Below are 72,089 nucleotides of genomic sequence, written 5' to 3' on the forward strand. Positions count from 1 at the left end.
CTAATTTTCCTATCACACACTGGCCAATTTCAAAGAAAGAAGCAAAACATTAGCAGAGCATGCAAACTCAAAGCAGATGTTGTCATCCACCACATAGCCCGTTCTGTACTGTATTTATATATTTAGATGGCTCAAAGCAAATGAATGACAAATGTCACATATGTGTAAATGCTATGGGAAGTGACTGTGAAATTTTAATGCTGTAGGTGCAATCATCTGAGAAAATATTAGCAACATATGGACTTTATTAAATGTCATTTACATGTGAGAGCTAAAAAAAGACACTATGTGGCGGAATATTAAGATGGACGTATAGATTGTATTTAGTCCTTATAATACTGAATTAATTAATATTCCTTTATACAATGCCATCATATTCTTCAGCATGTTACAGATCATGGGGTACATATACTGTACACAGAAATTGAAACATTACCGGGTAATAACATTGTCAAAGGAATAAATAGGAAAGAGGGACTACTTGCAAGATCTTAGAATCCTCAGCCGGTGTATGATAGCGGCTTAGGCCTCTTAATGTAACTGGTGGGCAACACAGGCGCCAGGTAAAACTATGCCAAATCCAAACTGGTGTAGTTTTGCTTAAAAATCTGTGCAGGTTTTTCAAGATTACGTGACTCTGCCTGCTGCCGCACCCCTCTACGCCGCCTCCACACCCACATGGCATGGAGGTGGCGTAGTCACTGTAACCAAAAAAATGGCATAGCAGCAGTGATTAATCTCCCCCTTTGAGTCATCTTCCAGATGTTTAGGTATAATAACTGATATAGATTGTGACATCATCCTGTATACAGTACATTAATTAGCATTACCTACATTCACTTTACTGAAAACACACAATTCTGTTTTGTTTGGGAAAAAAATACATCATTACAAGTTTTTACAGAAATATGACTAGCTATAAGTAGTGAGCACTCGGTACTATACACTAAAAGCCTTTATACACTAGATAATAATCATACAAATGGCTCATTACTAAGCCAATAATTGGCAGGAAATACCAACAACAATATCTGCACTGTTGATGGTACCGCTATAAAATCATTATTGATGGACCAACTAATACATGTTGACATTTGAAATAGGCAACAAAGTTGAGAGGCCAAAATATTATAGACATGATTATAATAAGCATACTTTGTAAGACTTTGTGTATACTTATAATAGACAGTCCCAAAATGCTTCAGATTTATCACAGGATCTGTTCCCTTTCATGTCCCTCCCTTCACCTTTCCTGATAAGCCATGCCCCCTTGTCTGTCTGAAACACATAAAACATATGGTTAACAGCATTAAAGGGCTCAGTGTAAAACCTCTGGATCTCACAACTTCACTACCTTACATCACTGTTTTGTTCCTGTGACCAATGGGGCCAATAATTGGCTGCAGTGGTCACCGGATCCTGGCATTTCCAATCAAGTCAGGTTTATAAACAGAAGGACATCCTGGTGGAGCGAGAGTCAAAGCACGTTGAGTAAGGACTCTTTCCCATGTGGCAATCCGTGATTTTTAAGCGCAGCATCCACGATCTTTCACTCATATGCAGATCAGGTACTTTATAGAAGTCAATGGGTTTGATAGGATCTTTTTTTTCTCGGGTGATGCTGGAGAGTCAGGTATTTTGCCATCTAATTAACTGTTTTTTTGTGGATGTAAAAAAAAATGGATGTAAATGCAACATGGACAACAAACGGATAACACAGACTGCCAATGGATGAGAGTTTGGGGACACACAACAGTCTTTGGCCGCTTGCACGCTACTGTATTTTGTGCTGTGAAATAGCTGCACAAATTGCAGCTGACTCATGGCCACATTGACTTGGTCATGGTGCAGTGAGGCTGCCATGTCTTGCCGTACCATACTGGGTCGGGAACTTTGCACATTAGCCCAGCTGGGCAGTAAAAAATGGTACATGGCATGTTATTTGCGTCCTGGAAATCGTACACCGTAGTGGGAATGTTGCCTCACAAGGGTGAAAGAGCCCTAAATTTTACTTTTTCAAATTTTTCCCCTGCCATGTCCTTTTAGGGGTTCTTTGGACTTTCCATAAAACACTTTTAAGCTACAAATCTGCCAGGTGAACTCTGAATATGCCCCACTTCTTTCATTCTTTCAAAGTTATTTTTATTAGTTACACACAATATCCTACTGAATCTGGATGTAGGTAGCCAGAATTGTATTATTTGTGATGAATCTGAATCTATCTTTGTATCATCAGAGCTACCTATTTTCATGTCTTTGTATCTTTCCTTTTTGTTTCCTCTACCAGAGTATTAGAATTCTGCAGACATTTAGTGGAGCGAAACATCCCCCGCCAGTGAGTTCACATAACATCCACTGTAACCTAATAAGTATTTATCTTTATAATCTTGACCATGCCGTGTTATTATGCTGACACCTGGAAATGTTTTACTTTGTAGATATATGCGCTGCTGATCTCCCCAGGGGGATAATAAATGAGAAATGAGGAAATGTGTTATTTAGTAATAAGATGGAACCCATGACTGAAAATTCCCCTAAAATAAACACAATGCAAATCTTTAACCCATTTGATAAGCTGCCTGGCCTGGGAATGCAAAGGCTCTTTGTACTCCTTTGTTTGCATGATCTCTTAGTACAGCCCAGAACCTTGGTAATGTCACACGTTATTGTGACGATAGGATGACAGGAGCAAGACTATCAGTAAATACAGGCTACTCGCTTTGCATACTGCTAATGGGGGCAGCACAGGGGCCCTGGGCTGTATTTATAATGCCATCCAGTGATTTCAGGTTCATGTATGCGTTTATTAATGGCCATACTGTAGGCGCTGAAGGACTGAAGACTAACAGAAGGCCCCTAAGCCCGCAGGAGCATTAATCACTATATTATCCCTAGTTCTGGAGGATTATTAAAATTATAAGCTAAATATGCTTTAATTAGTCTTTACGTTTTTAGTGTAATGTTTTTGCTCAAGTTGGATTTCCCAAGCAATTAATGCCCTCGTTTCAAGCAGGCAAAGAACTTGGCATCCATATTGAAGACACTTAGCCCTGTAATTGATGGTAACAGCCTTGCTGCAGTCCTACATGAGCTAACATATAAGCAAAGGTTACTGGTGTCAGTAATAAGCCCGCTCCAGTGACACATCTTCTAGCCATTGTATGGCCCATATGCTATTTGTAACATCGTGCTTTAGTAGAAAGATGTATGTTTCTTATCAACACTTGGCCAAGCTTCCAGACGGATCGCATGCAATTACGTGAAAGCAGCTAAAGGAAGATGGAGTCATTTATCCTTCTATTCTTGCAGATGGTTGATAGATTGGGTATGTAGTTAGTAAGGCTCTAGGGTAATGGCTTTGAATTGACCCAGGGACATGTTCTTCCCTTGCTTAGGTTGGTTTAATCTGATTTTAGCATAAATTATGTTTTTTGCTATTTTGGAAAACCAAAATATGGTAATGGTTTAGCCTCTGTAATATGTAGTCTACAGACATATCACAATATGTTAAAGCCAGATTGCATGTAGCTTCAAAAAACCAGGCTTAGGTCACAACATGGGGTTTAGTTTTTGAAGCTGAAGACATGAAAATGTAGGTAAACCATGAACTGAACATTATGTTCAGGGAGAAATGAGCAGTCCAGCACACTGCGTCGGTAGCTAAGGGATATGACCATTGGCCAGACAGTTGCCCCTTTTTGCAGTCCTACAAGGCGTACAAAAAGAGAGAAATTCTTTACTAAGGACAATATGATGTTACTATAAATTTACTATTTGATTCAGATGTAAGTTTTCTGTTAAGGGAACAAAAATAAAAGGAAATCCTAATACTGATGGTCCCTTATTAGATAGACCACATTGACAATAATGAGGTTCTGGTGGGTTACTGCTATGTTAAGGGTTACATTTATAGATGAAAAATTCTAGCATAAAGTACTTTTCTCATGTAACGTTTGTCAAAATCTGTGATGAAGCCTCCAATACAGGTGTGAACAGAGTCTGAAGAATAAGGGGAAGGTATAATCTTGTGGAAAATAAAATGTTAAGTAAGGTTGCCATAAAGTGTAAGGTAGAGCGGCTACATATCTAGTGAGCTGCTTCACGTTAATCAATTACTTCATATTATTTTAGATTTCTACTCTCCAATGAAACTCCACATTATTGTAAATGTATTATATGCACATAGCAGGGGGTCTGGAAGGCACCACCACTCCCAGTATGGTATGGACAACCAGAATGAAGTCACTAGCATCACTTCCACTTTGTTCTCAGTTGCCCATTGACTTACCACAGACAATAACACCATTTGTGTGCAGGAAGCCTAAGGCTGCATTCACATATGACGTTTGTGTTGCGTCGCCAAACGTATAACATAGACTCCTCCTACTGAAGTAAGATTGCGTTTGCATTGCGTTTATTAAACACAATCTGTGAGTTGCATTCTGAAACACAATGCAAATGCCACATGTGAACGCTGCCTGAGAAGATCTTGTACAACTCTGTGGAATATATTGTCACTATGTATACACACACATGTATAATATATATATATATATATATATATATATATATATATATATATATATATACACACACACACAGTATATGCGTAGATTCAGGTTCACGACTACTGAAGCGGTGTGGGGTGTGAGGTGGACTGCTGACTGTACGCCCCACTCTCATGTGTGGGTGAGGCAGCAGTGCGCTCGCCCCATAAATACACCGGTATATATTCTGGTATTATAAACACACACACGCTGCTTGACGCTCTTGGCCCCACGTTACTTTGATTGACAGGCAGGCAGCTACTTCTCCATCTCACCGCCCTTCCCTCTTTGCCTGCCACTTAGCTCCTCCCACATCCCCTTACTATTGGTTGCTCGCTGCTCCCTACAGCCCGGGTGGAAGGCTTCCCCAGGAACGACAAGGGGGACTCGCTGATTGGTGGCTGTGTGTGGCAGACGTCATGACCCCACGTTGGTGCAGCGGTGTGGCGATTGGCTGCGACGCGCCGACCCTAGCATGGTTTGGGCGGGGCTGGGATCTGGTTAGCTGGAGGAGTGTGAAACCGCGTGTTAATGTAACCAGTTGTGGAGAGGAGAGGGCGGCCCGAGTCGTCTGTGTCCCGTATACGGTGTGCTGGTACGAGTCTCCGCCGAGGCCTGGATCCCGTGTAGCCTGCAGACAGCGCGGACGTTGATGTGCCGGGAGAAGTTGGCGCGGCTGTAGCCGGCACTTTGTTGTGCTCCCCGGGAAGGTGGGGGGTGAGCGGGCGGAGCTGCTAATTAGCCGTCGGACGGAACTCCGGGCTCTTGTTGTGAGTCTTTGTGTTGTTTGTCGGCGCCGGCCGCGCAGGATCCATCTGGATGTTTACGGATTGCTGCTGGGACTGCATCGTCTCCCTCCCGACCCCCCGCCGTGTGCACTGCCCCCTCCCTGAGGCCAGGAGCCCCGGGGGCCGCTAGGGCAGCCCCGCTCACACCCGCTGCCTCCAGCCCTGTGGATCTATCCGCTCCGGACCTCATTGGAAACTTAACCGGGAAAGTTTGGTGGCAATCTCCGAGGTCCGCTCGTTGTGCTCCGCAGACAAAGGACGCCCAGAAGAAAGGAGGAGGCGGGAGGATGCTGGCTGGCGGGGCACGGTGCATGTAGCTGCCCGGCATCACCGCTATCACTGGAGTTAGGAAAAGTCATCGAGAATTGAGCTACAAAGGGGCAAAGCGGCGGCTGGGAGAGCCATGTTTCCCCAGAGCAGACACCCGGTGAGTAGTTTGTGTGGTGCCCACATGGCTGCCATCTGTGCCGCACACCACCCCCATGACTCGCCCAGCACTTCCTGCTTCTTACCCCCACGTGGGGAGCTCTCACCCCTCGTCTCTGTACTGCCCCCCAGCGGCTGTGGGGCACTGACCTCTGAGCAGTGCTCCTGACAGATTGATGTAACTTGCACCTGACACTACCTGAGCCCTGACCTGGCTGCTTCCAGAGAACAATAGATGTGATGGATATTCTGCAGTGGTGTAGGTATAGGTCAGCAGTATCCCCCTCCTCCCCTCCCCTCTTTGTGTTCTGATCTTCAGTCTATTGTATGTATTTGGATTATCTCCTGGGGATAGAGGTCCGGAGTCTCCCATATGGCTAGAGCGTAGATCAAACCCATAACATGACGACACTGATCATCCCCAGTGCTCAGACCTATCACCAGGAACCCTTGTAAGATATGGATGACTTCACCGCTGGCTATGCTGAGTGTGTGACTACACCATGACCCATATATTTGTATGTCCTAGTCACGCCTCATGGCTATGAGTGGCCTGTCATTGTAGGGGCTCGGCTACTTCTACATTGCAGGTGAGGTCCATGCTGTGGGTGGGAACAATGTCTCACACCTCTTCCTGAGAACAATATTGGCTGTGTTTGCTGGGAATGCCTTCATTCCAGTGTCGGATGAGTTAATCGGCATTCCTGCTTTGCTTGGCAAGTCATATGGAAACATTTCTTGGTGGCTTCTATGAGACGTTGTGGGAATAAGACTGCGGGGTATTATGTCTACTTTGCCTCTAGTATCATTCAAGTGGAAGCTGGATTGAAGTTCTTGTTTTAATATTTAATTTGATTCCTGTCTTTTGGTTCCTCAGACGCCGCACCAGGCCGCAGGCCAGCCGTTTAAATTTACCATCCCGGAATCCTTGGACCGGATTAAGGAGGAATTTCAGTTCCTCCAAGCGCAGTATCACAGGTGAGCATCTGTAGAGGATCATACCATCTCTACTGCAGTGTCAGCAGGACGGCTCAATCACGTTTTGAATATCAAGGACTTGAATTGTCAAATTCTTTTTAATGTGAGGTGAATGTCGTCTTAATGTAAGCCCTTGTAATATACCACTTTCCTTTATTCACGCTTCTGTGAGGATCATGTGATCTCATCAATGGCGAGCAGGAAGTGTGTTTAGGGTTAAAAACCTGAATAGCACCAACTTTTCCAGTATGTGATCTAGGACCCAATGTCTTGTTCCATCGCTGCTGTCAGCCTTGTCTCTCCTACTCTAGACAGAAGGTTTGGTACAATGGTGTGTAGAAATATTTTGGGATTTTTTTTTTTTTCTTCTACAACTTCAAAGTAGGGATTTTAAACTTTGCCCAAAGCAAGGTCCTCGAATGTAAAAGGTGCATTCTAGTGCAAAGGTCCTGTAAGTGAACAGCGGTACTGGACCTATGTATTTCACAATATAAGACACATCGGCCTGCAATACAATGGTGACTTCCTTGTTATGTAATATGGAGTTGAAACATGGTTTGGCCCATGATAACTTATCGCTGGGTAGATGCCATGTATCTGAGATCTTGTATCCTGAATCACCTTTTTGGAATGTTACACTGGTTGTACATGTTCCTAAGGATCCTAGTCTATGGCCCAGCTGAGGATGTAACACTAGTCAGGGTTCAGTGCCCTCTTGAGATAAGAATAAGAAACTTATAAGCCTTAGTCTAGGGCGTCTTTATATAAATATCTATATAAAGCAAGCGTCGGGCTACACCTTCAGTCAGTTTTGCGTTTGCTGATATCCGGTTTTCCCATTTCATTCAGGACCTGTTTCCCAGGATGCCGCATTTTTCTGCATCTCCAGTAGGTGGTGTCTTGTAGCAGAAGTTTGTTGTTCGCCCCACGCTATTGTTTTCCGAATGGTTTGCCCTGTTCAAATAAACTTGTCTCTTTTCACCCAGTGTTATGTGTTTTCTACCTGCCTGAGAACTGTCAATATTTGCTCTTCATTTTGTAACAAAATCTTGACTTGAAAACAGCAGATGAGTCTGTGCTGTTTACCTACAGGAGGCTGCTTAGCAGTAATAAGGCTTTGTTTAAATAGTAAATTAGTTACTGTGTAGGGACCTGGCTGATGCACGCGCCGCTGTAGCTGATTGAGATGAACACATGCACGTGGAATCCTGGACAGTTCAACAGGGTTTTTTGGGGGGGAAATAGCAAGTGGCACTTGTCCCTATCATGTGATTGCGGTTTTCGGGAATGCTTGGACATGTAACCCCTCGTTCCTCAATGGAAGAGATTTTTTTTGATGTGGTTAAGTCTGTACAGTATGGAGTATGCTGTGGTAATGGGTGCCGGACTGTGATCTGCCACAATGTACATTTCACCTGTGGTGATCATAACCGCTTAGAAAGCACAACCAAGCGCCTCTTGTTACATTGGTACCTTGCAATGTGCCACACTAGAATGTTCAGTGCGTAGTAGGCTACATGACATCTGGTATACTTGAGCTCTGTATGTAGACCCATTTCCACAACATGCAGTTTCTCTTGTATGTGCGGATTAGTTTTCTACAATGCCTTACAAGGATCAAATTGTAAGATGTCAGTTTGTGCTTTGACCACAATAGTGTTACCTGGGCCTATTTCTGTCTGAATGTATGTTGCATTCAGTCCTGAGTGAATATCATCATGGAGTATTGCTTGCACCGGGTAGCGGGGTTGAATTGAGAGCTACTTCAATAGCCCCCTGAACACACAGCACAAGTAATCAGTTAGATTGTCTACTTACAAAGTGCTTTTTATAAAGTATATGCTGTGGTATTAGATATTAGACCTCCTTTTAAGAGTATCTTTTTCTGTAAATTACTATTTCAGCTTTCAAGATGTTCAGTGGGTAAGAGTAATGGGGGACGTGTGTGTGTGTATACGTATACACACGCACATTGTATAGGACAGCATTGTGATCTTGTTTAAAACTTGTGTTTTCTTAATCTTTCTACAGCCTTAAGTTGGAATGTGAAAAACTGGCAAGTGAAAAGACGGAGATGCAGAGGCATTATGTGATGGTATGTTGGCTTCTGTTTTATGAGTTAGACTACATAGTGACATGAAGAGTCAATTGTTGTCACATTCATTCTTTCCCTTTTTTCGCACAGTATTATGAAATGTCCTATGGCCTGAACATTGAAATGCACAAACAGGTAGGTTGTTTACTTAGTTTGGCATGGTTGTAACCAAATATTTTTCTGCGTGTCTATAGAGCAAGCTTAATGGGGGTTGTCCATGGCTCACCTGAGTAGCCTGCTGCAGTTGTGACCCTACACTTCTTCTCCTGTGCTCCTGGTCATTCTACATGCAGGCAGTGACCTCTCACCTGGTTAGTGGTTGGGGATGGTCATCACTGGGTCTTGTGATGAGCCAGCAGATCAATTTCTGTATGTCAAAAGGCACCAGTTACAAGAGATCACAATCATTGGATTGCAGAGGATCTGTGGGGTTTATCAGGGCATACAGCTTTATACACGCCCCCCATATGTTAGTGTGCGTGGACCCTAACATGAAGGGAATATAGTGAATGTGCTGACCTCCTAAAGTTGGCAAACCCTAGCCTATTCATGTTTCCCACATGAAGGCTACATGGCTAATGTTTCCTTGCTGTTAACTTGGATAGTCACACTACTCCAGAAGTACAAATGGGTCAATTGAATTGAAGTTTGAGGTATGGGCCTTTGGTTTGTGTGTTCCCATAAAATTCTCACTTATGACCACGATAATGGTGAATAAAGAGTATTGAACTGGAACAAGGCACTAAGGGCCTCATAAGAGGAGAGCAGCTAAATGATTGCTCAACCCAGAGGACCCTCAATTGAGCTTGTATTGTCTGCCAAAGAAAGCATTAATGGCAGGGTGTAAGTATTCAGCAGATATGCTGACGCTCCCTTTTTCATCGAAATGATGGTACAATAAGTCTTTAAGAAATCGATTGGCTCTTAAAAAAGATTATCATTAGATGAAGTTGCACAGTTGGACACATTTCAAAGTGCAACAATACACTTCGTGCTTGATGTATATGTGCTACTCCGTCTAAAATTCTTGTTTCATTAAATTAAAGAGCATGGCTGACCGACCAGGACGCAGCCGAGAAATTGATTAGTTCAGGCTTCAGGTCTTGAGTATATTCAAAGACCTTTAGCAAGCAATTGTAAGGAGCTGGGTTTCTGTGGGGGGTGTGTTAGTAGGCTATATGTGGCTGTAGGGTAGACATCAGCATTCCCATGTCTGTCGTAAATGGTTCCAAGAAAGGGGGCTTTGTTTATAGCTACAATTCACGTGGGTTTCAGGGCGGGGGGGGGGGGGGGGGAGGGGTTGCGTGGTTCCTCATATAACACATGTGCCTCTATTTAGACAGATATGAAAACTATAATACATTTCATGGTGTTATAATTTTATTGAACGGTGTAACAAACAATTCCATAGTAGCCATTTTATGCAGGGTTATGTGACTCTGTGCACATCACTAGTGTCAGCTTTTAGCTCTTTATCCACATCTAAGGATGTTTTCTTCGGTTGCCGCCATTAATAACTGTAAGACATTGGGAAGCTAGTAATCATAATTCTTATTAAAACTGGTGACGTGTAGACTCCAGGGTGCAGGCAGGCTCAAATTGATGCTTTTTGCTGACTGATCACCAGCATGGCCTAAGTGCTCATTATGTTGTAGATGGGGCCTTTGGAGCACTCATTACGTTTGACAGGAATTCTCTCTAGGGGATAACTGGGCATTAGCTAGACTCCTGACAGGCTGAAATTATTCCTGCTTTATGGCTTATAACCAAATGGTAGCAAGGAATCATCTAGGGACGCAAAAAAAATGTCATTTCTGACAACATCTTTGTTACTGGTAGATGGGGAGAGGGGCAGTGAAAATCCACAAGAGACGGTGTTAACATTCTTACACCATTGCTGCTGCTGTGTAGATGCTTCACGTACATTTTGTGAAAGCCGTCTGACTACTGTCATCTCTTAGTACTATGATGCGTGAATGGGATATGTACTTGGTAAATATGTGCAGGCTTTTTCCCCTACCAGCTGGTTTTATTGAATGGTTGGCTTTACAGTGTCTATGCACATGGCAGAAAGCTTTTCTCTCCTTATGAATAGTGTTTGTGCCTGTAGTATTTATATAGTATCTTTGTAATGTTCACTATGTATAATGGCTTATCCTGAAAAGAGGCTTTGGTGTAGTGTAAGATGAGATCCCCCTCCCCCCATGGGCAAGAAACCCCCCAGGAGATTGATCACAGAGCCTATTGAGGAACCGTAAAATTGTCCATGGAAACAGTATTCTCTCTGGCTGAAGTGATAGGTCAGGGCTTTGTTTCACTATGTGAATGGGGATAATGTTTAAGTGCTGCCCTGTAATGGGCAGTTTGCATGTCCCTTTAATTTTGACCTCTTAGCCACCTGCTTTTAAGAGTTTTGCACTGCAGAGCTGTAAGATTCTTCCTAGTATGCTTAACTTATTGCTCAAAACTACTGCCTCAAATAAAAATCTTATTTCCCTTAAAACCATAGTGGCAGCACCTCTGTATGTCCCTTGATTATTCCGCCGCAGCTAATTTTTTATTAATGACCATTTTAATCTATAAGATGGTTAGTAGCAGAAGACCTTCCATTTTTAGGTTCCTTTATACCCATGACATAGTTATCAAATTTTAATACCTAATGATATTTGCACAATAAAGATAATTTTTAATCCTGTACTTTGCAATTTTAGTTTGGTTTATTGTTTTCATCTCCTATAACTCAATGATTGTGAGTGTATAATTCCAGAGTTTGGAAGGGGACTCTCTAAGCAGACACTTCATGATTCCTCTGTACTATGAGATGCTTTGTGTGGTTTGCCTACGGGGTATATCGACACTTTCTTTTAGTTTCTGAACATCCTAGCATTTGACACATAGTGTGTCTTGTATCCATCTCATCTGTCATCTTTTTCTAAGTTCTGCTATTTTGCCTAATCAATAAAACGGTCAGCTCAGATCCAGAGCTCATCTTGTCTGCAAAGCTTCTGCTTTCTTCCTGCTGGACAGGAAGTGCCTTTAGTGCTGTTTTATGCTCTCCTCCTGCATTACAAGAGAAGATATTCATGCCAGAGGAATCTTCTGACCATAGTCAGTTTGCATTTTGGTTGTCCCTGGAAATGACCATAAAAACCATGACTGATGTTATCCTTAGTATATTTAATAGTTGTTTCTTTTTTGTATGAATACCCACTGTAAATGGGGAATGTAGAAGAATGCCCAACCCAGGTGTAAACTGGGCCTAACTTGTATCCATTTTTGTCAATCTAGTCTTAACAACTGTGTATATAGGTTAAAGAAACCTACCATGAAGATTCTATCAGAAGTAGATCTGATTGTCGATTCCTAATGCCTGCCTCTGCCCTAATCCGTAATTTAATACTCCTGGGACTTAAACTGTTAAATAACATTTTCGAAATATGTAAATTAACTGCCGAGTACTACTGGTGAGTACTAGCCTGGCTGGGAACGGGGAGCTAAGGCTACTCCATGCCCCAGTAGCCTTTGCAGTTAATTTACATATTACTAAAATAAAGTTTTTAACAAGTTGGGTTCCAGGATTATTAAATTACAGATTGTAGATTCCTCCTGCCTGTCTGTACCCCAATCCGATTTACTTCTGATAGGCTTAAGGGAAACCTATCATGAGGAACCTACTGTCTTTGGTGTTCACTTGGGCACAAAGATGAGTTTGTTTTTGGCAAATTTTACATCTGGGCACTTACTACCACGGGATCAAAAGTCCTTTTACGTTTTGGTGGCATTTTGTGGGTTTAGTTGACCATTGGTTAGCGGTTGAGATTATTTTCCTAGTGTGTGTGTGGGTTCTTTTGACTCACTACCACTGAGGTCTCTGAGTGATTGCCAGCCACTTGCTAATGGTAGTACTCTGGTATTTGCTTGCTCTGGATTTTCACTTTAGTCATGCTATGTCATCTGTTGCTAATTGTAGCCTGTAGTATTTTTATGTCATGACTGATGTCTAGGAGGCAAAGGTTCACTCTGTGACAGCATGACACCTGCTTGCTTGCCTGCTGACATTTTCATATGTTTGGTTAGTGAAAGTATTTTGAGTAATGGCAATTTGGCTTTTTTTTTTCTTTTCTCCTCCCCTTGGTCCTCATCAAGTTTGTTCTGTATTGTGAAAACAGAGTGATGTGTACCAGACTTGTCAGCCACTCAAGGGTTATCATGTTTCATACTATGGTTAAAAGTTCTGACATGCTAAAGATGTACAAGAGCAAAACTCTTAAGGTCTTGACAAGGGTCTTCTGCTGCCAATTGGCTTGATGTCAGCAACAGTTACTGCTGCTAGAGAGCCGGACATTATTTACTCTGGAAGAAGTGGAGAAGATGGGTAGGGGGGGGGGGGACTGGACTGAGCCCTTGGCATTTAGAGAACACATTCTACAAAGTTTTTCTATTCATAAATATTGCTGCCATATTCACTATGGCTCCTTTGAAGACAAATCATAGCAGAGGTCATTGGCTGGTTTGCATATGTTGTGGTGTTGTCTTTTGACATCATTGCCTCACAATTATGCCAGTAGAATGACATGTGACCACCCATCAGGTGGATTATTGTAAACCAAGACAGAAGAGGTGGTTAAGGTGAAACTTGAAAAAATAATTGGCCCAGCAATACTGAGACAGGGTTTACAAAACTCTGTTCTCTCTATTCCCTCTCTAGCCAAGCTAGAATTAAGGCACTGCAACCTTTGATGTTAAAGGAAACCTACCATTTGATTTGATGCCTTATGAACCAAACATACCTTGAGAATGCTGTAGCTACACTGATGTAGGGTCATATCTTGGTTAATCCCTGAGTTGAGTGGTTTTGCTGAAAAAACTTATAAAATTTGGGACCTTGGGAAAGCTGGGTCAGACTGACTTCCTAAATGAACGCATTGCACATGGAGCTTAGTCATGAGTTTGTCAAGACGTGATCTGAGCTGGATCACTCATACACAGCAGCTGGGGGATGGTGCAGCTATTGATTGTGCTGTCAGGCACAACCCAGTGATTACATCATCCTCTTCTGCAGTGAATAACTAATGTGCTAGGAGAAGTGCTGAGCCCAGCCACAGAACAGCTTCATTATCATAATTATATAATTGTTTTATCAGCAAAACCACTGGGCACAGGGATTAACAAAGATACGATCGAGCATCAATGTAGCTACAGCAGTCTCAAGGTATTTTTGCTTCATAATGCGTCAAATCACATGATGGGTTTCCTTTAAAGGGTCCTATGTGTGAGATTTTGAAGTTGGGGTTGTGCAGTTATCACCAAAATCAACACAAAATGAAACATTTACTTTCTTGCATGTAAAGTGTTGTAAGTCTTTATGTGAGGTGTTAAAGATGGCTTGAGCACAGCTCAAAAGACTTGATGAACAATCTGGTGTCTCTTCACCCATTACGCAATGTTTTGACTGTCACCGCAGTCTGTAAAAAGCACACTCTTGAGCAGTGCTGCTGTCTTCAATGGTTACTGTGGGATCTGTGACCTGGACCAACAGCATGTGCGCTCCCTCCTCCATTTTTATCTGAGATTGGTGGTGTTTCTTCTCTCAGTACTTTCATGTACTTGATTTAAGTGCTATGAAATTTTATGGTGGTATAAAGACTTCTTATTTCTATGAAGTATCTCAGGTATAAAAATCTGACACAATGAGGATAATACTAGGACAACAAATTTACGTTTAGAAAGCACAAGGACTAAAACTCTGTCTGGAACTTGGTATTCTAATCAATGAAGATATGTGTTCCGTGTGTGTACAACTAACCTAAGTTATAAAAAATGTGGGATGAGGTCTGTCATTGCCCTGCCTAGTTCTTACTTTTGATACTAGTCATGTCTTGTGTGATAATTCAGTCCAACACTGATAAAACTGCACCAGAATGTTGTAGGTGCTACAAATGCTTGACATCTGAGTAGTTGCAGACTTTCTATCTGGGATCTGCACTATTGGTTTTGTAAATGAATGAAAGAAGCAAAGTATGTAGGAGGATGGTTCTTAATCCCAAAAGCTCTTTGAGAAGCAACCTCTGCAGTTTGTCATAGCCTGGTTAATATGGCAGTAAAGAGGAGATGAATGTGGCTACTTTCCTAAGCCTTTTACTCTGGAGACCTGTAAATTTGATTGGCTGCTACAATTCTAGCAGAATCATTCGATTTGAGAGCAATAGAGAGATAAGATATCCAATTACCCAAATGATTTGCAGGGGTAGCCAACGTTGTCATGGAGACACGAGTTGGAACAAATTAAATTTTGAGCAATAAAATAATTTTAAAGCTCATTTGGGATCAGAGAAATTTGGCCGTGGCTTATACCTGGATTGATTCTTAGCTTGACATGCTGTTTGACATTGATATACTGTAGGGACCGTGGCTTCCAGATCCATATGATTTTACTTCTTGCTGCCTCCCTCCATACTAATTTACACTTGCATGTTTATTTTTTTTTCAACTTTATGAAACAACTGTATCATATTTGAGTGAATATTAATGACCTGGTTTTGGGAGGGGCCACACCACTGTTTGTGTGGTTTCTTCTTAACCAATCAATTAATGGATTCCTGGTTTACATAATGAGTGCCAGGCATTTAAGAGTGGCGTGGATTTAAAAAGGAAGAATACTCCATGCAGAGAGCATATCCCCCACCCCACCCCTCCCTTCCCATATGTCTGCTGTTAGACAGATGGAGATGAAAATTGCTCTGAGGTCAATAAGCCATTTGCAGCGTTCTCACTGCCTTCGATTTTTCTCTCATCCGCCACACAGATTATCTCAAATGATTCAGTAATGACAAAAAGTGCAACATTGACCTTTATTCCTTTGTGGTTTACAATGTTGCATAGTATAAATGGCAGGAAGTCCATTTTTATGTCTGGAAGGACTTTTGAGCTATTGAGCCAGACCTTTTAACCCCATGTCAGTATCTGAAGGCCTACGGTGCCCATACTTAATGTAGGTAGTGGTCATTTCTCTCCAATCCATCTAGATGACTTGTCACTAGATTCTACCGTGGCTCCATGTTACATTCACTCTAATGTGTTGTCCACTTTCAATTTATTTATTTTTTTTCCCCTAACCAAAATCACACTTGACACTTATTCCTATCATGTGGGAGATCCATGTCGTAAACTTGTCTCCCTGACCACTTTAGTCGTCTAGAAAATCTGTCAGTTTATAAACCCAAAAGACAAAAAATGAAGCGGTTGCCAAAATACACAATAGACTTTGTATCTGTATTTATGTACACCTGTATCTGTATTTATGTAATAAAATTAATATATGGAACCTATACAGCACTTAAGGCCTTCATGTGTTTATATAGTCTTGGTAAATGTCACTATTAAAATGAGATTCCCTTTTCAGCAAATTAATGTTATTGTATGAATAATGAAAAGTTATACAATTCTCAAATATACTCTATCAATTCCTCAAGGTTTTCTAGATATCTTCTTGCTGTCATTTTATAGGAAGTGTCATTGTTTACTTCCAGTAGACAGAAATCTGACCATGGTCACACAGGTGCACGGCTCGTTATCACACAATAATCAGAGCTGTGTGATATAATGAGCCGTGCACCTGTGTGACCATGGTCAGATTTAGCTTCCTATTGAGATCTCTGCTTGATGACCTTCTGTGAGGTTCTGAATTTATACAGAAAGTACATTAAAAAATGTATAATTTTTTTCATCATGCAAAGAATAATTTCCGAAATGAGAACACTCCTTTAACTATACAAAATCTTATAAATACAAGCACAAGGTATCTAAAAACTGTTATAAAAGTATTGTAATTTACCATAGCCAACATGCCATATTGGAGTAATGTAATGCAAGTTACCTGTGCTATCACATACAGTGCCTGCCCCCCAATCTGGCAATCTGTCAATTTAGTTTGAGGATGGTTCATCATTATTGCATCCAATTGCTGAAAAAGATTTATTTTACTTTAACTTCTTATTGATTGATTATATGCAGTACAGTATTTTGGGTCTAATAAGTTAATGTCCTCAATGACCTTTGACCTGTTAAACAATTAAAGTGACCAGTCAGTGTTATACGTTATTTGTCTAGAGTAGGCACCAAGTAGCCTTTCCTCAAGCTAACAGTTTCACTTTACAGAATGCTAAAGTTTCTTTCTACTAATTTCAATGATCCTTAACCTAGGAGGACAGCTCTTGAATAAAGCGCACTGCCACAAGCTTTGTCATTTTGCAAATACACCCCGGTGATATTTCGGATAACTGGAACCAATGAGTGAAGTTGCGTTGCTGTTCTTTGATAGGCTACACACTTGAGCTGGCTATTAAAATTGAACACACTTGAGAGAGAGTCGGCATTAGGAACATAAACAATTAAGGGCTCTTGAGATGTTCTGAGAGCTGCCATACAGATACAAGAGCCTTTTCCTGACATTGTAGGCTGCGGTTTATGGTGCCAAAGAACTTGGACAATTATTACTATTCTGTCTGCCAGCGCTGCTTCAAGCATGAAGGATTTGGTTTATTCCTGCTTATCTTGATTTGCAGTGCAGGGCTGAATATACACGTTACAAATTTGTGTTCTGGCCGCAAACCCACTGGAAATACGACAGTTACAGAATTGCTGATATCCCTGAAGCCTTGCAGTTGAGGAGCCTCAATGCATTAGGTCTCCTGCGTAGATTGGCTTTTTCTTTAAAGGGCACCTACCACCACAAATCTACCTATAAAGGTAGATTGGGTGGTAGGTGGATCATTGGGACGTGAGGATAGCCCTTTTAAGGGCTAATCCTCACGTCCCTGCACTTTTTTGAGAACTTTAATTTGATATTTATTCAAATTTACTTATGTGGCTACCGGGGCGTGGAGTAGCCGCTTATGAGATTACACGAGGCGGCTACTCCACGCCCCGGTAGCCACTTTACCCCTCCTACTCACCCATCTTCGGCGCGTAGCTGCGCGCCCTCGTCCGGCGAGCCTGCCGTCTGCGCATGCGCAGAAGAGCAGGCCCGCGCCTGCGCGGTCACAACTCCGAAACAGGCGCGGGCCTGCTCTTCTGCGCATGCGCAGACGGCAGGCTCCCCGGACGAGGGCGCGCAGCTACGCGGAGCTGCGCGCCGAAGATGGGTGAGTAGGAGGGGTAAAGTGGCTACCGGGGCGTGGAGTAGCCGCCTCGTGTAATCTCATAAGCGGCTACTCCACGCCCCGGTAGCCACATAAGTAAATTTGAATAAATATCAAATTAAAGTTCTCAAAAAAGTGCAGGGACGTGAGGATTAGCCCTTAAAAGGGCTATCCTCACGTCCCAATGATCCACCTACCACCCAATCTACCTTTATAGGTAGATTTGTGGTGGTAGGTTCCCTTTAAGTTTGTGCTCTAACCCCTACATACATTAAAGGGTCTGTAAATGTATAGAATATAGTATAGGTTCTAGTTTCTCTAGTGTGATGCAATGGTACCTCATGATTCCTTTACTACCTAAAGTTTTACTCCACACTTAAAATTCTCGAGTCTCAGTTGTTGAGCTTGTTCGTTTGTCTCCAAAGATCCTTTATAAAGGTAAATGACCTGTTCTCATACAAGTCTTTCATTGCAGTTATAAACTTCCAACATTCATGTGAGATGCCATACAGTGGTTGTATGGTAAAGTGCAATGTGCTCAACTTGATATGTGTGCTGGTATTTGTTCCATACTAAACATTGAGCATAGTGCCTTGTATGTACAATGGTAGCAATCCTTAGTGGTTGGCCACTTCATGTTTTTTTGTAACTGCGTGTGAGGGTGGGGAGCAGGATATTGAGTAACTTACCATTGTGCTTCTATTAATGTTCGGCATTGCTCTTGTGAAATGTAAAGTAAAACTCCTGGTTCTGAAATGTTTCTTGCCTTGTCAGCTGTCATCCCTATCCAATTGTGGTTCATGGGATCTGTAACTGTCCATGACTGATCTACCTTCCAGATCCTTGTGCTAATTTTGATGAACACAATCTTAAACTCCTAAAAGCACCGATCTCATAATCTGTGGGGGTCTTATCACAGAGACCCCCACCAATCAGCAAGGGAAACTTGTTTCATGGGACAAACCCTTGTATTTTGGTCAAGTCGCTAATATCACAAACTGTCCAGAGGTCACTTGACTACTGCATTCACATGGGCCACTGGAGGGAAGTGAAAGGGTGGTGTGTGGGTGTTTTTTTTTTTTAAACCACCTTCAAGTTTATAATCTTGCATTATCTCCTCAACAGACAGAAATTGCCAAGAGACTGAACACGATTTGTGCACAAGTCATCCCATTTCTCTCTCAGGAAGTAAGTAAAATGCTGGCTGCTAAAGTGCAATTATGCTACTTCTCTGTTTGCAAATGAGTTAGCTTTACAATGTTAATTTTATTGCGTTGCATAAGTGTGAAGAACATCTGTTCCAGTTATGGTGTGTGGAGCCCCCTGCTTCTTTACATAACAGATTGCAGGGAAGGGGGTGGAAATAAGAAATATGGCTGCTTCATTTGTTATATAGTAACTATTTAGATGGACTGTGTAATACTCACTGTACATTCAGAATGTGTGCCATGTTAGCTTTGCTCCCTACACATGGTTAAAGTTTCACATCTCCATTCGATTTTTACTTTTTTCTTACGTTGGCATACATATGACTGAGAAAAGGGGGAGAAGGAAGCTCTACACCCCTCTCCATAGGCAAGTCTGCCAAAAATTAGGACAAGTCCTATGTTTGGCTGCAATGGTGTGGTGACACACTGTGTGCTTACGGTCATCGGGCCTTACTGAGCCTTTGAAGTCTGTGGTGCCTCTGATCTGGTCGAAAATCATTTGACCATATTGCAGCATCCATGATGGCTGGAGTGGAGAACATGCGTAACAAATGCAAATCTTTCCCAGCAACTACCCTATACAGAGGAAAGGTATAACGGAAAGACTTGCCTGTGTTTGCACAAGTTATCAACAAAAACTAGGAGTGATCAAATAGCTAAAGACCTAATGGATATGTGACCTGAGCTTTAAGCAAATTTTTAAGATTTAATTTTAAACTTAGACGGGAATAAGAATGTTTAATGTCTATGATGAATGGAAGCCCTTCTTCAGTTTGTTATTGGCACCTAAAACAGAGAGCACTGACGCAAGTGTGAACTAAGCTGAATGGACTTTGGTTCACTAATTCTATGGGAGTTTTCTATACAGCAGTCATCTCATTAAAGGGGTTATCCGGCTTTTAAAAATTACCTAGGGGAGGGCTGGTTAAACATAATAAACATGTACTTGCCTCGTCCGGCGCCGCTGATGTCCGGCGCCGCGGTCCCTTCGATGTCCCGCGCACAGGGAGCTTCTGGTCCGCGATGTGGCCGGCTCCTCCCATCCGTCCCTATCCCTCAGCGTTGTAAGCGCTGGGAGATGGTGTCGCACGGAAGCTCTATGTGCGCATTTATAATGAAACCGGCGCACAGAGAAGACCGGCCGCGGCGCGGGACATCGGCAGCACCGGAGGAGGTAAGTACATGTTTATTGTGTTTAAATAGCCCAGCCCAGCCTTAAGAAATTTTTTAAACCCGGATAACCCCTTTAATATCAGAAGATGTTGCATCTTATCCATTCCCAATCGCTGCACAGTGTGCTTGGAAAACTCTCCCACAGTCAATGTGTCTGCTTGCTGCATTCCATTGCCGTGAGCCGACTGGAAATGCGGTTATTGGAGTATATACAAGATGGAAGCCTCCATAATCGTGGGCGTAAAAGAAAAACGCTGCAATTGGCAAATAACAGATAAAACTATGGATACTTTTGTACTGGGTAATCTTAACAAGCACAGTGACTGTACAGCTAGAAAATCTGTATTCATTATACTCGATATACTTGGAGAAACAATTATGACCATTGTTAAGATCACACTGACATATGGTTTCATTGTCTTCAGCACATCCTGATTTACACAAGTAAATACACTAGTCCTTTTTTTTTTTTTTTTTTTTTTTTTTTTTTTTTTAACTGAGGTTCTCTTTGAGATGGCTTTTGTCGATCAGTGCTGTGTTTGGATTTCATGGACCAACATAGGGCCGAGGACGCAACTCTGAGCAACGTAGTAATCTATAATGCATAAAGTCATAATGGTTGACAAGATGATGCATAAAGCTCTGTCCTGGGCACTGTAGTGGGTTTGCAAAATTTGGCCAGTGCATGTGTGATCCATGGATTGCTCACAGGTGTGTGTTTTAATGTGTGAAAGGCTCTTTAGGTTACTATTCCTTCAACAAAACCATGTCAATTCACCGGCAATGACTCCGCAATTCTATTGTAGACAATTAAACTTTTTTTTTTTTTTTTTTTTTTTTTTTTTTTACCCTGCAGCATCAACAACAGGTGGCTCAAGCTGTAGAGCGTGCCAAACAAGTGACCATGGCAGAGCTGAATGCCATCATCGGGGTACGTGGCCTTCCAGGTCTACCTCCTACAGTGTGTATAACCAGTTTTTTTACGTTGTTTCATATATAAGTTTTATAATGTTTGTCTTTTTGCTGATGCATAACTAACCCTTCCACTCATTATCCATTACAATGAGGCTACATTCACACAATGTGTGCCTGCCGTAACGTAGCATGGCGGGCACACGTCAGCGCCTGGGAGAGGAGGAGGGGGTTAGCAGCGCCCCTCTCCATAGTGATATGGCACACTGTGTCGTATTGTCCTATCTTTCTCCCGGCTATGGAACGGTATGGTTACGTATGTGTGTTGCACAATACCGCTCCCGTATGGTGCCATGAGCCCATTGCTTACCATGGGGAGGGGGGGGGTGTATATATGTCAGCCATATATACTTCCCCTATATGGCTGTGTGAATGTAGCCTTACTGTGGTACCCCATTGGGTATTGATTTCTGCTTTGTCACATTGAGGAAAAAAATTTCTTCAATGTTTTGTTTTCAGTTTTTATACAATTTTATGTATAAAACCTGAATGCTGTACAGTTATAGGAATGTTTTCTTAAATTGTCACCTAGCTCCAAAGCTGCCCACTAGCTTCACCTTAAAGGTTTGATGACCCCTTTTGGCTGTCAGTTGTCTTTGATCGATTTTTATTACTCTGACTTGCCATGGTGTCCTGATTATCAAATAACTGAGTATTCAGGTCATTAGTGAAATTTGTAGATGGCATTATGGGGAGATTCAAACATTCCACATATCGTATACGAGGCCCCTCTGATTTAAGAAATGTCACATTATGTGTATTTGTGTGTGATTAACTAATTAAGCTTTGAAAAACTATTAACAAAATGTGCAACAGACAATTTGCTTATTTATTTGATGCTTGTCTTTCATGTGGTACCATAAGTAAGTGTGTTTAATTTCTGCCTTGAATAGGCCCAATCTTTTTCATATCAAAAATTATGAAAAATTACAGGGTTCCACTTGGGTGTATTTGTCAGACAAGCCTGTGGTGGTAGCTGAAAATCACGCGCACTTGTTTTCTTCTAATGGAGTCTTTGCCTTATGACATCGCATATGGAAGAAATGGCCTGCCTGTGACTTGCTGTAAAGGATAGATGGAGCAGTATCATACATTTCTGTAGCATATGGATGCATATTAATTTACCCGTGGGCAAAATCTCATGGACAAACCAAATATTAATATGCATTATAACTTCATCAATTTGTTTACAGATTTCTTGCAGTTTTAGGCCGTTTTCACATTAGTTTGTGCCATGCATCCCTGATATGCAGAAGAGCCAACAGGACAGTGTTAGCTCTGGGGAAACGAGAACTCCATGCATCGTATATCATTATGCACAAGAGTGCAGTCCTCGGCATAGTGATCAGTCCATGGCACAGCACTTCTACGTACTTGATCACTGGCTAATGTGAAATTGACCTAGCACAAACCCATTGACTTCTATATAATATAATGCACACAGAAAATTTGCAAAGCTGTGGCAGAAAGTGACATAATTAAATTTTTGTAGCGCAGAATGACTTGTCTAGAATACATTCTTCTGTATCCCATAAAATTACTGTACTACACAGTGTAATGTGCGCATGAAAATCTGCATGGATAAAAAATTGCATAACGTGACCTGAGCAGTTGACCATTATTCATGCACCCTAAGGCGAGGGAGATCCACTGGACATGATAAAGGCCTTTGTCACCTATACATAATGGAGTGCCAAAGTGCAGGGTGGTAAAACTCTCCTTTCAATGATGTGGTGCAAATTGTTCTTCACTGCTGTTCCTCCAACCCCAAGGGGCTATTTCATCAATGTCCATTTCTAAAATGTGGAGCTGGGTCGAGCAGCTTGTCTGTGCATATATATTTAATTGCTTGACATGATGGTGTCTTGCAGCCCCCCCCCCACTCCCAGTCAATCCCCGCTTTTTAATCTGTTTATTGCTTAATGCTGCCTTCTGTGTGACTGTCAATCACACGTTATTTGTTAGGCATTAATGAATTCGGTGAGGCATGCATTCCTCCCTCTGTGTGAATTCAATTATTCCCGCCACACAGTCTAGAGTATTTCTGCCGGCTTTCTGGCCTCCCAACGCTGGCAGAAAGAAGGAGCTGAATGAAGGAGCTGTCCTTTCTGATTTTATTCATGCGAGCGGCTTGAGCTGATTCAGATTAACCATTTATCAATTTATGTTAATTGCTTGTGAGAAGATGCCCTGCTGGTCTTTATGGTTCCCTCAGACACTTTGTAATGATAATTCGACATGCTGCTGTATGGATTAACAGTGCCATAGTCCAGTGACGTCTGCAGACAATGGGACCAGTTAATCCATCTGTGCTTAAAATTACATCCCAACTGGAGACCGAGGGGGGGGAGAAAAAACATAAAAACGCGGGAGGATTAGTGCTGATAAAAGAATGAGTCTCAGCTTGAAAACTCTCCTTTCATCAGTTTCTCAATTGCAGATCTGCAGTTGGTTTGCCTGTGGTAAGCCATTGGCAGTCAATTAGGTGAAATAAACTGGGAGGGTGACCTTCATTTCCTTTTAATAGCTTTTTCCTCCCTGAAATGGGGAGCTTCAGTGGATTTTCAGCTTACGTTTTATTCAAGCCGCTTTATTACACTTGACAGCTTAGCCTTGCATAAACATTCCCTCCCCTAACCTCCTCCATTCTGCCGCCCTTCCCCCTCCCTTTCCTAAATGCAGCTCTTCATTTCCATCCCTAACCCCCCGAATGGTGAGCTTATTTTACATCTGAACCGCTATTGAGCACATTTAAGTCAATAGACGTAATCCAATCTCTGGGCAGGGTGATCGCCTTTCTTTATTTTGCATGATCATTCATATTAGTGTATTGATCTTCTGCTGTATTTTAAGCTCTTCCTTATGACTTGGCCCATTTGCATATGTTAAGTGATGTCCTTTTTAGATGATCAATAACTAGATCGAGGCCAGTAATAAGTCTCATTCTCTGGCATATGCTTTCCTCGCTTTCAGAGGGCCTTTGTGCTTCCAGCAGAATCACAGGAGCATAAAATTGGGTTGACAATTCGCTGGACCTTTGCCCCCTTTCATTGAAAATGCAGTGTGTCAACCTGTATCCCTGGAGGGGAGGGGATGTGAGGAGCCGGTGTCTGTTGCTAGCAGCAGCAGCTGCATTGGAAGTATGCAGTGGCCGGTTTGATAGCAGCTGTCAGTATTGTTTAGCAGGCAGACTTAGTAGACAGAACAATAGTGGTGGGGGTGGGATTGCTCCTGAGGAGCAGAGTCTTTCACACCAGAAAAAAAGAAATAGTAATTTAACGGTTTAGACACCTATTAGGGGTGTGAAAGATCATGTGTTTTCTCATGCAAATAAGCCAGACAGAATTCTCCTATCAAGTTTGGCTCTGCTTCCCAGCAGCCATTAATTTGTGGTGGGCTAAATATTTCTGCAAAGAGAAGGACCAAACAACTTTTAATTTGTCTTTTTCCCAAACCTGAATGCTCATGTGGAAAAATGTATATCTAAATAGTTATGTTCATTTGTGGGGTTTTTTTTTTTTTTCCCCTCTTGATCAGAGCCGGCAATCTGAATACCTCATGGGTCAGATAGGTTCTGAGCCTGCAAATCTTAGACTGTGGTAATTTCTGCCATGTTTTAGGATTGTGCTCTGTCAAAGGTCTGTTTTCCTGTCCTGAGCCGGCGGATTGAGTTGTCTGTCTCCTAACAGGCTCGCTTTGCATGAGGTGATTGGCTAAAGGATTAGCAAGATGCTGGTTTATTTCGCTCCTTGGCTGTGGTTGCCGGCTATATCTAGGATTGTAGTGTGTGAAGCTTAAGAGGATGAGGTTAACCTCTTGAGGGCTTATTTGTGCGAGTATCTAGTTAATCCTTGGAAAGCCTATAAATAACTTGGTTGCATATATTATTATACTTGGGGTATGGGATATTGTTTGGCAGGTGTAGCAACACGCTCCCCAAGTTTCAGATGGCCTTTTTGTAGAACTACATTAATAAAGGATTGTAAATGTCATTGTCATCTGTGAAATTAATCCTGGTCTGCTTTTATCTTTTCTCCAGTTTGTAATCTGTTGGCTTTAGCTTCCAATCCCTGGGTTTAGTATCGGCTATCCAATGCAGACTAGTTCCAGAGTGCTGCCTCGATATTTGGTGTAGTATTACGAGCATTAGATTAAGCTCAATAATCTGTATCCTGCTGCCATTGCATAACATGGATGCAGTTCTGATCATTTTTGGCTGCCACCTTTTATGTAGTATCTTGTTGTAAGGGTGATTTGCCAATCTCGGCTTGTTGAATAGTAGGGTCGCTAACATATCTCGTTTGCTCTGTTGGATGCGCTTGTGACTATAATGTCCAGTTTAGTACTGTATATTACTCTTACTATTTTTTTATTTATTTTTTTGCTTCTGCTACTGAGGAGCATACAGTTTCCTTTTCTTGACAACACGGGTAGATCTTGTAATGTGAGATTCTATTTATTCTCTCCCATCTGAGTGTTTGGCAACCCGTTGCATCCACAGGTGTTACATTTATCTTGTACTGCCACCTTTAAATAAACCTATGCCTGCTTTCATCCAGAGACAGTGCCACTCTTGTCAATGGACTCCCATCTGTTATTGCAGTTTGCCCCCTGTTCATTTGGATAGGAGTTGGCAACAATATTGTATGTGTCCAACAGATAGTTCTGTTTTTGGAATAAAGCAGCCATATTCTCCACTTGGGATAACTTTATAGACATATGCAGTCTAAAGTGTGGATGGAGTATATTGAACAGGTACTTGCTAAATGTTGAGTGAATTTTGTCCATTCCATATAGCTCATACGTGTTTCTTTTTTCTGTTTTGCTTGTGAAAACCTCGCCTGGACAACGAACCCCCACAGCAGCAGCAGCTACAAGCTCAACACTTGTCACATAGTCACGGACCGCCAGTGCCTCTAACTCCACATCCGTCAGGACTCCAGCCTCCTGGTATTCCACCTCTAGGGAGCAGTGCAGGCCTCCTTGCCCTCTCTAATGCACTTGGTGGACAGTCACACCTTGCCATAAAAGATGACAAGAAGCATCACGATTCAGACCACCATCGAGGTGAGAGGCATGGCAAACAGATGTAGGATAAATATTCTTTTACCATTTTCTTGACAAATTGGATTTTTTCCAAATGTTGAAAAGGTATATGGAAAGCGCCCTGCAACCATGCTGTACTACTGTCTGTAACTATACCAACCAACCTAAATATGACCATAGCTTTCATGGCAAAAGGGCGATATAGCTCTGGACGATTATTTTGCCAACGTTGGCCTAGAAGGTATATGTACAGAATGTAATGGCAGGCCTGCAAATTTTTGTGTAATAAATGTAAAAGCTGCAAGTTATTTTTTTGTGCACTGTATCAAATTTGTCTAACCAGTGATGCAAACTCTTCCAATCTAGACTGCAGCAGAAGTAATACCGTGTGGTCTGTGGTGTAGCAGGCACATTTGCACTTTTAATCCTTGTTTGTTTTGTTCATATAAAATGTAAATGTGATTATTCTAAATTGAAAATAAAATGCCCTTTACAAACTTCTGTGACTTCTAATTTGTCTTATTTTCTTTTTGTTTTGGTTTGCATTTTTCTTCTGCTTCCTTACCACATTGGACATGTCTACATTTCTGGGTTTCCTCCTGAGCAGAGAGAGAGCCAGGAACAGTAAGTAATGAGCATCATGCTCACATGCTCCGTCCTCAAGTGTCTGCACATCACGGGGTGGTCATGCACACAGGCGAAAATGGGGGGAATTGGAGCCTGTATAGTACATCAAGAGGCTAGCTTTTACATTGCATTTGCTAAGCAATGTTCTCACAATGCTATTGGGTAAATCTCCTCCTAAAAACAGCCTTTGTTTCAAAATACAATGTGAATGAAGTCTGGCGCAGCCACAATTAAACCCCAACTGGCTAGGTTCTACTGGCCTAGTCCTACATTGCTATAGAGTTTTATGGTTACCTTAGGCCCAGTTTACACAAATTTTGTTCATGCATTTCAGTGCTCTATTTGGCATATGACATTACTAGTTTGCTCAACCCCCAAATCCCTGGACGTATACATGGCAGCATATGGTGCACAACTATGTGCAGCACATATTTTAAACATTCCCATAGGCTACTATTGGGTGTACGGAACTGAAATGCAGTAGAAAATGGGACACCTTTTTATTTTCTTACAAGACAAGTGTCGCATTTAAATGGATGATATTGTTGCCTATTATAGTGAATGTGGCGCTGTGCTACCAGTCTAAAAACTGAACAGTAAAAGTAGCACATTTTAATATGTTAATGTGCAGCATTAACATATTATTTCGGGAATTCTGTTAAGAAGGCAAAAAAAGGACACATTTTTCATTGATCCCTTTCCAGAGTTAGGGTTTAATAAAATATCAGGAAACTTGCAAAATAACTGCTGAGGGCTTTATCAAGAAGTAGATGCTTTTGCACCAACATGTACCTGTTGCTCCCGCCATAAAACCTTTTGTCAACATGTTTATAGGTTTTCATCCCTTATTACACCTTTTGTTTTCTGATATCCTTGTTGCGTGTTTTTTTTTTTTTTTTGTCATCTGTTCCCATCAGAGGTTGCAATTGTTCTTGCTCAATTATCTTAGATTTGTGTAAAATATTGGTGAAGAAGCAAGAACAGTTGGTTAAAGAAATGGACATTTAATTTGCCATATTTTAGATCTTCTTGCTGCACCAGTGTCTTCTTGCTCCCATCCCGTTGCCCAGATATGTTTCAATCACTAGGTGCCTGAAAACTAGTTTTACCTTTTTTAGTTACTACTTAATGACCTGGCCACAAATTGCACAGGTACTTCATGGCTTCTCAGGGAATGTAACTGTTCACCAACTTCACAGTAGATGAAATGATTGATTGTCCTTGTGCAGTACCAGACTATTAAATGGATGTCTGCAACCATTTTCTAATCAGAATGAAGTCGAATCTGGGATCCCCAATTACACTGGAAATGAATGGGTTTTGTAGCGGCAGATTTATGATGGTTTCCTTTCACTCTATACTCCTTCCCACGTCTTCGTAAAGTGGCCTTTCATGCACCACCACCTTTTCATTCAGTGGCTGTGGACAGTCTGACGAGAGAGGCAGTATTGTGGGATGCAAATTTAATTTCCAGAGAAATGCTGGTTGCTGGCAAATGCATATCACATATCACTACCCTTCTCACACCTAAACCATACTGGAATACTGCTCTACCTGTGGACTCATTAGTATAATGGCTGGATACCCTGCTGTTAAATGAATGACCCTGCCACATTCGGTGCAGACTTCTTGTTCAGGTTCTTGGCAGTTTTAGGTGAGTGATGGAGGCTATGTGAGCTGGAAGATGGTTAAAATTGCCAGCCGTGTAATTCCAGTAATGGATTTCAATCTGTGAACAAGGCGTGCAGCTTCTGCAGATAAATCCCGCGCTCATCTGGAAAAACACAGCTACTTTTGTTTTTCAAGATTCAGAATTGAACATTTTATTTTTTAAACTTGTATGATGTATGATGAAAACATTGAAAATGGATGAAAATATGGGTTTGTTGTCCGGCTGCAATCACACTTTAATAAATGAGATTACACTTCTCCTTCCCAGTTACTTTTCAAGTACATTTTATTTTTGTTCTTTTGCAGAGTAATTCTTTGTTGGTTTCCGATAGTCTACGTGGAACAGATAAAAGAAGAAATGGACCAGATTATTCAAATGACCTGAAAAAGAGGAAAGTGGATGATAAGGATTCAAGCCACTATGTAAGTTAATAACCCTTTTCTGATGCATTATGGTGCCTGACTGAAAGTCTTGCATTTATGGAGGAGATTTATCATGAGAGGAATTCAAGTTGTTGCAACACTAGGATTGGCAAATTTTTGGATCAAACTTCTTAGCTAACGGTTGGTTGTGCACAGCCCATTTTGTGTGCAGATATTCTGCATGGTTGCGCTGCATAATAAAGAATCATTTTTGGTTTGAAAAAAGTGAAAAAACTTTCTCAAAGATTGAAAATCAAAATTCAACGATTACATTCTACAAACTGCATTCAATATAATTTAACAAATGTTGCTCCACTCTTTAAACAAAAAAAAAAAATGTAGCATTTAAGCGTTTTACCCAAGCGGGAATCCCACGGCCGTTCAGCATGCGTCATAAATAAGCTGCACTTTTGCTGTGGCTGGAAGGTGGAGCTCACGTGAAGGTTTACTTCTCCACCATGAACTACAGAAATAAGTGACCTGTCAATGTGTTTATGGCATTATCATAAATCCCATACCCTGCATTGCAACTGTATTGCAATGTGGATTTATTGCGCAGCACACCCGTGCATAACGTTGGCTGATATCCGATAAATTTTATTTCGTAGTCTAGGGAATATTCACCCACTCTTGTGTAAACACTCCATGTCACAAGTTTTGCCCAAATTATCACAGAATTGGGTTTTACTACTTTTTGTGCTGGTCAGAATTTTGTGCAGGGAATGATGAATCCCCTCGAGTTTTGTTGGGACTTGGCTTGATGCACACATAGGCTTGCATTTTTGGTATTGCTTCAGCAGGAAGAGAAAAGTCAGTCTTGGATGTGTTTATGTAGTAGCAATTTTGTATAGAAATTAACTGAAAAAAAATTGCTTGGTAATGATCTTGTGTCCATGAAATATGGTTGATGTCAACTTTTTTTTTTTTTCCTTTTAATGATGTATAAATTGTATTTTGAAAAGTTGAATCATTTGACTATTTTTAATATAACAAAAGAATCTGACCCAGACTGAAAATACCCTTTTCTAGAGAGTTACTAATGACTTCCACAATTCTTCAGTCTGAGTCTTGACTATGCAATACAGGCAGCTATAGGAAATGGAAATACTTGGCAGTAGACTTAGGAGATGTACTCTAGCCCCCTGATAACCCTGTCTCACAAAGCAAAGTTATTTCCTGTTTGTCTTTCACAAAGCCAGACACAGTTAACAGTCTTGGTTTTCCGGTTTGAAAGGCAAGCATTTCCAGTAGTATCAGACTCCAGTGCCTAGAGGGACATAGCAGGTCACATTTCTGAAATGTCCTTGATATTCTGCATTTTTAGTCAGTTTAAAATACTGTATAACAAAAAAGGATAAAGGCAATTAATAACTATTAAAATTAGTTTTACTGTGTTTGTTTTGCTGTCTATGCTCATTGTCCATATGCTTTCAGTAAGGCTACCCGCACCCAAACGTGTAATAGTTGGCACATACCAGCCAACCTGTGGTCTGTTTGCAGCCTGTCATCAACTTTGCAGTCGTCTCATACATGTGTTTCTGTGCATAAGCCCATTGAAATACATGGTGCGGTGGCACGTGGCCAAAAACGTGGTTGTGTTACCCAAGTGTCACCTAGAAGCTATTCCTAAAGAATTCCCATACATGCTTTGTTTAGAAGGAAGTTTACTGCATACAGACACCCCTTTAAAGCTTCCGGGAAAAGAAACTGCCCACAAGAGTTATTTTGGGAATATGAATTTGATACAAAAACCCATAATGCTATGAATAAACAAATCTCAATATCCTCACAAAATGGAGCTTATAGTTTGCTTTTGATTCACATAATTTCTAAAGAAGGCATTGCCAACTCCGAAGTGGCTGCCATCTAAAAGTCCCATGATCCCGCAGTTCAGTAACAGCTCCTCCCTCTTATGCTCTCCTCCCAGTAATGATCTAAAACTGTCCTGCTCTTACCATAGTAATGATGTGCAACTGCCATCGCTGCACGTTTTAATGAGCCATTTAAATATGAATTCTGCTTATTCCTGGAATATTCCTTTAAGGGTCAGATTTTAACTGCAGAATTTTGACTGGCAATGTCAATAAATCAATGTTGCTCTAACCTGCTATGGACTGAATATTTTTTTTATTTATTTTTTTTTTATGCCTAAAAATCGGGTTGTTTGCATTTTTCTTCTCCGATGTTGGCAAGAAAAGCTAACGCAAATAGAAATTATTTTTTTCTTACAGGATAGTGATGGGGACAAGAGTGATGATAATTTGGTTGTAGATGTTTCCAATGAGGTAAGTCTCTTTATTCTTTGACAACAAGGGACCCCTAAACTTGTGACTCATTTTGTATGTGTAGCATGTTACTCGTGTACCACAGCATGTTAAATTATTTATTTATTTATTTGCACGTTGACAGGACCCTTCTTCTCCAAGAGCAAGTCCAGCTCATTCACCACGGGAAAATGGAATTGATAAAAGCAGACTAATGAAGAAAGATGCATCAAGCAGTCCAGCGTCTACTGCGTCATCGGGGAGCTCAACATCATTAAAATCTAAAGAAATGAGTATGGTAGGTTGATTCTTAACACTAGGGCTCCACTATGCCAAAGCTGTGGTAGTGTTTTCCTCTATTGTAGAAGGTGAATAGCTGGACTTCTACCTAGATGTCCAGTGTTACTACTGTATATACTCAAGTATAAGCCAAGTTTCAAACTCTGCTTGAGTCAAAGTCCCTACTTTCCTTTCTGACGCTCCCTGCAGGTCATCTCTTCTTCCGCACAGGTCCGTGCGAGGTTGCAGCCCACATACTCTGACGTTAGCCACCGCTGACATTAGTGTGTGTCGGCTGCTGAACAAAAGAGGTGTCAGAAAGGTGAGTATTTTTGTTCTTATATATTTGTTGGACCTACTGGGTGTTGGCTATTTACTTGGGGGCAGGCGGTGACTAAGGCATTTCCCAACCTAGGCTTATACTCAGGCCAATGGGTTTTCCTAGTTTTTTTTGGTGGTAAAATTAAGACTGCATATGTTTGGGTCAGCTTATACTCAATTATATACAGTACCTTCCTTCCAAAGTCTTGCAGATAAAGCATAACATAGCATTTGTTAGCACCATTGAAAATTCTATAAAATGTGTTTGGTGTTTTAATGTTGGGTGCAAAATGATATCTGTCAAATACACTTAAGATCTTATTTATGTATTTTGTGTGTAACATTTTGCTTGTGGGCTAAGTGCAATGCAGTGGAAAAGTAAACCACACAGAACATGGCGTTTGGCTGTGGTTACTGCATTAAGTGATGGCAAATTCTTGAGGCCTTCGTTTTCCACAAGCTTAGTCGGCCAATTGTAAGTGTTTTGGATGTAGAGTGATTCTTGTGCCAGATAGTCCTTAATTTGTGAAGCTCCGTGAAAAGACCACATTGAGGAAATTATATGCAGGCTTAGAAATTAGTTTTAAACAATCTCCTCTATGCGGCTGGAGCTCAAAAAAGTGTGTAACACTTTCTACAGATCTGAGTTTTCGTTTTGGCAGTAGAAATAAAGGTCAACATTTCTTTCTCACAAGTTAATGCTGTCAACATTGTGTGGATTTATGAAAATTGGCTGAAGGATCTGCTAGTAGATGCCCAGTATCCCAGCTGCTGTTGTGATAAATTGTGTAATATGGCCTGGATTAAAAATAATACTCATTTAATTTGTTTAATGATACTAGCATGAAAAAGCCAGCACGCCTGTTCTGAAATCCAGCACGCCAACTCCTCGGAGTGATGTTCCGACTCCCGGCACAAGTGCTACGTCAGGTCTTCGACCTGGACTTGGCAAGCCTCCTTCCATGGACCCTTTGGTTAACCAAGCGGGTAAGAATTTCCTTTTTCTTTTGTTTACATTGCATATGTTAGGTACATAATACCCTATGAATCTTAAATATGTTTTTCTCACGTTTCCACCCATCAAAGGGGCTGATGGCTAACAGATGTTTGCACTCAATTTTCAGCAGCTGCACCACTTTCAGTCCGACTGTTTACATTCGGCTTTATTTTAATTCCAAATACTCCAATTTTCAGAAAGGCAGGCTGTAGATATCCATCTACTTATTTTCAGTGTAATGCCGTTCTCAAACCCATAATTCCCAGTTCCAGTTGGTTAATATTTGCTATATGCATACAGCAAATGAACGCAGCAATGTTTACTTTCACAGGCAAGTCCTTTCATGTAAATCCTTGAAGAAATCTATTTTCCTTTGTGAAGCGACTATTAAAATTCAGGAGTCTGGCCTAGAATAAGATTAATTCCAGATCTCTCAGCCTTTATCTTACAGTTTTGGCACAGGCAAATATATTGCAAACAAAGATCAGGGAGGTTTTTTTTTTTTACGTAAAAGCGGGGCAAAATTCCACTCTAGTGAAAGTCGATCCTCAAGTCTGAAAGGAGGGTGACAATAACACTGGATAAAGAGAAGACTTGCAATCACAGCAGCACATATCCAGAAGAGAAAGCATGTGTATGTGAAACTGTTTTTCTTCCTTTCCAGCTGCTGCTGGCTTGAGGACACCATTAGCAGTTCCAGGCCCCTATGCTACTCCATTTGGTATGGTACCTCATGCTGGAATGAATGGTGAACTTACCAGTCCGGGAGCTGCATATGCCAGTTTACACAACATGTCTCCCCAGATGAGCGCCGCTGCTGCAGCAGCTGCTGTTGTGGCCTATGGCAGATCACCAATGGTAAGTAAAATGTTTCACTGTTTAGTGTTTAGAAATTGACTGCAATCCCTTTGAATGGGTGAAACCTGTGATCTTTTGTATGGCTCCTATGAGAACAGTTTTCCCATATGTGCAAGCACTGCAGCCTCTTCATTCTCTACATCAAACACAGCCGCTTCAGTCGTCATGGTCCCAATATACCCTATGAATAGACCACACTTTTTTTTTTTTTTTTTTTTTTAGGGTTTCTCCTTTTAAACATATTTTTTTTTTAAAAGGTTCAAGCAAATTCCTTGCAGTATGTAGCATTCTCCTTTTCTTTGTGTAGCCATGACCAAAATCTGTAGTCTGGTCTAAAAACTATTTTATATATTATGCTTGCCAAACCACAGGATGCCTACAACATGAAGAATACCTCTGCATGCAAAGTGATTTGTGTATTCTCTTCACTTAAACTGCATTTTAAAGCATACCATTACTAGAACATTAATGAATTTCGACTTCTTCTGAAAGTATCAACCATTTTCTCTTTAAATTTGTACAGGTTGGCTTTGAAACTCCTCCTCATATGAGAGTACCAGGAATGCCTCCAAACCTTGCTGGAATCCCAGGAGGAAAGCCGTATGTATACATTTATTCATCTTCTTGATGTTGCCTATTCGAGGTTCCCAGTGTGGCTATGTCTTTTGCCTTAATACAGGCAAGATGTTGGAGCAGTAGTATAACCGATTACAGTATACTTGTTCTGTCAGCAGGCGGTATGTTATAGATTAATCTTATCTATCTAAAATCTTTTTATTTTTGCAAGTTGAGTAGCGCCTCTGCTTAGTGATGCGTTGTGGGAACTGTAGGGCAATGATGGAAGCGAAACCAAATTTGTTGCTAGTCAAAATTGTAGCTGGTGAGACTTCCAAAAAGTAGCATAATGCACAGAAAATTTGCTGTTGTAATCAACCTTAACAATTATAATAAAAGAAAGCCACATGACTGACCAAAATAATCTCTGTGCAGTTCTTTATGAAACAGATTAACTACATTAATACTTTGCAGTTAAAGGTTACTAGTCATGTAGTGTTAGAATTAATGTGTAGAATGGAGGTTTGAATGTTGAATATCACACTAGATGGAACTGCTGCTTTAGTGTTGTCCACTCTAGAAGAGGTAAATGGTGTTGGTGCCCAGTTATAAGGAAAGGGCTTTTGGTGTCAGTTGTGAGAATAAGTGGAAGCACAGTTGTCCTAGAAGATGTATGTCCGAAGTAATGTTTCCAACTATGAATTGTTTTCTGAAACCATATATAATCAATGTGAATTGTTTTCCTGCATGTGTGTTCCAGTTCATCAAGGGCACCATGCCATTATAACAGATGTCGACTTGTGCTACAATTTGGGTCTTCCTTGCCTCATTCTTTAATCTTATGTTTCCCCAGAGCTTATTCATTTCACGTTACTGCAGACGGTCAGATGCAGCCAGTTCCGTTCCCTCCTGATGCCCTGATCGGCCCCGGGATCCCTCGGCATGCACGGCAGATAAACACACTAAATCACGGGGAAGTGGTTTGTGCCGTCACCATCAGCAACCCCACAAGACACGTGTACACTGGTGGAAAAGGATGTGTAAAAGTCTGGGACATAAGCCAACCTGGAAACAAAAGCCCTGTCTCTCAGCTGGACTGCTTGGTAAGTGAGCAGGAACTTGTCTTCTAGAAAACTCCTCCTTGGAGAATGTAGAAGGAAATGGCTTTCTGCTCTTGAGCATGTGCTATTCTACAGCATTAAACTCTGCCAGAATAAGCTTTATTGGTTGGCTACATAAGTAAAGGTATTTTGGCACAGGATAGTTTTATTTTCTTCCAGTTTCTTCCAGTCCATGCTTAATATTGCTTTTGCCAGCACTTCTACTCAAACATCTGTGTGTAGTTCTCCAGGTGTGATCCTGAGGCAAAGTATAGTATGCTTAGCTATTCACACTGGCATGAGAATTGTATACAAGCTGCTTACCATCACTTTGTCTCTTGTTCAGCTCCTCCTAAGTACTACATCATGGAGCGATAGTCAAAAGAATTGATTCTTGTGCATTGTAGCCAGAGTGTCAGGGATCTTCACTGTGTGTGTTGACTCTGCTTGTTTGCCAAGTAGGTGGTTGGAAATTGTTAGATGACGGTTATGAAAAATAATCTTGGGACTTGGCGTTGCTACGATGAGTGTTTACCTAGACTTCGCCAGTCATACATGTACAGACTGCCTTTGTCATTAGTTTGACAGAATGTAGCTGTGCAAATAAGAATGTACTATTTATAACATTAGAATAGTAAATAAGCACAGAAATAACAGCCCTAAAGTTTTCTACAAGCTTTATACTTCCACTCCAGGGCAAGTGGTTTATTCAGACTGAAGTCATGTATATTATGTTTTTGAAATTTAAAAATCCTAACTTTATTTATTTTTTTTCTCTTCTATAGAACAGAGATAACTATATCAGGTCATGTAAATTGCTACCTGATGGGTGCACTCTTATTGTTGGAGGGGAAGCCAGCACGTTATCCATATGGGACCTGGCAGCACCCACCCCACGTATAAAGGCAGAGTTGACATCATCTGCTCCTGCCTGCTATGCCCTGGCCATCAGCCCCGATTCCAAAGTCTGCTTCTCCTGCTGTAGTGATGGCAACATTGCTGTGTGGGACTTGCACAATCAGACCCTTGTAAGGTGAGTTGTATCAACCTGCAAAAAAAATACTTGTGGCCTACAGTCTAGTCCTTATGTTGGCCAGTGTGTGTTTTTGATTTATACATATTTTTGAAAAGGAAGTGTTTGAATTAAATACAATCCTGTTTGCAAGTTGTTTGGATGTTTCCATGAATTGTTCTTTAAGCGGTTGATACCTTAATTCTTTGGTCACATTCAATTCTTAGAGCTTATGTTGGGATATTTTTCATAACAATATTTACATCATGAAGCGACATGGTAAATGCAGTAAATCATAGTAACCATTTTTAAAGGACCCATCTTGTCTGTTTCAGTAATCCGGCCTACTTCAACCTTGCAATGTGTTAGTTAATTGACCACTAGATGTTACTGTTGCTTTTATGACATTTCACTGACTGTTTTGTGAGTGGACCTCGCCGATCAATGACAGACGTTCCTGTGTATATGGCCTCATACTATCCAAAGACTGCCTGGGCCACAAATGTGTATAAATATAGGACCTACTGTCTCTTGCAGCTCGGGCTGTTGGAAGCCTTGTGCATGAGCCCATGGAAAGAAATGGGGTAATTTGGGACAGCACATGGGCCCCATTTCACTTTCGTCTGAAGAACATGCCTAAAACCCCTAGTTGGTTTATCGTTCTCTTTAAGATGTAATGCTGCAATGCAGAGTAATACACCAGTTTGTTTTTGGGGAATACAATTCTTTAAGTTACAAAATTTGAAACCAGAAGAGATTTGGCTTTCTAGAAGAATGGATACTCATTAAGCTTAGCTGCATGTGCTGTGCATCATGGTCAGTTTTGCTTGCTCTAGTTGAGATAAGTGGTTTCACTGTAGTTACAATACTCTGTCTCAATTCTGAGAATATAGTGTTGTGTTGCTAGATAAGGTGCTGTGTTATTTTGTTTTTGTTTTTTTTATACTTTAAGCCAAAGTAGTAGCTTCTTTTTCCAGAGAACTAGTAGATGGGAAGCCCGATTTCTCTTTAAATAATGACCGATATATTACGATGCCTTTCCAGGAGGGTAATGTCCTTTTATTTAAAGGGAAATACTGACCTAAAGTTCCTGGGAAGTGACCTTTTGTATTTCATGTTCCATGACCCCGGCGGTTTGAATATCTTAATACCAGCAGTCAATGCCAAAAGGGTTAAACAAGGCTTAGCAGGGATTTTTATTTAATTGCTCTTAGAGCTAGGTTGTATGTAGCTCACATCTTTCTGAATCCTATTAGGTTGGCAAACCTGCTTGTATAGAAGGCCAGCAAACTATTCTGTCTGGAATAAATCCATGAGGCTTTACAGGCTGTTTGGCAGGCACATGACAGATTTGGGACTCTGATAATTCTCCGCCCAACCTTCAGATGTAATTTTAAGCAAGCGCAGTCAGTGTCCTCTTGGCAGCAACTCAGCCCCCCCCCCACACTCACACACACCTTTACCCAATGTCCTGAGTGTCTCATAGTAAGAATAGTGTGAGCTGTAAAATACTAACAGACTTTTATAATGTGTATTGTAATTCTTCCTCTTTTTTTATTCTACTGAATACTTTTTGACAGAAATAACTTTTTAAGCAAAATTACAGGTCATGCTGTATTCTGCCCATGGGTATTTTCACCCATGTGGTAAGGTGCTGACAAGTTTAGGGATCTTATACTACACTCTTTCATAAAGTAATTGAGAGTATTTGGAGAAATAAGCGTTTCTGTAAAATTGCGTATTAAGACTAGTAGCCTCTTGAACTTGGAATAATGCTTGTAGTTTAGATTTGCTAGGATGAGGAGTGGGGTTCCATTTCACTGGATTTACAAGAGATGACACATGTAGGGAAAGTCGAAAACTAACAACGTAGTAATGTTTACCTTGGCTACTGGCAGGAAATCATTATTCAGTTGTGTTTGTCTTATCAGGCAATTCCAGGGCCACACAGATGGAGCCAGCTGTATTGACATTTCTAATGATGGTACCAAGCTCTGGACTGGAGGGTTGGACAACACTGTACGATCGTGGGATCTACGTGAAGGCCGACAGCTCCAGCAACATGACTTCACTTCACAGGTAACTAATTGTTTTGTTTGGATTTCTATTCTAATTATTTTTTTCACACTTAAATTTTTAGTCAGCATGACGTGTATATCCATAGATTTTGCTGACCACGCTTTAGGCAGCTAGCACTGATTTTTAAACGTCTGACATTTTTCGATGGAGATCTTAGATTTATAGCGCTTGAATTTTCTTAGAGTAATTGATTTACTATGATGTGATTTTTGATGCTTTGTATTTTTAGATCTTCTCTCTTGGATACTGTCCAACTGGTGAATGGCTTGCAGTAGGAATGGAGAGCAGTAATGTGGAAGTTCTGCATGTAAATAAGCCTGACAAATATCAGCTGCACCTTCATGAGAGCTGTGTGTTGTCCCTCAAGTTTGCCTATTGTGGTAAGCAAATTTTAAGATGATTCCTGTATTTATCTCATACTAGTAAGTTTGGTACAGTTGATGACTACATTGGAGCCAACACGGAGGACAAAATGTCTCTGAAATTGTATGGGGTTCCAGTTAAGTGTAGTTATAGAACGCTTTGAGTCAATCCTCTTTGTACACTGTCTCAAGACATTCTTAGTCTTAGGGTGATGCTACACATCCCATTTTTGGACTCTTTTAAAGCATGCGTTTTCAGTCCCTTTAAAAACGCATGCATTTTTTTAAACTCCTCCATTTTACCATGCGTTTGGCTGCTTTGCACTTGTTTCTCTATTAAGATAAACAGGTTCAAAGCAGCCACATGGTAAATAGTAAAAAACGGATACGTTTTAAAAAATGGTCTGAAAACACATGCTTTAAAACGGTCTTAAAACGGGACTTGTGGCATCACCCTCATATTGCACCAGATTTGTCACTTTCTGATGCTGGGTTAGAAGTCAGTTATTAGCATAGTATAATAGTCTTGTTGTATACCATTTATTAGTTGGACTTTCCAAGAAACTATCTGCCTCCAATGAATTGATGTAGAATGCCTTGGTAAACACACCCTCTCTTCACTTTCACATGCTAAGTCACATGCTAAGCTTGTTGGAGTGTTACTTTTAAAAGATTGTTAAAAGTGGTACAAAGCACAAATTTTATGCTGTGCACAGGCACGTCACCTGTGATACATTTCTAAAGTTACATTGTTGCTCAGATACCACCCATGGACGTGTATGGTTATACTGTTTCATGATCACCACGGGCATGCTTTCGATTACTGTAAAAATACACCACTGGATGTCCAATTTACAGTACCATCACCCCCCACCCTCTTCCCCCGTCTACACTTGGGTAAGGTGCAATTCTAGTATTATATTGCATCCCCGAAAGATCTAAGAAATGGGCATGTTGAAATCCACCAATTGCTGTTAGGTTTTCCCTCCAACATGTTTTTACACATTGGGAAATCATTTTACACATCATGATTGGGTGGTGCAGCTTGAATTAACATGTTTATTTACAGTTTTGTTCACAAATTCCTGCAAATATACATTTTTTTTATTTGGCCCAATGTGGTAATTTGTTTTTACTTTACTTCAGGTAAATGGTTTGTGAGTACAGGGAAAGATAACCTCCTCAATGCATGGCGCACTCCTTATGGAGCCAGTATTTTCCAGGTATGTCAATACACTATGTTATAACTTTTAATGTGGTTTTTGTTGGTTCCTGAATGGATAAAGTTAACAGAGCTTCGATACACTTGTTGTGCTAATTTTAAAAATAAGTGAGGCCTATTGCATAGGGCCATCTTTGGCGTGACCAATTGGGCCAGAGCAATCTGGATTAACAAAGCTGGCCTGACATGCTACTTTCAGACTTGCTGCTCTGAACATAGTAAAGCAAAACTGATCATTAAAACCAAACTTTGTTTTGCTCTATGGTCCTTAGGACTTATTCATATGACCATTTGCTCACCCAGCCCAGATCCTGAGTATTGCACATGGCCCGGGGGGGGTGAGCTCATCCCTCTCCTGTCCATTGAAAGCTGACTAGTTCACAGTACGGCAAGTTACTGTGTGCCCACCACACAGTGGCCGGGTGAATAAGACCTTACACGGTCACCATGCCTTACATCGTTTCACAGAATCCTAGGTAGTTTGTGTTTTGTGGTGTATTCCCCCTCCTACAACTACTGCCAATGTTAGGCAGATGTTGGGATGTGGTTAATATTCTTTATAAAGTGTGAATTAATCCCTTCTCAATTCTCTCCACACAGTCCAAAGAATCCTCATCTGTTCTTAGCTGTGATATCTCTGTGGATGACAAATACATTGTCACTGGATCTGGGGACAAGAAGGCCACAGTCTATGAAGTAATCTACTGAAAGTGACTGAAGTTCTTTGAAAGACTTTCTGGGCCAAAATCCACTTGTTTGTGTAGACTTGGCAAGGCTCTTCTAAATGAAGAAAAGTGGCTTTTTTAACATGGATATTAAACTCTCTACTTGTGTATACAAAACTTTAAAAAGGGGCTATGGTGTGTGTGCACTGATGGCTTGGAACAAATTGAAGTGAAGAGAAGATGGACATTAAATGTCTTAATGTGTCTGCTGATTTTTTTTTTTTTTAATTTTTTTTTTCTCCTCCCTACTTGTATTTTTCAATAATTTGACTTGTGTTAATGCACAGAGATTCTACAAATGGACAATTTACTGAACTCTTGAAATACAAGCTCCTGTCCTTAAAGACCCTCCCCACTTTTTTATTGTATTTTTTTTTTTTTTTTGAAGGTCAAGTTTTTGTATAAAATGTAAATATATTTGTTTTCCTACAGTAACGGCTTTAGTACAAACTGCATTTTTTTTATTGTCAAATATGTAAATTGATACCCATGATGTATATAGGATTTGTAATTACTCGGTAAGGATGTGAAGGTCTATTTTCCTTTTGGTACACTGTAATAGGTATAGTGAAGTTGTAAATGTTGTATAATGCAGCTGCAATGAACTGTCATCTGTGTGAATAGGCTGCTAGCTCAAATGACCTATATCCTGTATCTCATACCTTTTCTATATCTCAATCTGCTTGTAACTTGACTAATTTACCTACAATGGAGGTCTTCCTGCTAACTCTTACATTCAGGAAATACTTTCTTCTTGCACAAAACTGAGCTACAGTCCTTTGCTGGAACTAATGAAGAGTCCAAGTCTGTACATGGACAATGAGATGCATTTTTAAGACTAGAAATGTGCTCATTCATATTTTTATGTGGATGGGTGCTTTTATTTAGTGGCACCTTTCTGACTCCATGGTAAATGTACACTTCTCGGGATACTATTCAGTTTGACATTTTTTTTTTTTTTGGATATTTATGCCTTTTTTTCCTTCTATGGTATATTATCAATCATAATGTTTCATGTTTATATATAGAGGCATGCAGAATATGGTGTTCTGTTGCTCTAGATAAAATGCAGAACAAATTGAAACCTGTACAATGAATCTTCCTCAATAATAGATGCATGTATAGAAGGCCCCCTGCAGATCTTGGAATATATACTTTGAGTCTAGGTTCCTCACGCAAGAATAGATGAGACTCTAATGCAGTTGTTACATCGTAGCCTCTAGGCTATAAAGTAGCATAGAAACAATGGTTGTTTTTGCATCCCTTTTTACTTTTGCAACATCACAATCTTTGTGGTATGGCTACTCCAGCAAGACCTTTCATATACTGAGCCTCGAATTAAGGAAACTTAAATTTTTTATTTTTGCAAAGTGACCATTTCTTTCAGTGTGGTGGAGTCTTTCAACTGATTTATTTATTTTGAAATTAACAAATTAGAGGTTAATAATCCTAATGCCATTTCTGCCTCCAATGAGATGGGATACATCATTCAGTGGTTTTATGAAATAACTTTTGTTAATGAGGTATGAGCTTCATTAGTATGTCCGAATAAACCTTTATACACTGTATTTTTGTTTTTCTTTATTAGAACATTCTATTTGTAAGATTGGTAAAACCTGAAACAGTGCCACAGTACCTCCTGTGGTTGTGCTGAGTTGACCTTAGATCACCACATATAATACTCTATGGTGATCTAAGTATTTTGCAGAAAGTGTTTCAAGGAGCTGCTGCTGAGTTTTCATAAAGCTTTTCCAATGTGTTCTCAGTGCAAAACAGTGTGGGTTTTAAATAAAACTGCAGCAAATAATTCCAGGGAAAGTTTCTATATAGTGTGTGTATATGTAATTTTTTTGTACCAGTCCTGAGTTACTACTTGTAGTTCAGGGCTACTTGGACTAATCTGTAGGAAGCCGCATAGAAGTCACCTAGCTCTTCTTGCAAGTTAAATGTCAATAGGGAAAAGCTGCAATATGAAGACTGTTCCTCCCTTACAAGAAGCAATGTGCAATGACCTAACATAGAAGAGAAACTTGGTACAAAGTACTTTTTTTAGAATAGCTATCAGAAAAGGTGAAAATCCTGGTGCTGTGATTATAAACATTCATGTTTATCCATTTTAAAATGACAGAAGTACTAGAATATCATGTCAACTACAAGTGGTAATGCTGATAACAAAAGCTGGAGAATAATGCAACTAGAGCATGGACCATGCTGTGGGAAAAGTGACTAGGCTGTTATCCACCACCTACTCAATAAAGAGAATGGAGCTCCAATGGACAAGACAGCTTCTTTGGTATTGTAAAAAACTTTTAGATTGAAATATGTCTAAGCTTTCTTTTTGATTTTGTCTTGTAATTTCCTTTAGATTTATAGTTCTCAATTGACCTGTATTTCCACATGTTAGCATACCTTTAGGCTTTACACAAACTTTTGCAATTTCTGGGTCATGTGCCATTGCTTCCTGCCCAAAGGTTATCGGTAGGTGAGTGGTGCTTGCACTACCTACACCTGCTTATAAAAATAGGACATGCTCTATAATTCACTGGCTGCACATTCATGTGGTAAGACACACTGCATGCATCACACCATGACTATGCACAATGGAAACTGTGTGCCCTGAGCTAGTCCCCCGTGAAGCTGATGGTTGAAGTTTATCATAGTTTATATGGTTGAAAAAAGACAAGTCCATCAAGTTCAACTAAGGAAGAGATTGGATGAGAAAGGGAGTTAGGGGAAACAATTCTATATTAAAAAAATTCTGTTAATCCAGATTGACAGTTCTCATAGTAAAAAAAGCCCTGCTGCCTCTGGTGATTAAACCTTGTTTTCTCCAGATGGAGGCAGTGCCCCCTTGTCATTTGATTTAGTCTGAAACAATTTACCACCACATTTTTTGTATGGACCTTTCATAAATTTATATAATTTAATCATGTCCCCTTGTAGTCGTCTCTTTTCCAGACTAAATCTAGTTTTAATCTTTCCTTCATACCCCTTATCATTTTTGTGGCTCTCCGTTGAACCCTCTCCAGCTCCAGGGCATTCTTTTTATGGACCGGTGCCCAGAACTGGACAGCATATTCCGGGTGAGGCCCAACCAATGTCTTGTATAGTGGTAATATTACATCCCTATCGTAAGAGTCCATACCACATTTGACAAGTCATGACAAGATTCTACTTGCTTTAGAGGTAGCTGATTGACATTGCATGCTGTTATTTCAATTTATCATCTACTAGTACCCCCAGGTCCTTCTCTACAAGGGACTGTCCCAGATTTACTCCCCCAAGGACATATTTTGCTTTGAATTATTAGCCTCCAAGTGCATAACCTTACATTTATCCACATTGAACTTCATTTGGCAAGTGGATGACCAAACATTCAGTTTGTCCAAGTCACCCTGCAGCCTATGAACATCCTCCATATAATGTATTACACTACACAGCTTGGTGTCATCTGCAAAAATACACAGTGCTATTAATTCCTACCTCTATCATTCATAAATATATTAAATAGTAGTGGGCCAAGCACAGAACCCTGAGGTACACCACTCCTAACTGGTGACCATTCCGAGTAGGAATCATTGACCACAACTCTCTGGATACGATCCTTCAGCCAGTTCTCAATCCAATTGCAAATGAATCCTGCCAAACCTTATTTTACCCATCAGGCGTCTATGTGGGACAGTGTCAAATGCCTTTGCAAAGTCCAAGAACACAATATCCACAGCAGCTCTTACATCCAGGCATCTGCTCACCTCTTCATAGAAGCAGATCAGGTTAGTTTGACAACTTCTATTCTCAGTAAACCCATGCTGGCTGTCACAAATATAGTCTTTTTACTAACCCTTCCAATATTTCCCCACAATGGAAGTTAATCTTACAGGCCTGTAATTGCCTGGTGAAGTTCTAGAGTCCTTTTTATATATTGGCACCAGACATTACGGAATCCCTGATGGTTTTAGACAGTGGTACAGCAATAACAGAACTGAGTTCTTTAAGAACCCTGGTGTGTGACCCATCTGGTCCACAAGCCTTGTACACATTGATTTTATTGAGCTTACCACTAGCTGCTTTGGCTTATCTGCACTCCCATCCACCTTACTACTGGTCTAGTTCCCCGGCTGTTAGGGAGAGCGGGATCTACTAGGGCTGCCATTGCTGACACTGACGTCCTTACATCATTGCACAATTTAGCAATTTTGCTCGATGTTCAGAGTCGGAATTGGCCTTCCTTTTCTTGGACCCCTTTTTATACCTCTATTTACCGTAACCCGGCTACCCACCTGGACCTGCTGGTTTTCCTCTCCACCCTCCACTTCTATCCCTCTTATTGCTTGCTCAGTGAGCAGCATACTCCTCTCAAGATTGTCCATTGCTCGCAGACGTGCAATATCTTCCTCCAGATCTCTAACACGAGCTTACAGTAGAAAAATGTGGGCACATCTGTCGCAGTGGTATACACCCTGGAACTCCTGCTCCAGCAGTGTATAGATATGTATACATACAGTGTGCATTGTAGTATACCCCCAATCTTGCTAGCCATATCCTAGTTACAATTGGAGAAAATAAACATCACTCGATGTTTCGGAGTATATGGGTACACAAGTAGGCTACTACACCATATTTCTCACCGTAATATCTTTTCTATATCCTAGTTACAAAACTGTGAGGAGTGTCTAATGAAGAGATATAAAATGAGAATTACTTACAGTTCTGTGGACTCCTCTTTTTCAAACTCTGCTTGTTTAAACTCCACTTATGTTCACAAGCCACTTAGAAATACAAGCCAAAATGAGCAAGCTCATGAAGATAAATCTTTCCCGTTTGAAATATCTTTAGCAGGACCAATAAGTCTAAGCCTGAATTCTTGAGTAACGTGTGTAATGTGTAAAAAAAAAAAAAGTGCCATGTTTAGGCACCTTTATGACATGAAAAGGGTGTGCAACAAAATTTATTTGGGCGCTTTAAATTAGATCATCTAACAGATGTAAATTACAAATAATCATTGAGCATCAGACACTGGTAATTCTGGCTAGTAGTACGATAGTAGTTATACTCTTCGCTGATCAGATGTGTGACACATTGATAAATCTCCCCCAATGTGTTCATAAAGTTGACCTTTCAATGGCTTGGAGTTGTAGAATATGCCAAGACTAATATTCCTTTGCCTAATATAATAGGCTGATATTACTTCATGGATTGAGAGCGTTTTCCTTAACCTCAGAAAGTTACATATATAAATAGTAATGTCAACCCTTTGGGTGTTCAAAAGGTTGGGTCCAAATTCTGATACAACAAATGCAAATGAGAGTATGGCATTTTTTTTTCTAAATTTAATGGTTATCCATGGAGGCTTGGATGACTTTCATCTGCACCTTTCTACATCTGCCCAGACAAATTTTTGTCTTTTCTTGAAAAGAAGTATTACTTTTGTTGTGCCCAATATCCTTTTATGTGCAAGAACATTTTCTAATAAGGCTTAGATACAGTAGAGAATATTGGGCAACTTTTTCCCTCTTTATTTCCTTTGTCTTCCCTTTAGCAAAATGTACTGTGCTGATGAAGAGTCATGTTACTGTGTTGCAAGTTACACCTTCTATATTGAAATAACCTTACACAACCAAATAGAGGGACATTGGATCTGGTAAGACCCAAATCACACATTGCAGCATCAAATATTGTTATACGGCTAATAACAGGAGTGCTGTTACATTATTTGCATCTTCATAAGCTTTGTTTGTTTGTTATTTGACATAAAACAACTAACTTGGATTAAAGCATCAGTCAACTCTTGGACAGTCTGGTGCAATAGGGCATTGGTGGATGGAACAAGACATGATATGCTTGATTAGATTTGGGTCTGGGGAACAGGCAGGCCAGTCCATGGCATCAATGCCTTCATCGTGCATCGGAAGGAACCCAGGACCTGCATGTTATCTCATAATGGTTCCGAGCATCTCATTCTGCTAACAAAGCGCACCTCTTCCTAGTACGAGAGGGACGAGGCTCCTACAACATTACTGATGTTACAGGCAGCAAACACTTCTCCAAGGCGTCTCCAAACCCTGTAATGTCTGTTGCATGTTCCTATTCTGAATTTGCTTTCATCTTAAAAGAGCAAGGGGCACCAATGTCGAATCAGCCAATCATGATGTTGATCTGTTTGCACAACACCAACTTCTGGATGTTGGGCCCTCATTCCAATCTCATGGAGTGGCCTGGGGAGGTCATTTTTCTGGGCTCTGGCACTGCTCCCAACTCTTTCTCTTTGTACAAAGGTGGAGATAGCAGTCCTGCTGCTGGGTTTTTGAGACCCTACATCTGGTTGTCTGCTCCATCCTCAGGAGAAATTGATTCACAATCGGTGTTGATTCATGGCAGAACAGGTTGATTGCACAGAAGTGTCAGATGTCACATGTACTTTTTTGGAATTGTGCTTCTAGCGTTTTTCTTTTTTTTCTACCAGTCAGATGTGCATTAGAAGGATTGCCTTTTTAATACTTTAGAATTATTGCCTTTATTGATTTCACAATTCTTTAACCCTTTACCAACGTCACACGTCGGCTGCCGCTGTATGGAGAGGGCCCATGGGCCAAGCCCTCTCCATACAAGGTGGGTAAAACCAGCAATCGTTGCTAACCCTTCAATCGTCAAAGCAACTGAAGGATTAAAAAGCCTGTGTCCTGTAAGCGCTGCCATATTGGATCCCTGTGATGTCAGAGATCTGTTACTATGACATGACAAGCAGGTATAGTAGGCCTTTGAGACCTGGACCGAGGTAGGCCCCGCAATCCTCGGCGTCGCCAGTATATGACCAGCCCCAGGGTCAGACTCGGTCCCAGCCTCCACCAAGTTAAGTGTAGTAGCGTTCTAATAAGTTTGGGATATGGCGGGTGAGGGGAATGTAAACAGATGCGCAAGAAGCGCTGAAATAATATCCGTAAATGGTAAAAGTTTGGCAGTATATTTTGTGGATTACACAGCAGTGTAATCAACAGATGCGCAAGAAGCGCTGAAATAATATCGGTTAATCATAAAAGTTTGCCAGTATATTTTGTGGATAACACAGCAGGGTGGCGACAAAGTTAACAACTTTGATGTGGAATCCATGAAAACAACCCAAATTTCTGCCTGACACACCTCGTTTGATAAGGGGACGATGTATGGAGGCAGCTATATGGACGAATTTTGGAGGTAGCAATGGAGACAACGTGTGGAGGCTGCTATGGAGACAATTTAATTTGGATAGTGCCTGTATGTGGCAGTCCAAAAAAGTTTTCAAACCAGAGGAGCAGGTAGGTGACCCTCCAGAAAAATTGAATAGATTGAGTGCCTGTATGTGGCAGTCCCAAAAATTGTTTAAAACAGAGGACCCGGTAGTTGGCCCTCCAGAAAAATTAAATGCATAAAGTACTATAGCTAGAGCCAGTGGGCCCTGTCAAAAATAGCCAGTTTCCTCTGCTTTAGTGTACAAAGAGGAGGAGAAGGAGGAAAATGAGGAGGAGGAGTGCATAAATTATTCAGGTTGAGCTTCTTTCACCTGGTGGAGATTGGAAATTATGAGAAATCCAGGCTTTATTCATCTTAATAAGCGTCAGCCTGTCAGCGCTGTCAGTCGACAGGCGTGTACGCTTATCGGTGATGATGCCACCAGCTGCACTGAAAACCCGCTCGGACAACACGCTAGCGGCAGGGCAGGCAAGAACCTTCAAGGCGTACAGCGCCAGTTCGTGCCACATGTCCAGCTTTGAAACCCAGTAGTTGTAGGGAGCTGTGTGATCATTTAGGACCATGGTATGGTCAGCTACGTACTCCCTCACCATCTTTCTGTAAAGATCAGCCCTACTCTGCCGAGACTGGGGACAGGTGACAGTGTCTTGCTGGGGTGACATAAAGCTGGCAAAAGCCTTGTAAAGCGTACCCTTGCCAGTGCTGGACAAGCTGCCTGCTCGCCTACTCTCCCTCGCTACTTGTCCCGCAGAACTACGCACTCTGCCGCTAGCACTGTCAGAAGGGAAATACTGTTTCAGCTTGTGCACCAGGGCCTGCTGGTATTCATGCATTCTCACACTCCTTTCCTCTCCAGGGATGAGAGTGGAAAGATTTTGCTTGTACCGTGGGTCCAGGAGAGTGAATACCCAGTAATCGGTGCTGGAATAAATTCTTTGAACACGAGGGTCACGGGATAGGCAGCCTAGCATGAAATCTGCCATATGCGCCAGAGTCCCAACTCGCAAGAATTCACTCCCCTCACTGGCCTGACTGCCCATTTCCTCCTCCTCCAACTCCTCCAACTCCTCTTCTTCTGCCCATACACGCTGAACAGTGAAGGACTGAACAATGGTCCCCTCTTCTGTCTCGCCAACATTCTCCTCCTCTTCCTCCTCATCCTCCTCCACCTCCTCCGATATGCGCTGAGAAACAGACCTGAGGGTGCTTTGGCTATCAACAAGGGAATCTTCTTCCCCCGTCTCTTGTGACGAGCTCAAAGCTTCCGACTTCATGCTGATCAGAGAGTTTTTCAACAGGCCAAGCAGCGGGATGGTGAGGCTGATGATGGCGGCATCGCCACTGACCATCTGTGTTGACTCCTCGAAGTTACTCAGCACCTGACAGATATCAGACATCCACGTCCACTCCTCATTGTAGACTTGAGGAAGCTGACTGACCTGACTACCAGTTCTGGTGGAAGTTGACATCTGGCAGTTTACAATCGCTCTGCGCTGCTGGTAAACTCTGGATAACATGGTTAATGTTGAATTCCACCTCGTGGGCATGTCGCACAACAGTCGGTGAGCGGGCAGTTGGAGGCGGCCCTGAGAGTGGCAGCATCTGTGCTGGACTTCCTGAAATGCGCACAGATGCGGCGCACCTTCGTGAGCAAATCAGACAGATTGGGGTATGTCTTGAGGAAACGCTGAACTATCAGATTTAACACATGGGCCAGGCATGGCACATGTGTCAGTCTGCCGAGTTGCAGAGCCGCCACCAGGTTACGGCCGTTGTCACACACAACCATGCCTGGCTTCAGGTTCAGCGGTGCCAGCCACAGATCAGTCTGCGCCGTGATGCCCTGTAATAGTTCTTGGGCGGTGTGCCTTTTATCGCCTAGGCTCAGCAGTTTGAGCACCGCCTGCTGTCGCTTAGCGACGGCACTGCTGCTGTGCCTAGAGCTAGCGACTGATGGCGCCATGCCCACGGATGGTAGTTCGGAGGAGGAGGTGGAGGAGGGGTGGGAGGAGGAGGAGGCATAGTAGGCCTGAAAGACCTGGACCGAGGTAGGCCCCGCAATCCTCGGCGTCGGCAGTATATGACCAGCCGCAGGGTCAGACTCGGTCCCAGCCTCCACCAAGTTAACCCAATGTGCCGTCAGCGATATATAGTGGCCCTGCCTGGCAGCACTCGTCCACGTGTCCGTGGTCAGGTGGACCTTGTCAGAAACGGCGTTGATCAGGGCACGGATAATGTTGTCTGACACGTCCTGGTGCAGGGCTGGGACGGCACATCGGGAAAAGTAGTGGCGGCTGGGGACCGAATACCGAGGGGCGGCCGCCGCCATGAGGTTGCGAAAGGCCTCGGTCTCTACTAGCCTATAGGGCAGCATCTCCAGGCTAAGCAATCTGGAGATGTGGACATTAAGGGCTTGGGCGTGCGGGTGGGTTGCACTATATTTCCTTTTCCGCTCCAGCGTCTGGGGTATGGAGAGCTGAACACTGGTGGATGATGTGGAGGATCGTGGAGGCGACGATGGGGTTTTTGTGCCAGGGTCCTGGGCAGGGGGCTGACTATCTGCTGACACAGGGGAAGGAGCAGTGGTGTGCACGGCCGGAGGTGAATGGGCTTGGTGCCACTGAGTGGGGTGTTTAGCATTCATATGCCTGCGCATACTGGTGGTAGTTAAGCTAGTAGTGGTGGAACCCCTGCTGATCCTGGTTTGGCAAAGGTTGCACACCACAGTCCGTCGGTCATCCGGTGTTTCCTTAAAGAACCTCTAGACTTCTGAAAATCTAGTCCTCGCCGCGGGAGCTTCACTACGTGACACATTTGGCGCTGATGCACCAGCTCTGGCCCTGCCTCTCCGTCTGGCCCCACCACTGCCTCTTCCAACCTGTTCTGGTCGAGGACTCTCCTCCGTCTCAGAAGCACTGTGTTCACCCGGCCTCTCAACCCAGCTTGGGTCTGTCACCTCATCATCCTCCGATCCCTCAGTCTGCTCCCCCCTCGGACTTCCTGCCCTGACAACAACTTCACCACTGTCTGACAACCGTGTCTCCTCATCGTCGGACACCTCTTTACACACTTCTTCCACTACGTCAAGAAGGTCATCATCACCCACAGACTGCGACTGGTGGAAAACCTGGGCATCGGAAAATTGCTCAGCAGCAACCGGACAAGTGGTTTGTGACTGTGGGAAGGGTCCAGAAAACAGTTCCTCAGAGTATGCCGGTTCAAATGGCAAATTTTGCTGGGAGGGGGCAGACTGGGGGGGAGGAGGCTGAGGTGCAGGAGCTGGAGGAGTGCCGATTTCGGTGACATGGGTGGACTGCGTGGAAGACTGACTGGTGGACAAATTGCTCGAAGCATTGTCGGCAATCCACGACATCACCTGTTCGCACTGTTCTGGCCTCAACAGTGCTCTACCACGAGTCCCAGTAACTTCAGACATGAACCTAGGGAGTGTAGCTCTGCGGCGTTCCCCTGCTCCCTCATCAGCCGGTGGTGTCTCACCCCGCCCAGGACCACAGCCTCTGACCCCTGCAGTAGTTGGACGCCCACGTCCCCGCCCTCGTCCTCTACCCCTAGCCCTCGGGTTAAAGTTATAACTTTAATTTTTTTAACTTTTTTTTTGTGTTTTTTAGTTTTTAAAACCAAACGATGCTATCCTATTGCCATGGCTATTTTTTAGCCAACTATGAAAGCACACTGCTATGCCAGATGAGATGACGCTGAGTTATGAAAAAATAAACGTAAAATAAAAAGTAAATGGCAGACTGTGCCTAATTTCAATCCAACCCCTAATAAATTGTCCCACTTCGGTCTTTGCGATGGATATGTGCGTCACTAAGCGCTAAACACAACGGTCGCAAGTCTCCCTGCAAATTCCTCACAATATGGTAGTAGATGCACTACAGCAAGGCCAGCCACCAGCAGATCAACCAGAAATAAAATATATAACGCTATTGTAGGCGTAAGTAAGCCGTTTGGATTCTCCTATGGCTATTTTCTAGCCAAGTATGAAAGCACACTGCTATTCCAGATGAGATGATGCTGAGTTATGAAAAAATAAACGTAAAATAAAAAGTAAATGGCAGACTGTGCCTAATTGAAATCCAACCCCTAATAAATTGTCCCACTTCGGTCTTTGAGATGGATATGTGCGTCAGTAAGCGCTAAACACAACGGTCGCAAGTCTCACTGCAAATTCCTCACAATATGGTAGTAGATGCACTACAGCAAGGCCAGCCAATAGCAGATCAACCAGAAATAAAATATATAACGCTATTGTAGGCCCAAGTAAGCCGTTTGGATTCTCCTATGGCTATTTTCTAGCCAAGTATGAAAGCACACTGCTATGCCAGATGAGATGACGCTGAGTAATGAAAAAATAAACGTAAAATAAAAAGAAACTGGCAGACTGTGCCTAATTGAAATCAAACCCCTAATAAATTGTCCCACTTTGGTGTTTGAGGTGGATATGTGTTTCACTAAGAGCTAAACACAACCGTAGCAAGTCCCCCTGCAAATTCCTCACAATATGGTACTAGCTGCACCATAAAAACAATGGGGCAGATTTATCAAGCAGTCTGAAAGTCAGAATATTTCCAATTGCCCATGGCAACCAATCACAGCTCCCCTTTAAAATATTCATGAGCACTGGTGAAATGAAAGCTGAGCTGTGATTGGTTGCCATGGGCAACTGGAAATATTCTGACTTTCAGACTGCTTGATAAATCTGCCCCAATGTGTTATCTTTATTCTACAGGTCATCAATATTACGCCAATGCCCCATATTTATAGCTTTTTTATGGTTAACTTGTCTTGCAGAATATAGAGCTTATTTTGTGAGAAATTTTCTTGTTTTTGCATTGCCATGTAACAATGGGTATAACTTTTATATTTTTTGTTTACAGAGCTGTTTAAGAGCTTATTTTTTGTGGGGCATGTTGTATCATGTTGGTATCATGTCGGGGTAAATTTTTCACTTTTTATGCACTTTTTATGAGGTCATATGTTGTTGTTTTTTTTACTGCATTCACTGTATGGGTGTTTTTTTGGGTGTTACTTTTTTATTTTTTATTTGATTATTGCATGTGATGGAACTTCAGGGGACTTTTTTAAGCTTTTTTGAATAATTTTTAAAAAATTTTAAAAAACTTTTACTTTTTTATTGTGTCCCAGGGTGGGACATGAACAGGTGATCATTTGATCACTTGTTTATTGTAATATACTGCGATACTAATGTATTGCAGCATATTACATAGTCAGCCTAGGCATTTTGCCTAGGCTGACATTAGCATTGTTAGGATCATCCAGAGTGCACAATCCTAACAGGCTGCTACTGAAGACAGTCCTGGTGTCCTTATTGGACCTCAGGTTTGCCATTGCACGGAGGATCACGATCGTCGCAGGGATGCACTATAGATGCTGCAGTCACTATGACTATAGGGTTAAACAGGCGAGATCGCGATAGTCGTAATCCCAGCTATTACTGCAGGATTCCGGCTAAAGCCTACTGCTGGGATCCCGTGGTGATCGCATGGGCTCAGCTTCTGAGCCTGGGCAATCGCCATTACGTTATTCTACGTCAAGGTGTGGGAACTCTTATCCTATGAAAAAAGAAAAATCCAAATCACCTCTTTTTCCCTAGAACTAATATAAATAAACATAAAAATCACAAACATGTTAGGTATCACCGCATCTCAAAATGTCCAATCTATCCAAATATTACGGTTATTCACAGCCTTTTGACACTTTTTCGCAATTTTGCAAAATATAACAAATTTTTTTTTACAAAAAGTGATCAAAAGGCTGTATAGTCCTCAAATTGCCAGCATTGAAAACACCATCTCATCTCAAAAAAAATGACTCCACACACAACTCCATACACTGAAGTATAAAAAAGATGAAGATGAAGATTTTTTCTCTTTTCTTGGAGGTTTTAATTGTTGTAAATGTATGAAAACATTATAAAACCTGTATAAAGTTGGTATCCTTGTGATTGTACCAACCCAAAGAATAAAGGAGACATGTAATTTGGGGTGCACAGCAAAACCAGTAAAAATCCAAATCCCCCAAAAAATGGCAAATGTATTTTTTTCACCATTTCATTGCATTTAGAATTTCTTCCACATGGGGTGCACATGGGGTTCTCTGTGTACAGAAAAGTTCCAGCCAACTAATCCCCTAAACACAGGATGGGTGGGAAGAGACTTTTTGCTGGGAGCTTCCAGAACATGTGACTGGTGGCCTGTGTCCTCTAGTTCTTTTTTTACAAAAAGATTACTAGGGTGCTCGCTAAACAGGACTAAACAGTTAATTTCTTTGGGTTTTCTGGGAATGGGGTACTTATAATCTGTATTTATCTAGCGCCATCATATACCGTAGCACTTTACAAATCGTGGTACTGGCCAAACATGTGCCATGGTGCTTTACTCATATGAAACACTTGTGGAGTCCCTGTCCTTATAATCACTGAGGGTTTCAGGGTTCATATACTTATTCCCATTGTCACATTTTTGCATTGTAATAAGCTCACAACACCCCTGTAGCTTTACTGAACTAAATTTCGATTGTCATAGAACCCTTATGATGTGCATTTGGTTGAATGACTATTGCACCCCTACAATATATGTATTACATATAGAAATTGGGGTACATTTACTTATAGAGGTGCCATTTGCACTAAGTGCGGTTTGCCTCTCTATAGTGCAGGGTGCACCAGATTCATGAAGAACGGGTGCCAGAAATCATGAATTTGGCACTGCCACTACACCGTGCACCTTTCACATAGGACGTGCAACAGACTTCTGTCGGACTTTACATGATAAATCTGGTGCACGGTCCGACTAAGCACCGGAACACCCCCTGATATGTCACATAATGCCTAGTGCAGCTGCACCACATAAGGGCAAATAAACACAATGGGGCACATTTACTAAGGGTCCTCAGCCGCGAATCCGTCGTGTTTTTCCCGAATATTTCCTCTTTGCGCTGTATTTCACGGGATTGTGGCGCACGTGATTAATTTTTGGCGCAATCGCGCCGACTTTCGCGCGGCAGAAATCAGGGGGCGTGGCCACCGGACAACCCGAAGGATTCGGAAAAACCGCAGAATTTAAAAAGCCATTTGTGTCACAAGATCAAGCACTCACATACACCAGAAAAAAGCAGGTGAACTCCAGCGGACCTCGGCGCAGCAGCGACACCTGGTGAATATCGGCGCACGGACCTTAGTGAATCCCGGCAGAACCCGAATCAGCGTCGGAGAACCCGCCGCTGGATCGCGACTGGACCGGGTAAGTAAATGTGCCCCAATAAGTGCAACACAAAAGTGTCTCAGACACTTCTAAAACACAGCGCAAGCAGTTTGCACTAGAAAAAATGTCTGACAGAAAACCGGCGCAATGGCATTAGTAAATGTGCCCCATTATTCAAGTGACATCATTAAAAATAAAGGACTGACAACACCATATATTAAAGAATGATCTTTCCATCCAGAACAGCATGATAATATATCTCCTAAACCCCTTTAAATGCAGAATAATAGAAAAAATTTGGATTTCCCCCGCTTTATTTTGTCATCAGAAGGGTTAAGAATCACTAACACGATACATGCCAAACCAAGGATAGCTTGAGAGATCATTTTAGCAGTCGAAATTCATCAAAAATTAAATCCATCTGCTCATTTCACACTCTTTGTTACACTTCCCTGAAGAAATTCACTGTGGACTGCTCCATTACTTTAGAAACTGGATGTAATTATGATAAGCTAATAACTCATATTTTCTGGTTAACTGCATTGTGCTTTTTTGGAGAACTACCAAGGTGTTTTTTTTTCCTTTGAACATCTCAGTAGCTCCATATTTAATACTAGTAATCATTCTTTCAAATGAGGTATAAGACAAACATATGCTACGGGGAACATCTATTTGGGGAAGGCAAGCCTTGTATGGAGAAGAGAGAAAACACTTTATGTATTTATTTGGTTTGTACGTTGTAAGGGTTGATGTGTAGCATCCATTTGAACAAGCTGGATTGGTCTGATCTGGGCTGTTAGTGCTCAACAACATTGACAAGCCAATGCCAAAATGCTCATTATACTTTGGCAAGATGCTTGCATGTTCTTTATTGCCTCTTCAGAATAGAGTGTTTATTTTCTTGGCAAAGCATTTGTCTTGTACCTATTTTTAGTGTTATGTTTAGTTTAGGAGGTTTGAATCAAAGGACTGAATTATTTTGTCATCACATACATTTCTTATGAACAATAGAAGCAGATTAAGTGTCTGGAATAGTCAGAAGAATGTTTATACTTTGTCTCTCCTGTTAATCTATAATTCTGTCTAGTTAACAGATCAATTTTAGTAGTTTTTTTCAAGTAAGATTCAAAGGGGCTTGTCACTTATACAAAACTTTGGCAGGATAAACCCCTCTAACCACTGATATGGGAGTGGTTATGATAAATGAGGCGTCTATACAATAATGACTGCTCAGTCCTCTACATCCACTGGAAGCCAGCAGGGCACCGAATATCACAGGATGTCCCGAGTCCTGCTGTTGGCGGGTTACATGACCCGTTGACTACACAGAAACTTTACTATGACAAGTATGACCTTATTAGGATCATACACTCACCCTGGTAAAGTTTTCTATTAATAGCCAACCCCTTTAAGTTGTGTGATCTGCTTAGATATTTGAGTGGAGAAATATTAGGTGCACTTATGGTAAAAAAAAAAAAAAAAAAAGTCCCTAAGTCTATCTTGGGTGAAATAATATACCAAGTGATCGTAGACATCAGCAACTTAGCTGAGGGTTGTATGGGTAAAGGAAGGAGATAGCTAAGTCATTGTCCTAATCCTTCTGTGTGGTTCTGCGGTTCATGGTCTGTCTTCCTTCTTCTATGTCCTCCTGGCCATCCATGCTATTTCACTTGTGTCCAATTCCGCATTGCAGCCCACCAGGCTGTTCTGTGCTTACATATCCACATCTGTGTCTCTTCTCCCTCTGTCATCCCCATTGGCCACATGCACAGTGTGTATAGCTACGCAGAAAGAAGATCCCGCCTAGTCTGAGACATAGCTGGAAGCATTTGAAAGCACCAGGAACCCCATGAAGAGTATAGGTGAGTGTCTTTATAACCTGAAATTGGGACCGGGGTTAATAATAACTACATTTTAGTGGAGTGGACATAATTGTAAAGGTTTAATTTGAAGGTGGCCAACCCCTTTAACTACTTTGAAAGCAACGTATTTGTTGAAATTTAACGTGCCAAACATCAGTCAAAAATGCTCTAGAAAACTACTATTATCTCTAGTCTAGTTTAGTAGTTTAGCCAAATTCACTTAAAATAGCAAATTTATAATGTCCTGCAGTTTATACTCAATACGTTTTGAGCACAAAGCTTTATAATGGAAATGTAATGCCTCCAAAATGTGAGGAGTTGTAATAAGGCATGCACAGAGGTATATGGGAACATACTTAACTACACTCACCGGCCACTTTATTAGGTACACCATGCTAGTAACGGGTTGGACCCCCTTTTGCCTTCAGAACTGCCTCAATTCTTCGTGGCATAGATTCAACAAGGTGCTGGAAGCATTCCTCAGAGATTTTGGTCCGTATTGATATGATGGCATCACACAGTTGCCGCAGATTTGTCGGCTGCACATCCATGATGCGAATCTCCCGTTCCACCACATCCCAAAGATGCTCTATTGGATTGAGAGTTGGTGACTGTGGAGGCCATTTGAGTACAGTGAACTCAAGAAACTAGTCTGAGATGATTCCAGCTTTATGACATGGCGCATTATCCTGCTGAAAGTAGCCATCAGATGTTGGGTACATTTTGGTCATAAAGGGATGGACATGGTCAGCAACAATACTCAGGTAGACTGTGGCTTGCAACGATGCTCAATTGGTACCAAGGGGCCCAAAGAGTGCCAATAAAATATTCCTCACACCATGACACCACCACCACCAGCCTGAACCGTTGATACAAGGCAGGATGGATCCATGCTTTCATGTTATTGACGCCAAATTCTGACCCTACCATCCGAATGTCGCAGCAGAAATCGAGACTCATCAGACCAGGCAATGTTTTTCCAATCTTCTACTGTCCAATTTCGATGAGCTTGTGCAAATTGTAGCCTCGGTTTCCTGTTCTTAGCTGAAAGGAGTGGCACCCGGTGTGGTCTTCTGCTGCTGTAGCCCATCTGCCTCAAAGTTCAACGTACTGTGCATTCAGAGATGCTCTTCTGCCTACCTTGGTTGTAACGGGTGGCGATTTGAGTCACTGTTGCCTTTCTATCAGCTTGAACCAGTCTGCCCATTCTGCTCTCACTTCTGGCATCAACAAGGCATTTCCGCCCACAGAACTGCCGCTCACTGGATGTTTTTTCTTTTTCAGACCATTCTCTGTAAACCCTAGAGATGGTTGTGCGTGAAAATCCCAGTAGATCAGCAATTTCTGAAATACTCAGACCAGCCCTTCTGGCACCAACAACCATACCACGTTCAAAGGCACTCAAATCCCCTTTCTTCCCCATACTGATGCTCGGTTTGAACTGCAGGAGATTGTCTTGACCATGTCTACATGCCTAAATGCACTGAGTTGCCGCCATGTGATTGGCTGATTAGAAATTAAGTGTTAACGAGCAGTTGGACAGGTGTACCTAATAAAGTGGCCAGTGAGTGTATAATTGTATATGGAGACTGAGCTGTGTGCAAACATTTTCTTTCAAAGTACATGATATGGGATATGTATATACGAAAACAGCAGCACTCCATTCAAGCAAAAAACGGTGCAAGGTTGTCCGTTCTCCAACAACTGCAAAGCCTCCAGGTGAGCTGACTCTTAGTGTAGATAAATGAAGAGGTGGAAATAGTCCTGTGAGACTTTTTTGTCAAAAAACTCGACTTTCATCTCGACTTAGGCTGTGCCGCTCTCCCTTGTAGCCAAACTCCATTCATGAGAACAGGCACCTTTTGCCACAAAAGTTGTAAAAGTGGCATACATTTTTAGGGTTCAGAAAACAAGGAAGTACAAAAGTGAATGGTGGGAGCCGCACAAATAGGGCCACATTTCCACAGCACCAGCAAATGAAACAGAAGACAGGGAACCCCTTTTCCAAGATAAGTATGAATACCAAAGTTGATCCATCATTTGGATCCATCCCATAGCTATGCCATAACTGTCTGAGATGAAAATACTCCGGTGATCTTAAAAAAGTTCTGCTTACCACATCAACAATTGCTTTCATAATTAGAGATGAGCGAACATACTCGTCCGAGCTTGATGCTCGTTCGAGCATTAGCGTACTCGAAACTGCTCGTTGCTCGGACGAATACTTTGCCCGCTCGAGAAAATGGCATCTCCCGCCGTTTTGCTTTTTGGCGGCCAGAAACAGAGCCAATCACAAGCCAAGAGACTCTGCACTCCACCCAGCATGACGTGGTACCCTTACACGTCGATAGCAGTGGTTGGCTGGCCTGATCAGGTGACCCTGGAATAGACTAGCCCCTGCCTGCGCTGCTCGGATCATTCTCTGTCTGGATGCCGCTAGGGAGAGAGTTGCTGCTGGCCAGGGAAAGCGTTAGGGTGTTCTATTAGAATAGTGTTAGGCAGGAGTGATTCTACAAGAACCCAACAGCCCTTCTTAGGGCTACAATAACGTTATACTTTTTTTTTTTTATTTGCTTGTGGCTGGGCTTGCTGGCACTAGTAGTGCAGCTAGTGCCATATTGTGAGGAATTTGCAGGGGGACTTGCTACCGTTGTGTTTAGCTCTTAGTGACACACATATCCACCTCAAACACCAAAGTGGGACAATTTATTAGGGGTTTGAGTAGAATTAGGCAGAGTCTGCTGATTTTTTTTTTTTTTAGCTGTATTTCATTTTATAGCTCAAACTCATCTTGCAAAGCAGTGTGCTCTCATTGTAGGCTACAAAATAGCCATAGGAGAACCCCAATGGCTTACTTAGGCCTACAATAGCGTTATATTTTCCTTTTTTTTGTTTGCTTGTGGCTGGGCTTGCTGGCACTAGTAGTGCAGCTAGTACCATACTGTGAGGAATTTGCTGGGAGACCTGCGACCGTTGTGTTTAGCTCTTAGTGACACGCATATCCACCTCAAACACCGAAGTGGGACAATTTATTAGGGGTTTGATTAGAATTAGGCAGAGTCTGCTGATTTAATATTTTTTTCTTATCTTTATTTCATTTTAAACTCAAACTCATCTTGCAAAGCAGTGTGCTTTCATTGTAGGCTACAAAATAGCCATAGGAGAACCCCAACGGCTTACTTAGGCCTACAATAGCGTTATATTTTCCTTTTTTTTGTTTGCTTGTGGCTGGGCTTGCTGGCATTAGTAGTGCAGCTAGTACCATACTGTGAGGAATTTGCTGGGAGACCTGCGACCGTTGTGTTTAGCTCTTAGTGACACGCATATCCACCTCAAACACCGAAGTGGGACAATTTATTAGGGGTTTGAGTAGAATTAGGCAGAGTCTGCTGATTTTTTTTTTTTTTTAGCTGTATTTCATTTTAAAGCTCAAACTCCTCTTGCAAAGCAGTGTGCTCTCATTGTAGGCTACAAAATAGCCATAGGAGAACCCCAACGGCTTACTTAGGCCTACAATAGCGTTATATTTTCATTTTTTTTGTTTGCTTGTGGATGGGCTTGCTGGCACTAGTAGTGCAGCTAGTACCATACTGTGAGGAATTTGCTGGGAGACCTGCGACCGTTGTGTTTAGCTCTTAGTGACACGCATATCCACCTCAAACACCGAAGTGGGACAATTTATTAGGGGTTTGAGTAGAATTAGGCAGAGTCTGCTGATTTTTTTTTTTTTTTTAGCTGTATTTCATTTTATAGCTCAAACTCATCTTGCAAAGCAGTGTGCTTTCATTGTAGGCTACAAAATAGCCATAGGAGAACCCCAACGGCTTACTTAGGCCTACAATAGCGTTATATTTTCCTTTTTTTTGTTTGCTTGTGGCTGGGCTTGCTGGCACTAGTAGTGCAGCTAGTACCATACTGTGAGGAATTTGCTGGGAGACCTGCGACCGTTGTGTTTAGCTCTTAGTGACACGCATATCCACCTCAAACACCGAAGTGGGACAATTTATTAGGGGTTTGAGTAGAATTAGGCAGAGTCTGCTGAATTTTTTTTTTTTTTACCTTTATTTCATTTTATAGCTCAAACTCATCTTGCAAAGCACAAAATCCAGTTGTGTGCTGTCCGTGTAGGTTAGAAACTAGCCATAGCAATAGGATAGCATCGTTTTGTTAAAAAAAATTAAAAACTAAAAAAAAATAAACACAAATTTTTTTTTTTTTTCAAGTTTACACTTTAATTTGGAAAATGTTTAACCCGAGTGCTAGGGGTAGAGGACGAGGGCGTGGACGTGGGCGTCCAACTACTGCAGGGGTCAGAGGCCGTGGTCCTGGGCGGGGTGAGACACCACCTGCTGATGGGGGAGCAGGGGAACGCCGCAGAGGTACACTCCCTAGGTTCATCATGTCTCAAGTTACTGGGACTCGTGGTAGAGCACTGTTGAGGCCAGAACAGTGCAAAGAGGTGATGTCGTGGATTGCGGACAATGCTTCTAGCCATTTGTCCACCAGTCAGTCTTCCACGCAGTCCACCCATGTCACCGAAATCGGCACTCCTCCAGCTCCTCCACCTCAGCCTCCTTCCCCCCAGTCTGCCCCCTCCCACCAAAATTTGGCATTTGAACTGGCATACTCTGAGGAACTGTTTTCTGGACCCTTCCCACAGTCACAAACCACTTGTCCTGCTGCTTCTGAGCTATTTTCTGATGCCCAGGTTTTCCACCAGTCGCAGTCTGTGGGTGATGATGACATTATTCACGTAGTGGAAGAAGTATGTAAAGAGGTGTCGGACAATGAGGAGACACGGTTGTCAGACAGTGGTGAAGTTGTTGTCAGGGCGGGAAGTCCGAGGGGGGAGCAGACTGAGGGATCGGAGGATGATGAGGTGACAGACCCAAGCTGGGTTGATAGGCCGGGTGAACACAGTGCTTCTGAGACGGAGGCGAGTCCTATAGCAGAACAGGTTGGAAGAGGCAGTGGTGGGGCCAGACGGAGAGGCAGGGCCAGAGCTGGTGCATCAGCGCCAAATGTTGCCCGTAGTCAAGCTCCCGTGGCGAGGGCTAGATTTTCCGAAGTCTGGAGGTTCTTTAAAGAAACACCGGATGACCGACGGACTGTGGTGTGCAACCTTTGCCAAACCAGGATCAGCAGGGGTTCCACCACTACTAGCTTAACTACCACCAGTATGCGCAGGCATCTGAATGCTAAACACCCCACTCAATGGCACCAAGCCCGTTCACCTCCGGCCGGGCACACCACTGCTCCTTCCCCTGTGTCATCTGCTAGTCAGCCCCCTGCCCAGGACCCCGGCCCAAACACCTCCCGTGCGAAAACCCCATCTTCGCCTCCACGATCCTCCACAGCATCCACCAGCGTTCAGCTCTCCATACCCCAGACGCTGGAGCGCAAAAGGAGGTATAGCGCAACCCACCCACACGCCCAAGCCCTCAACGTCCACATCTCCAAGTTGCTTAGCCTGGAGATGCTGCCCTATAGGCTTGTAGAGACCGAGGCCTTTCAAAACCTCATGGCGGCGGCCGCCCCTCGGTATTCGGTCCCCAGCCGCCACTACTTTTCCCGATGTGCCGTCCCAGCCCTGCACAAGCACGTGTCAGAGAACATCCTCCGTGCCCTGACCAACGCCGTTTCTGACAAGGTCCACCTTACCACGGACACGTGGATGAGTGCTGCCGGGCAGGGCCACTATATATCGCTGACAGCACATTGGGTTAACTTGGTGGAGGCTGGGACCGAGTCTGATCCTGGGGCTGGTCATATACTGCCGACGCCGAGGATTGCGGGGCCTACCTCGGTCCAGGTCTCAAAGGCCTACTATGCCTCCTAATCCTCCCACCCCTCCTCCACCTCCTCCTCTGAATTACCATCCGTGGGCATGGCGCCATCAGTCGGTAGCTCTAGGCACAGCAGCAGTGCCATCGCCAAGCGACAGCAGGCGGCGCTCAAACTGCTGAGCCTAGGCGATAAAAGGCACACCGCCCAAGAGTTATTACAGGGCATCACGGCGCAGACTGATCTGTGGCTGGCACCGCTGAACCTGAAGCCAGGCATGGTTGTGTGTGACAACGGCCGTAACCTGGTGGCAGCTCTGCAACTCGGCAGACTGACACATGTGCCATGCCTGGCCCATGTGTTAAATCTCATAGTTCAGCGTTTCCTCAAGACATACCCCAATCTGTCTGATTTGCTCATGAAGGTGCGCCGCATCTGTACGCATTTCAGGAAGTCCAGCACAGATGCTGCCACTCTCAGGGCAGCGCAGCGCCGCCTCCAACTGCCCGCTCACCGACTGTTGTGCGACGTCCCCACGAGGTGGAATTCAACACTAACCATGTTATCCAGAGTTTACCAGCAGCGCAGAGCGATTGTAGACTGCCAGATGTCAACTTCCACCAGAACTGGTAGTCAGGTCAGTCAGCTTCCTCAAGTCTACAATGAGGAGTTGGCGTGGATGTCTGATATCTGTCAGGTGCTGAGTAACTTTGAGGAGTCAACACAGATGGTCAGTGGTGATGCCGCCATCATCAGCCTCACCATCCCGCTGCTTGGCCTGTTGAAAAACTCTCTGGTCAGCATGAAGTCGGAAGCTTTGCGCTCGTCACAAGAGACGGGGGAAGAAGATTCCCTTGTTGATAGCCAAAGCACCCTTAGGTCTGTTTCTCAGCGCATATCGGAGGAGGTGGAGGTGGAGGAGGATGAGGAGGAAGAGGAGGAGAATGTTGGCGAGACAGAAGAGGGGACCATTGTTCAGTCCTTCACTGTTCAGCATGTATGGGCAGAAGAAGAGGAGTTGGAGGAGTTGGAGGAGGAGGAAATGGACAGTCAGGCCAGTGAGGGGAGTGAATTCTTGCGCGTTGGGACTCTGGCGCATATGGCAGATTTCATGCTAAGCTGCCTATCCCGTGACCCTCGCGTTCAAAGAATTTATTCCAGCACCGATTACTGGGTATTCACTCTCCTGGACCCATGGTACAAGCAAAATCTTTCCACTCTCATCCCTGGAGAGGAAAGGAGTGTGAGAATGCATGAATACCAGCAGGCCCTGGTGCACAAGCTGAAACAGTATTTCCCTTCTGACAGCGCTAGCGGCAGAGGGCGTACTTCTGCGGGACAAGTAGCGAGGGAGAGTAGGCGACCAGGCAGCTTGTCCAGCACTGGCAGGGGTACGCTTTACAAGGCCTTTGCCAGTTTTATGTCACCCCAGCAAGACACTGTCACCTGTCCCCAGTCTCGGCAGAGTAGGGCTGATCTTTACAGAAAGATGGTGAGGGAGTACGAAGCTGACCATACCATCGTCCTAAATGATCACACAGCTCCCTACAACTACTGGGTTTCAAAGCTGGACATGTGGCACGAACTGGCGCTGTACGCCTTGGAGGTTCTTGCCTGCCCTGCCGCTAGCGTGTTGTCCGAGCGGGTTTTCAGTGCAGCTGGTGGCATCATCACCGATAAGCGTACACGCCTGTCGACTGACAGCGCTGACAGGCTGACGCTTATCAAGATGAATAAAGCCTGGATTTCTCCGCATTTCCATTCTCCACCAGGTGAAAGAAGCTGAACCTGAATAATGTATGCACTCCTCCTCCTCATTGTCCTCCTTCTCCTCTTTGTACACTAAAGCAGAGGAAACTGGCTATTTTTTTGCCAGGGCCAATTGGCTCTGGCTATAGTACTCTATGTATTTAATTTTTCTGGAGGGCCAACTACCCTGTCCTCTGTTTTAAACAATTTTTGGGAGTGCCACATACAGGCACTCAATCTATGTAATTTTTCTGGAGGACCAGCTACCTGCTCCTCTGGTTTGAAAACTTTTTTGGACTGCCACATACAGGCACTCAATCTATGTAATTTTTCTGGAGGACCAGCGACCTGCTCCTCTGGTTTGAAAACTTTTTTGGACTGCCACATACAGGCACTCAATCTATGTAATTTTTCTGGAGGACCAGCTACCTGCTCCTCTGGTTTGAAAACTTTTTTGGACTGCCACATACAGGCACTCAATCTATGTAATTTTTCTGGAGGACCAGCTACGTGCTCCTCTGGTTTGAAAACTTTTTTGGACTGCCACATACAGGCACTATCCAAATTAAATTGTCTCCTTAGCAGCCTCCACCCGTCGTCTTTTTAGCTGCCTTCACACGTTGTCTCCATTGCTACCTCCACACGTCATCGCCATAGCTGCCTCCAAAAGTAGTCCATATAGCTGCCTCCATACATGGTCCCCTTATCAAACGAGCTGTGTCAGGCAGAATTTTGGATTGTTTTCATGGCTTCCATGTTAACTTTGTCGCCACCCTGCTGTGTAATCCACAAAATATACTGGCAAACTTTTATCATTTACCAATTTTATTTCAGCGCTTCTTGCGCATCTGTTTACATTCCCCTCACCCGCCATATCCTAAACTTATAAGAACGCTACTACACTTGATCTTATACAAAAGGTTCTTAAAAGTGCTGTTTGGGGAGTAGCCTAGATACAGGGGCTTGGATTGGCGAAAGCTCGCCTGGCAGCGGAGCGCCAGCTCCATCCCAAGATCCAACTAACATAGTTTTAACTGCAGCACCTTTAATCTACTACTAGTTCACTGCCTCCATACATGGTCCCCTTATCAAACGAGCTGTGTCAGGCAGAATTTTGGGTTGTTTTCATGGCTTCCTCATCAAACTTTTTAACTTTGTCGCCACCCTGCTGTGTAATCCACAAAATATACTGGCAAACTTTTATCATTTACCGATATTATTTGAGCGCTTCTTGCTCACCTCCTTTGGTTCCTCTCTGCCACCCATTGGTTTTAAGCCTAAGTCCATTTGGGGTATGTTGCCAAGACACTCTCTAGCCTGCCGCTGCTGCCGCTGCCTCTGCATAGTCCCCTATAGTGTCAGGGTCAATTATTGGATGTTTTAGATGCTATCTAGCCTCATTCGGTCACTCTGTCATGGCCATGCTGTTGCCCATAGTTTTGGCATAATGGTGCAATTAAGCAGCCTCAGAGGCATCCATGCATGCTGCCCCTGCTGTTTCCTGTCCATTTCCGTGGTGTTTCCATCCTTTTCTGAGGTTCCCAGGTGCTTGGCCAAGCTTCTCTGTGCAGATCCTTGGTCCCCTTGAAAAATGCTCGAGTCTCCCATTGACTTCAATGGGGCTCGTTATTCGAGACGAGCACTCGAGCATCGGGAAAAGTTTGTCTCGAATAACGAGTACCCGAGCATTTTAGTGCTCGCTCATCTCTATTCATAATCAATAAGCAATAAGTTGGTTACTAATTTTGGGTACAGTTTGTTTCTGGCAGTGTGTGTTTCTAGCTCCAGTACTTGTCACATTTTATTTAGTAAAGAATTTTGGTGAGAAATGGCCTGTAGATGGAAGGAAATTGCATCTCGAAGCTTAAAAATATAATCATCAGTACAAGACTCCTTTCACAGCTATTACTACAAAAGAAAATTTTTGCTTTGGCAGTTTATTTGGAAGTACATGTTAATGTAAATTATCTATTCAGGTGTTCTGTTTTCTATGTCTAGATGGATATAACTATATATATATATATATATATATATATATATATATATATATTGTTATTTACTAATAATTATTCTTATTGCTGCATACACTTATTTTAAATTTTAAAATATAGAAGTTATAATTGATGTATCATGCACAACAAACCAAATTCAGGGCTGCATCTGCCATGAGGCAAGATGAAAATCTTGCCTCAGGCGGCAGAATGCGAACCCCTTTAAGAGCGGCATTTTGCCATCCAGATAAATCGCACCTGTCTCTTTAAGAAACAGGTGCGATTTACATGCGGAGAGGCACAGCATTTACGGCTGCTGGCGTCGCTCCGTACAAAGGTACTAGATGCCACTAATGCCTCTCAGAACCTGTAGTCAGTCACACAGTGTCAGTGAGCTGCCTGCGGGGATGTTAATTGTCAGTAAAGTTTTTAGCATTGACTGAACAGGGAGCGGGCAATGGAACAGGAGCGGTGGGGGGGGGGGGGCAGCATTCTAATATTCACCTCAGGCAGCAAAAATGCTAGAATCGGCCCTGACCAGAATTGAAATCTACACCTGTCCCGGGCTGGCATAGATTCCGGATAGAATTAGCGCCAGCTTTCTTGTACAGGTTATAGTAAATATTGCTGGCATAGGCCTCCCTGCCCTCACCTTTGTTGTACCCTGGTGCATGTGATGCCAAAGGGACATAAAGTTGTAATGACCTTTTAATGCCTTTAAGGAGCTGAGCAGGAACAACAATGTAAACAGAGACAGCCAAAAACAAAGGTCTCTTTAAGTGACAATTCCAACCAAAAAAACCTAAGTGAATGGTATATAATGGTATAATGGTATATATATAAGTACATAGTCTAGTCCTGGTACTCACATCCTTGCATTTTAAGGCACGCTCCGTGGCTCACTCTGTCTCTGCCCTTACTAAGCCACATCACATTCCATAGTAGCTCTTTCTAGTGAACAGTCCAGTTGGGAGTTCTGGAGACTGTTATGGATGCATAGACATTTAAAGGAAACCTACCATTTGATTTGATGCATTATGAACCATGCATACCTTGAGAATGCTGTAGTTACACTGATGCAGGATCATATCTTGGTTAATCCCTGGTTTTGCTGAAAAAACAATTATAACAATCAGGACCTTGAGAAAGCTGGGTCAGCATGTAACACATTACACACGGGAGCTTGGAATTACAAGCTAAGAATGACTAAGCATGACTAGTCAAGCACTAATCAACCTGAGCTGGATCACTCATATACAGCAGCTGGAGGATGCAGCAATTGATTATTTTGTCTGGCAGGAAGAGAACTGCAGGAGATGATGATGCAATCAGAGAGAAACTCTCCTGCTATGAGAAGCGGGAAAGCAAGCGCCAGAGCAGACATAGAAGCCACAGAGCTTCATTATCATAATGTTATATCTGTTTTATAAGCAAAACCACTCAGCACAGGGATTAACCAAGATATGATCCTGTAGCTACAGCAGTCTCATGGTATGTTTGCTTCATACTGCATCAAATCAAATGGTAGGTTTCCCTTAAGGCAACAACACAAGTCACAAATGGTGCAGGGGACCTCAATAAGAAAAACGTAGCTTGTGCTACCCACTCTGATTTGATGCACACTTCAACCTGTGGAAAAGACTCAACAAGCCTAAGGGTAGATGAACCACTGGGTACAAATAAATTGTTGACTTTCTGGGAAAATTTTACACTGTTCCCTGTGCAGTATAAAAAACAATTAATTCTTGCTTAGGGTGTTATGATTATTGTAATTCTGTGCATCATGAGGCCGTTAACGGGAGTATGGAAAGGGCTCAAGGGCTGGTCTGCCTTTAAGTGCCATCTTGACAAGCATCATTAACCCCTCTGCATCATTGGAGGGTGACAATCCATTGACACGACAGCCCCAGAGTCTCTGTTGCACTCTAGAGTCAGAAGAAGTGTAAAAAAAAGTAAAAAAGAAATACCTACACAGCATGGAATTTAAAATATTGACCCTAGGAAGTACAATTTGCTTAATTCAGAATGTCTCCCTTTGTCTGTATAAGGTTTACAAAACCAGCACCCGACACCTTTTACTCAAAATGAAACACAGACGAACACTGACCACAATCACTTCCTCTTAATTTTTTGGTGCTACATGATGGACTGATTAAAAGAGTTTGCTTTTCTAGCCCCAAGACAAGTGTAACATCCTGTGTAAGGGGTTGAATTTCATGATCAGTTAAATAGTTAAAGGTGTCATTTGGTGACAGTACGGTCACGTCTAGACATATTCTCTTTCATCTTTGTGATAAAACAATGAAGTAATTTTGCTGAATATGAAGACTATTGTCATTTATTTCATGGAGAGAGAATGGACACTGAAAATTAAAGGTGCTGTTTAGATATTGAATGCAAATCCATTAAGAAAGCTTGCTTGGTTGCTTTTGAATCTAGAAAAATTATCACTATGTATGACTATTTTGCTCAGTATCTTTCTGTAAATGGAAGCCATTCTAAAGAGAGTCTCCAGATCATAAATGAAACTACAAGTAAAACCTCAACAGCATTGCGTAGGTACAGATGCACCGACAGGAAGATCACCCCGTCCCCAAAGGGCACTAAGAAGCTACTTTGCATAAGCATAAACAGTTCTTTAATATAACTGATTGCTGGGAATCATGAAATGTCTGAAAATATTATAACGTGCCGTACACAATCATATTTTTACTTCTGGGGTGATTCGTAAGCTTAAATATTCCCTTCAAATAATAGAGATACACAACACAAAAGTCTTGCTTCAACTCAAGTAAACAAGGTATGTTCTTGTGTGTTTTGCTTCTTATCATCTCCAGCATGTTTGCTAGTGTGCACGTCACATGAAACATGTCACTGTAGGTGATGAAAACCATTAACCCCAATATAGAAAAAGAGAAACAGCATGAGCCAGAACTGTTATATTCTTTCAATATTGCTAGACACATCTCATTGAGCTACTATGAAATGGAAGAGAAAACACAAGCACACAATGTCCTATTCATGCTCACTCAATGGATCAGTGACACTGGTAATCATGTGTGCCATTTCCTCTATTTACACACTTTACTTACACACTGAGTCAACACTGATAGAATATGACTAACGTTGGAAATTGTAAGCTTACTAAACAGAGTTTTACAAGATGGAGACGTTGTCATTATTTGCTTGTGATTTTAAATGTGGAACTTATTATCTAATGATATGGTTCAGATATACTGCTGCCGACGCAGGCAGCAAAGAGGTGGTTTCATCATGTCCTAGGCAAAAGAAATAATTTTTATATTAGCAACAAATAAAAATTTTTTTTGATGTAACATCATAGAACTCTCCTAACGAAATTCTAATCTACATCAGAAGACCCAACTCTATGAATAAGGTTGGTAAAATATACAGCCTACCTACAATCCCACGGATCCAATTATCCTATATTGGAGGAAGCAGTTTCTTTCTAACTTAAAGTGCAACTCTGATTTTTCACAAATAAGTAGCTCTTGGGATGTAGAACAACATTGCCTATTATTTTTAATAACTTTATCCAGTAGCTTGCTATCCTCCTCAGTTTAGCTTATTCCTGAAGTAGCTGCTTCCCATGGCCGTGGCTACAAGCCCTGTGAAACTGTCTTGTAAACAACTCTAAGGATTCTAAGGGGGGGGGGGTGTTAAGGTGGTCGCACTGGTTTTGGACGCCATCTTGACTACTGTCCGCCATCTTAGATACAGCGGCCACCTTGGGGGGGGGGTATGCTTCCCTTTTAGAAGCTATAGAGTTAAATGTTTTAATTCAGCTATTTTTCTCATTTAAACTGTTGTTTGCCTTTTCACTATATCCTTGGCATTTCTTACCGTCCTTCGGGCCTCTGTATTCTTGTTATTTATTTTGGTTATGAAGAAGCTTCTAGGAGCCATTGTGTAGATAAGCATGGCTGTAAACAAGGCCTAGTCATTTTTCCCAGAATGTGCTGGTACAAAAACATAATGGCCAATAGAATCTAAGTGTCTTATCAACACCCCAAATGCTGATCTCTATGTGTTAAATTATAGCTGTATCTGTTTGAAATAAACAGTTTGATTTGAGTGCATCGGAAGACCGACTGTCTTTCATTTACTCTGTCAGCTCGCTGCCGGCAGCTATCTCATCCTCCCTCAAAGGGTTAATTAGGTCTCACCTTACAAAAGTCAAGAGGGCTGTTGGGGCCCTGCATAAAAATCCCTAACAATATTTGGCGTCCTTTTCTGGGTGGGCTTGGGGGTGAGCAACAACAGCACCGAGACAGCCTCCGTGAAGGGTCCCCGCCGGCTCGGTGAACAGAACTGACCAGAGAGCTCTCAGGGTAAGATATTAATTTTTATTGTCTACCTTGAAATGTCACTTCTAGTTCACTGGTTGGACGGACTGGGTAAGACTGTCTCTGTGTTATATATTTGCCACTGTTGTTCACTGTAACCTAAGCTCAGAGTTTTTGGCAAAGAACCACTTTGTAAGGTGATGGACAGAGACTGGACAGAGATTGGACAGAGACTGGACAGTGACGGATGGTCAGACAGTCTGTGATGTTAGCTGAAACTGTGGGACGGGAGGGAGTAACCCTTAGAGGTCCACACTGCTAAAGTAGGAGATACTTTGTTGTGATTGTCAGATTATCATAGTGTCTATAGTACTGTTTGACTAGTGTCAATAGGGTTGCCCATAGAGGTAGAGAGCTCAATTTGTGCACGTGCAGCGGAGACCCACTCTGATCAAGTGTGCGTTTAGCTTCATTTTGGAGTCTGAACGACTTTGTGGATGACTGTAAGAACTAGTAGTGACTTGGTAAAGAGTCAGTAAGAGAGTTGACTTGGTAAAGAGTCAAGGAGAGAGTAGTTCAGTAAAGAGAGTTGACTTGGTAAAGAGTCAATAAGGGAGACTTGGTAAAGAGTCCTCTGTGGAAGTCTGGTATCTAGTTTCTTTGGGGTCGGTCACACAAGGTGTCGGACTTCATTGTATCTGTGGGGGACAGGTTTGGCAGTGTTGCAGTTGTAGACATTTGTGATGGGAAGTAAGCAAAGTAAAGTAAGCCAAGGGTGCGGACCTAGAAAAGCTACTCAGATTGTGTCCCACATGGAGGGGAAAGATGCACAGAGACAGAAGGTTGTTGAGTTAAGTAGGACTGATGGAAAAGTGCAAGTTGACATGATCGGACATAAGGGCTGGTAGTTTTGTGTTGAAATGAAAGGTCATAGTGAAGGTTTGAAAGTTTTTTGGGATGTGTCAGATGATCTGATGATTGTACAAGTGAGAAAACTTGATCAGATTTGCAAGACAGACACTTAGAGCCTCTGACTGACGGACGGACCAGGACA

The 72,089-nt window shown here is 42.3% G+C and overlaps 1 protein-coding gene across 4 annotated transcripts; it reads left to right on the top strand.

The window, feature by feature from the left end:
- The first annotated feature begins 4,940 nt into the window (after nucleotides 1–4,940).
- LOC140131386 (transducin-like enhancer protein 1) lies at nucleotides 4,941–42,437 on the top strand. 4 transcript variants are annotated; one of them, XM_072150891.1, is made up of 20 exons: nucleotides 4,941–5,762; nucleotides 6,639–6,739; nucleotides 8,771–8,834; nucleotides 8,925–8,969; nucleotides 19,100–19,162; nucleotides 21,212–21,286; nucleotides 26,190–26,394; nucleotides 26,981–26,997; nucleotides 28,978–29,094; nucleotides 31,326–31,379; nucleotides 31,504–31,656; nucleotides 32,801–32,945; nucleotides 33,620–33,813; nucleotides 34,337–34,413; nucleotides 35,222–35,471; nucleotides 36,254–36,501; nucleotides 38,412–38,559; nucleotides 38,789–38,939; nucleotides 40,068–40,144; nucleotides 40,744–42,437. In XM_072150891.1, exons 1-20 carry the CDS (start codon nucleotides 5,739–5,741, stop codon nucleotides 40,849–40,851), a joined length of 2,316 nt encoding a protein of 771 aa, XP_072006992.1. In that variant the 5' UTR covers nucleotides 4,941–5,738; the 3' UTR covers nucleotides 40,852–42,437. The 4 variants fall into 4 exon arrangements, with proteins under 4 accessions (XP_072006992.1, XP_072006993.1, XP_072006991.1 ...); XM_072150892.1 differs by having other exon boundaries at nucleotides 26,193–26,394; XM_072150890.1 differs by having other exon boundaries at nucleotides 4,942–5,762; nucleotides 21,212–21,316; nucleotides 26,193–26,394.
- Nucleotides 42,438–72,089: the final 29,652 nt, after the last annotated feature.

This window comes from Engystomops pustulosus, chromosome 1 (genome assembly GCF_040894005.1).
Source record: "Engystomops pustulosus chromosome 1, aEngPut4.maternal, whole genome shotgun sequence".
Lineage (NCBI taxonomy): Eukaryota > Metazoa > Chordata > Amphibia > Anura > Leptodactylidae > Engystomops > Engystomops pustulosus.

Excerpts from the sequence above, each read along its gene's own strand:
- LOC140131386 (XM_072150889.1), top strand. The coding sequence starts at position 5,739 with ATGTTTCCCCAGAGCAGACACCCG. Across the intron at positions 32,946-33,619 it reads CCCTTTGGTTAACCAAGCGG|CTGCTGCTGGCTTGAGGACA; the intron begins GTAAGAATTTCC and ends CTTCCTTTCCAG. Across the intron at positions 40,145-40,743 it reads ATGGAGCCAGTATTTTCCAG|TCCAAAGAATCCTCATCTGT; the intron begins GTATGTCAATAC and ends CTCTCCACACAG.